The sequence below is a fragment of the Rutilus rutilus genome (assembly GCF_951802725.1).
Source record: "Rutilus rutilus genome assembly, chromosome: 3".
In the NCBI taxonomy this organism is placed as follows: Eukaryota; Metazoa; Chordata; class Actinopteri; order Cypriniformes; family Leuciscidae; genus Rutilus; species Rutilus rutilus.
Window position 1 is genome coordinate 23804744 of NC_140211.1, and position 55295 is coordinate 23860038.

A 55295-nucleotide genomic window follows, 5' to 3' on the forward strand; every position below is an offset into this window, starting at 1 on the left:
AGTCAACACAACACGCATGCATAGTGGTGCTCCCCCTATTGGATTGCAGATCAATGTTTTTGTAAATACACTGAAAAAAATTTACTTGTAGGATTTAAAAATCCTCATAACAATTTGCACTAACACATTTTAAATGAATTTTACTGCAACTGCTCTGTACTTACCTGTTATTATCATCAAGTAAAGTCTACTTACTATTGAACCTAACATTCATTTGACATTTAATTGACACTTAACAATTAGGCTAATTCAATTAGTTAAGTAAATATTACTTAATTATATTTAATTTAACATATAGAATTAAGTAACATCTACTTAACTAGGTAAAATAAATGTAAAAAAAACTAAGTTTTTATTCAAACAATATAACACTGAATTAATCCACACTTTTAAAGCGTATTCTTAGAAACATTTAAGTAAATAATACATTAGACATTGTGTAGATTCCATCCTGTATATGCATATAAGATATAGTCACCTGAACACAGAGACCTCAATACTTGGTAGGCTACACAATGACGGTAACAATCGATAGATCGTTTTTGAGTATGAATGTGTCATTTTGAGTAGAAAATGAATCCAGATGTCACAAAATTGCAAGTTACCAAACCTAACAACAAAAGCAATGATAAAACGGTGTAAATACTGGAAAACAGTGAAAAATCAACCTTATTAATTATTCATGCCCCAGTGGGAGCACCCATATAAGAAAAGTTGAGTAGATTTTACTTAATTTTATATTGTTGATATTTACGCTTTAATTTCTACAAGCTTGAATTGAGTTGCCTACTAATTTGGGATTTATTTGCACTAACTTTTTCATGTAGAAATTACATTTGTTTTTCTGTAGCATTTACTTCACCACAGAATAATTTGTATCAGTGTAAAGTGGTAAATTATGTTTTGTGTGTGTGTGTGTGTGTGTGTGTGTGTGTGTGTGTGTGTGTGTGAGAGAGAACAAAGCACTCGCGTTGCTTCATTAAATTGAGGTAATTCCACTGGAGTCACATGGATTACTAGTATTTCCTATCCTTCTGGACCTTGAATGTGTAAATTGTGTTGCTCCCAATGGAGGGACTGAAAGCTCTCTGGATATTCTGAAAAATATCTTCATTGTGTTCCGAAGATGAACGAAAGTCTTACGGGTGTGGTGTGGTACGACATGAGGGTGAGTAATTAATGACAGAATTTTCATTTTTGGGTGAACTAACCCTTTAAGTCCTCTGTGGTCATTTTCACAACAATCGATAACTGAGACACAAAGTTCTGCCAGTTGCATTATCATTTGTGAATCATTCAAGAAAGCACGAATCCGTGAGTGGTATGACACATGGGCTGTGTCCGCAAGCTGAAAAAAAAAATACTGAGGAGGAGATAGCGTTCACGTCCGAATCCAATGAACATGTCACATCTTGTCTAGTATGTCTACTGAGATAGCCTACCTTCATCTGATGGATTTTTGAAGGCAGCATAAATATTTCATTTGCATCCTTTGCTATCCACCGATCCTGTGCGTTCCATTCCGTGACAGTTGAGCTAAAAAAAATACAAAAAATAGGCCTAAATATGGCGTCTGACAATTGTGGTTGGTGGCAGTTTGTGTGCATTTTTGACCTACCTACTTTTCCCAACTTTTATGTCATTTTCTAGCGAGAAATTACTATTGTAGTAATTAAATATTCACTTAGGCCTAGTTGTCACTAAAGCTCTCTCTATTTAGATAATTAAACCGCTTATATGCTGCCTCAGAAGTCTGTCTGAAATCAGTTTTGTGAGGTTGGCCTAACTTAATGCGCAAACGCTTACGCTACCTGTGCAGTCAGCTAAGCTTTTGGGTTCAGCCGGGGTTCTTTATCCGGGACCGTGTGTATTGATAAAGCGGTGCCTCTTCACATCTGGTTTAGAACGAGTAGGGTAAACTACTATAGAGATACTTTTTCAGTTGAAAAATTAGAATAACCCATTAAAGATGAAAGTATTATGCAATCATTTAAGACATTTCTTCTTATATAGACCCTTTTTAGCATAAAGGCTTCTTTAAAATTGAGTCAAGAACCCTATAGGGTTCAGTATTGAACCCCCACTGAATGTTTTTTTCCCCCGAAGAGTGTATCTTACCAGCTGTGTTTACTAGTTTTTTGCAATTTAATGGCAGGATATACAACACAAAGTAGAGTGTTAGAAATGTAAAAATATGAAACCATAAAAAAAAAAACTTTAAGTGAGATTTAAAGGCACACTATGCAGTTTCTGTTTTTCTCAAACAGCGACCCCTAGAGTCGCTGTGGAGTACTTGTTTTTAACGTTACTGCCGTAAATACCTCTCACGCAGAGCCGTCTCTGCACTCTTCCGACCGCGCTTTCTTCGTCGACTCTGCCATGATTCACGTCTGAAATGCGTGCTAGTGTTTTCCATAGAGGCTGTTTCATATGTTGTTGATGTATGTGACGTCGTGCCGTAAAGCAAGTCATGGTTCTCGTGAGATTTGTCAGGGCGCCACCTCTCAAACTTGCATTGTTGGTTTTGCCCCCGCTTTGCTATCGGGATGATTCGCCCTACTACGAGTTCGTTTACCATCGAAATTATTTCAAAGCTGTTATATTAAGGTACAAATCTTGCATAGTGTGCCTTTAACTACTGCTGAAATATAGCCTATCACTTTCTAAAATATCTGACCATTGAGTGCCACGATTGACCACTCAGAATCTAGTATTCCTGAAAGTAGTCTAATAAATCTTGACACGATTTTGAAGTACTGTCAATGTTTTTTAAATCTGTATAGCAGGAAATGTGTTGTTTAGGTAATTACTTGGCAACCCTTTAAATACCTTTCAGCTCATTCTCACACACACATTGCTCAAAGAGTCATTATTGATGAGTGAGAGGGAAGTGAGGGAGTCAGTCCTGGCATCACTGCAAAGCTGTTAGTGCTGGCTGAATGGAGGTGGGTGCACGGGATGCATAATTGGTCCAGTGTGCATGTGTGCGAGCATTGGTGATAATTGTGGTTCACAGGTGGCCACAGTGGTGGCCTGTCCAAGCTTTGAGTTCATACCAGGGCCTGGGACAAAAGACAAAAGATTCCAGGGCTCTTTGTTATTGACTGTGGTCAAAGCCTCTGGCCATTCCCGTGTCCACCTAAACATGAGTTCATGAGTCTCCTGAGAATTCAAACAAGAGTCTTGAAAAGATCCACTGCAAAGAACGCAGCATTGATGTTAAGATCTCATGGCAATGTTTACATGCAGAATAGTAACAGTATCTGAAAATGATTTTTCTGAAACTACTAAGAGGTTTTCTACTTTTAAACAATTAAACAATAAACCATATATTTAATATGGAAATTATAAAGTGCATGAAAATAATGATAACTGCTGAGCAAAACTAGATCTTGTCATTGTTCCAACCGTCCAGTACAGCCCCATACTGGTGAATGTAAGACTAGAATGTATTCACTGATTTCACATCACAGTGATCTAGGAAATTTTAGTGGCATTATAGCAAAAGTGCCCCAGTAAAACCTCTTTTGGCGCCTCCTATCAGATATTGTTATCAGATAATGCAGAAATTCCTTAGATATGCCATTAGCATTGAGCATGCAGTCTCCCCAGGCATTTCCCTTCTTTGTTGACTAAAAGTCCAAAAACAAGTTGAAACAAGACGCCACGCTGCCAAGTGGCATGTACCATCAAGATTTCCCTGATAATCATACTGAAATAGCTTGTCAGACATGAAAGAGTTTGCGTTTAAGCCTTGCAGGGTATTTTCTGGTGAGATCATCTTTCTGCAACATAGACCAAGCAAAAAGGCTGAGAGCGCAAGAAAGAACATTGTACATTGACAAAGTGATATCTATACATTGCAAATGAGTCAAAACAGACAGAATATATTAGGATACCTACAACATTGCATTATCTTCAATTAAGTAGTGCTTACCAAAAAAAGTATTTACAAAAATAGCTGCTACAGAAGATTTTTATTATTATTATTTTAACAGACTATCCTGTTGTAGCCTACATTCTGTCTGATTCTCTTTAGTGTCTATACACTTTATCTCTTGGGCCAAAAGATTTCCCAGATTGGATTGACAAAAACAATGTGACATTCATGTCTGTTACTGCCTCGCTTGAGAGAGTGGGAGTGAATGTAAGTTTTTACTGTGACATTCTGATGAAGATGCGGGTCAGAATTAGATAGGAGCCGTTTCATAGGGAAGTTCCCAAGTGTTTAAACACTCCGCGATACTGTGTGAACGAAACCAAACCAGACTGAGATAATAACTGCCATTAAGGTGTGCTGTACTGTGAGGTGTGTGCTTGTTTGGGACTCTGTCACGTAGTACTGTAATTATGTAACATGAGGACTGGTAATCTATGACGTTTGGCTTATGGATCACAGTAAAAGTCGACGCACAGAGAAAAAGAGCAAATAGAGTAAGAGGTCAAACTGCTTTTACAGAACAACCAATGTGTGGTATGTTTGTAAGTGCAAACTTGCATACATAAACGCACACAGAGACAGAGGGATTCAAAGTAGAATTGTTAAAACTTGACTGGCGGTTTGCTGTGTGGATGTAAATGGCCTAAATGTTTTTGTGTATGTGTATGTGTTTGTGTATGTGTGGGATTGAAGCAAGAGGAATGTTGTGTATGGGTGGTCAATTAGTTTACCATTTCAGCTGTGACCAACTGGCTTACTGGAAAGTAACATAGGATTCTTCCCATTCAGCAGGCCTTACCACCTCCAAGGTCAGACTCTGATTGTTTGTTTGTGTGTGTGTGTTGTACAGAGGGAAAGAGTTTTGAGTTTTGTGATGGACTTCCTGCCCTGGCCTCCAAAAAAAAAAAGAAAAAAAAGTACTGTTTAGGCATTAGTCTTTTCTATTGCGTGCACATACACTTCTGTAAAAGTTTGTGGTCAGTAAGATTTTTAAAGAAGTCTCTTATGCTCACCAAGGCTGCATTTTATTTGATCAAAAATACAGTGGAAACTAATATTGTGAAATATTATTACATTTTAAAATAATACAATGTGGATACAATTATGCTGATTTGGTGCTCGAGAAACATTTCTTATTATTATCAATGTTGAAAACAGTTATGCTGCTTAAAATTTTTATGGAAACTGTCAAACATTTTGGGGGGGATTCGTGGATGAATAAAAAAGTTCAAAAGAAAATCATTTATTTGAAATAGAAATATTTAGTAACACCTAACATTTGAACAGTGTTTGCATGTTTTGGCATTATGTTTCAAATCAGCAGATTCTCTGTGTAACATCAGATTGTTTTATGAATTGTAAATATTCACTATTCACTTATACAATAAATTAATTATAAACTTAATAATCTATATTATATTATATTATCCACTAGTTTTACTCTAATGATTGGATTTTTGCATATTTAACCCTGTGGAATAATTTAGTAGTCATACTACTAGTATAAGAGCAACAGTATCTGCAGCAACAGCAGTAACATCTGCTCTAATGGAAACAATACTAGCTAGTATTATATTGTAATTAAAGTGCCAGAACATTATAACATAATGGTTGTGCTAAACATTTGTTTATAATCAAATAACCTCTTTTCACTCTTGCCTCTCTCTCATTCCCTGTACATCCTTCTCATAATCCTAAACCAATTTGCATTCTTTCTACCCCTCCGCTGTTTCTGCATGTAAAGGAGGCACTGCTGGATACCTCCAGGCTGCTGTGGTGACCGTGTCCGTGAGAGATATGTAGCAGCACAATGTCATCGGCACAACCGGGCCACAGCAACTGCTATTCCCACGACCCACAGAAATACCTCACCGGCCTTTAGAGAGCACGGCAGCATGTGTCTGTCAGTCCAACACAGAGCTAAAGCCCGTGTGAATTCCTTAACGTATGCTCAAATATACACAGATGAGCTTCACAGCTGCTCTTTAAGGCCATCCTTAAAAATATTTTGGTTTGCAGTAACAGCAAAAAAAAAGAAAAAAAGGGTCGGTAGGTCGGTCTATATTTTTTTAAAAAATAATATAAAAAAGTCTATATTTTTTCATTTAAAAAAAAAAATCAGGGTCGGTGGGGGGTGGGGGGGGGGTGGGATGACATTTTTCACCTATGTCTAAGGGCTGTTTACACCAGGTCACTTCATGCGTTTTCTCGGTTTTCTCAGATCAGATTGCAATCTGATTTATCAAAACGATTCCATTTACACCTGGTTACATAGGCTAAATGTGTGTTGTTTTTTTGCGGATATAAATCCGATCTTCAATTACCGCTATATGTAGATTTAATGGAGTGCACGTCACCGAAAGCAACAGTTATGACTACATTATTTTATTGATCAGCTAAAATTTCTGAATCAAAGCCCGCAATAAGAGAAAGCGGAAACAGCCCTGGTAAGATCATTTCGTTTCTTTACATTTAATGATGATGATTGTGTGTTAAGCGTCAGCGACTTACTTTCACTTTGATTTGCGATAACGTTAGTTTGCACGTTGATGCTCAGCTTCTCGTGTTGCAGTAGCGTCGTCATATCTGACTAAAACATGACATATAGCCTATAACACGCTCTCGCATGTTTATTTTTTAATAAACCATATTCAACAACATATAAAAATGAAATAATCTTTAGAGTAAAGCCGCAGCCATCATTACCAAGCGCGAACCATTGACAGTGAATGAAACGAAGCAAACTTAGCTTGCAGCCAGTAGTGTGACATGCGTTAACGGTTAACCAATGGTGTAAACATAATCATAGATGACGCGCCACGGGTTTTTATTTAAAAGAAAGAACGTAGCTTATGTTTGTATGTAGGTCTAGGCAATTTATATTCACAATACTTAATAACTAATATTATTTTATTGCATTTGTATTAGTTGTTTGAAGAGTTTAAAAAAAAATCGGTCGGTCTTAACGCAAGTTTACAACCGGCAAGTCGGTCGGACTGAAAGGGAAAATAAATAAATAATTGGGTCGGTACTAAATTGACAGGGTCGGTCGGGTTACGGCAAACAAGAATATTTTTAAGGATGGCCTAAAGGATTCGGATCATAGAAGAGAGGGCAAAGTCGTGAGCTCACTGTTCCTATTAGCATCCTACGTCTAATGATGCGTCCCATCAGGGCAGTAGGACGAAACAGAGTACTGTAGCACCCTGGGAACAATCCTGGATCTGTGCTATCTGAAGATGGTGGTGGCTCTGACATGCCAGGTAACAGTATAACAGACAGGCTGATATTGCAGAAACTCAAATGCGCATGATGTGCTTCACCAGCAGAGGGCGACACAACACTCATTCTTGCACCCTAAAAGCTCTTGAGCTGTTGAAGAACTTTTCATCTTTATCATACCAGATGAATTATGTAATTACAGTTAGATAATGGAAGCACAAACAGTAATATTTGTCTTTTTCATCAGTTTATTACTAAAATAGGTCTTCTGTAGGGTTTGTTTCACTTAGAGCTGGCATATTTTTGTATAAAGAGCTGACGGGTGTGGGTGTTTTTCAGGGGATTTTGTTTAGCTGAAGCGGACGCGGCGCATTGAGCCAACGGTGCTGTTTTGAGCACCCCAGTCAGAGAAGTTATTGTAGTCCTTCTTTTCCAGGATGTAATGGGCTCCTCTGTAGTTCGGCTCCTGGTACGCCACCCAGCTGTGGTCAAGAAAGAGAGATTGGAAATATATTTAATAATAATTCACACAATAATGAATATATGAACAGAATAAATATCCAAGTACTTTAACATCAGTGAACTTTTACTCACGTTCCGCCCATTACTCTGATGGAGGACACCCTGTTAAGGCTGTAACGGCTCATCAGGTTGGGGATGTCATCATGGAGCTCTGTCTTCTTGCCTGAGAAACCTGCCCTCTCAAACAGCTGTGCACAGGCAGTGTTTGTGTCCTAGCCCACCAAATACACACAAACAAAAGGAAAACTCCAGGTTTATGAACTTTTTTTTTACATTCAGTGGAAATGACAAAGATTGATAATTTGGTATATTGTGAGAATATTGTTTTTTAATTATTTTTGTACTATCTCACCTGTTTCACAGCACGAACAGAGGAGATGTGGTCACCCTGAGCACACCACTTATCAGTGCAATTGTACTCCCCCCGGTCAGACATGTCCCACAGGTACTGACGCCCTCGGAAGTTCTCATGTTCGTATGCCACCCATCTACATATGAACACGTCGCAGTTAAAACGCAAAAATAGCAGAGTGGGCTTGAATTGGCAAAATGTAATTACATGGGGAAAAACGATTTAATTTAGCTTAGAATATTTTCAAAATATCGACTGAATCAAAATGTGAAGTAATCATTAATGTCAGATTTATAAAAGGTCAAACAAGGTATTGTGATATAAAACTGCCATGCACTCACGCTCCGCTCTCCACCTGGACAGAGTTGCATCTGTCGGGAAAGTTTTTTTCACTCAATTTCTGACAGTCAGAGGTCAGGTCCAGTCGCCGACCTGCAAAGTTCCTCTGCTCGAAAAGGGTCACCTGAAAAACACAACTAATGTTAAAAAACCCACTTGAATATATACACATTCATTTAAGTATTTAAAAAGCACAACAGGATTTAAAAGAATTTTCATGGCATATGTGACCCTGGACCACAAAACCAGTCACATGCCGCACAGGAATGTGGCAATAGCCAACGATACATTGCATGGGTCAAAATTATTATGCCAAAAATCATTAGGATATTAAGTAAACATCATGTTCCATGAAGATATTTTGTAAATTTCCTACCGTAAATATATAAAAAATAATATATTTTTGTGAATGGATGCAGCAAAATCACAAACATAAATGGACAACTTTAAAGGAGATTTTCTCAATGATTACATTTTTTGCACCCTCAGATTCCAGATTTTCAAATAGTTGTATCTCAGCCAAATATTGTCCTTTCCTAACAAACCATACATCACCTGAAGCTGAATAAATAACCATTGACGTATAAATCCCAATAAATAAAAAAAGACCCTTGTGACTGGTTTTGTGGTTTAGGGTCACATATATGAAACTAGCAACTTTTTCAGCTAATTTTCCAAATGACTTTTCCTAAAAACACCACTAAAGCTGTATGAGAAGCGATAAAAAAGTGAGACTGATATATTATTCATCAGCACCAAACTCAGTGCTGAGTCACTATGCAGGAAAGTAAACTCTTACCCTCCCACTGGACCCGTAGAAGGCACGTTGGAGCACAGACCCCAGCTTGCTAGGGGGAAAAAGTCCAGTACTCTTAGCATATTTTCCAACAGAGAACACATATACAACAACAATCAATAAAAATATGCCATGAAAGAAGCCAGTAGAAAACATAGCTTTTTGAACTGTTAACATTTAAATTAAAGTTACATTTTATTTGTTCCATGACAATGTATGCGTGAAACAAATCAGTTTGCCAATTAAAGCATAACAGTATGTTGTTTCAGGGCTTTCCTAACCGTATGGATGTGATCTGAACTACATATGTATTCTCTTCCACAAAACTGCAATGAGTCACGGATGTTGGTCTGACTTTTATATGCCTTTTTCTGCATTGATTAATACAGCCCTCTTGAGAGGTGCAGATCTGGTTGAAACCCAGTCCACAAAGTTTGGTGTTGCTCTTGTTTCCAAATGCACCGCAAACATACCTGGTTTGTTGGGCTAGTCCGGGGACCTTAGTGAAGATGTTCATGTCAGCTCGTGGTGGCCACTAAGATGGTCCTTAAATACAGCAGGTACATAGGAACAGGGAGTGCTAGAATGCTCATACTCTTTCTGCTGCTCTCTCTGTAGTCGGTCTGTGTATTGATATGCTAAACACACAGTTTGCTATGTTTTGTCAAAGCCTTCAGCTATATGTGCATACAGAAACTCAAATGCACACATAGAGTACAAAAGCTTAGACATGCAAATCAGTAGCCCATGCAAGACAACACGCATGTTCACATGATAAACCAACATACATTGAACACATTCTGCTTCATACACACTTAAACACACATACACAAACATACACATACAGTTAAAGAGTGCAGTGCCAACACTTTCTAAAACAATTCAGCATTCTTTTCACAGGTCATTTACAATGCATTTTGCATGTTGTAACTATTCGTGTAAAACTGGAGCGGCTGTATGCTGAAAAAAATCGTATTTTCATGTAAAATGTACTCCAATAATCTTTGTCAGATGTTGTAAAAAATATTTTACAGTGTAGAAAATTGTTTTAATGCATAAAGCAATGACAGCCAGGCATATGTATAGACCTGTTCAGTGGTAACCAACCATGATTTTATATAATATTGGTCTATATTGATTATCCTAGTTCAGTCAGAATTGGATTCGTATTTAAGTAAGGGAAAATATTTTATATATTGAAATATTATTTTATATCATTTGTACATTATATTTTGCGTTATAAAAGAACATTGTACGTTATTACTAAAATATATGTATAGTGCTCATTTACTCAATAGAAAATGATTCAGACATTGCTTATATTTTTATAGTCTCATTGGTTCAGAATTTGATTCAGAAATGCTGCTGATTAAAGTCAACCTTTTTTCATAGCATAAACTTGTATTTCTCCTTTGGGGGCCAAAATGCAAATGTATCACCCACACCAACATCAACTTGCTTACAGAGTCAAATGTTCAATTCTATAAAACATGTTAGGAGCAGCACTTTTCCCCTCTCAGCCCATTGAATTTGAACAGTGGGTATTTGGGCCTGTGTGTGGCTCCTGAATGGAGCTTGGATCTACTAGATGCTTCGCTACTGTTTTGTGCGTGCGGGCGCACGGGCACTGGGCAGCTTTGTGAGGGTGAATGAAGTTCAGAAGCTTAGGTAACCTTCTGGCACTTTGGAGTGGATTCCAGTCGGGACAAATGTGAGGCCTGGAGCAGGTAAACGTGTATATGTGCTTGAGTGTGAATCTAGATGGAGGGAGAGGGTGAGAGGAGGGAGAGAGAGAGACAAGAGACAGGGCAAAGCTGCTGGTTCCTGTGAAGAGAAAGGAGCGTTTTAATCATCTTCTCATCCTCTCTCCTTCAGATAGAAACTCACATCTCCTCTTTTCAGGATAAATACTTTTGAGATGTCTTTCATATTGGCAGCTCTTGACAAACTGACTTATTTTTTGTCTCTGATAGCCTTTTGTATCAGTTTGTCTTATAGCTGGCTGAAATGAGAGTTAATTCATCTGATCTGATCTGGGTTTGGAATTCTTTTTGACATTTTGGGCGATTGCACGTGGATTGTGACAGCTTTTTAGTTTGGGATGCATCATTGATATGCCTCAGCTCCAGAACTGACCACTCTGAGTAGGTTTTCTTATTTTTGAAATGAGGATAACTGGTGTGAAGTTTCTCCATGTGTACCTATTTAAGAACAACTGCAAGAATAAAACATTTTCGAAGATGTGCCTGTAAGTAAAAGGAGTCTGTTTTATCTGTGCAGGTGTTACTAGTAAAAAAACTAACTCCTATGAGAATAAGAGGATGCCACAACACAGTGTGCTGAGGATATGCCACATTCTGCTACTGGCACCCTGCATTTTTTCCAGCGAAGACTTTGACTGGACCAAGAACGAAAAGGGATCATTTCAGTATGGCACATTTCCTTCAGGTAAAGCGTTACTCATAAAAGCAATTAACACTTAACACAAATAACAGCAAATAGATGTGTGTTCTCTTTAAGCTCAAATATTAAAATACATGCAAGTATGCATCTGGTTGAATTTTTTTTTTTTTACAAATTACATTGTTTGCAGCACAGTAAAAATAAAGTGATTAAAGCAGGTAAATAAGATTGTAAACTATAATCCTGTCTTGAAAAAATAAATAAAAATTTTTATAAAAATGTTTTATATAAAATTACATATGTTATTGAAATCATTCATTTTCAGGATTTTATATAAATGAATGCATATTGCATATACAAACATACAAAAAATTATATATATAATTATATATTATTAATTATTAATTAATACCTACATGATGTGCAGATTAATTAACCGAAATTTAATCACACATCAATTTCGGCTGAGAAATTACCCCCAAAAGACTATGTAAAGTCATTATTGTGTTAAATGAGAAAATCATCAAATAGTCACATTACAAAAAGTAGTTTTAGAAAGAAATATTTTATTTGATACACATAAACCTTTAGGCTACAACGGCCATGAATTTATTTAAAAAATTTTCAGAAGCTATATCTGAATTGGTATTTAGATATATGTACAGACCAAAACAGTTTGGTTAACAACATTCTTCAAAATATCTTCTTTTATGTTCCACAAAAGAAAGTAAGTCATACATGTTTGAAACTACATGAGGGTGAGTAAATGGAAATAAACAGAGTTTGAATTTTTGTGTAAACTATCCCCAGAATATATATATATATATATTTAAAATAAAATGATACTCCAAATAAGAAAATAAAACTGTCAGTAGGTAGCGGTAAATCTCTAAATGAGGACATTATTGAGTCGTTCATTCATCTGATTCGTTCAAACGGCTAATTCATTCAGGGTAAAAAGTAAATGTCTCTCTTTATGAATGGGACATGTGAGACTGCTGGCCTGGCGCTGCTGTCCTCAGGCTGCTGTGACGTACGGCTCTGCGGTTCTGCAGTTGGTTATTATTGGAGAGATTCGCTCAAAATGCGGACGCTTTAGAAATAAAACACCGCTGTGTTGCTCGGAGACGCACAGCACAGTTCTGGTTGTGCAGGTAATATTTTCATTGGAAAATTTTTTGCAAAAACTGACAATATCGTGTCTGAAATAACACAATATTAACCTCCTACTTACTGTTTAAACAGCACTTGTGTGATATTGCACGTGTTACTTACTATAGCCTATCATATGATATAAATATGAGACAAAAACTTATAAACGGGCATCTCAAATTTTAGGGGCATTCTAACTGCATTCTATAGGCTCCATCACACAGTGAGTTGTCCAATCACCAATCAATCAACTATGAAATAAATGTAAAATGACATATGTAGGTCTGGGGCAGGTGCATTCAATAACTTTAATGAATTATTTCCCCATAACTAATTAATTAAATGAACGCATTAAATCGACAGCCCTAATATACAGTATATCCTTTTTTATATATATAAATAGCAACGTGTATATGCATACATTTTCAGGATTCTCTTGGGGTGCTGGCAGTTCAGCATACCAAACAGAGGGAGCATGGGATAAAGATGGGAAAGGAAAGAGCATCTGGGATGTGTTCTCCCACAAGAGAGGGAAAACCCACCGGAATGACACCGGTGACTCATCCTGTGATGGCTATAATAAAATCAAGGTGCTATGATTAACTTTATCAGAAATGCACAATGACGTACAGTATGTAGACACTTTGGTTCTAAGAGTTTTTTAATGTATGTTTTAGGATGATATCTCACTGATGAAAGACATGAAGCTGAACCACTATCTCTTTTCCATCTCCTGGCCAAGGATTCTGCCCAGTGGCATTAAGAGTAATTCAAATTAATGTTAAAATGAAGGGGAAAAAAAGTTTTCTTGTACTATTTTACAAGAGTCATAACCAAACTTTTTTCTGATTGTCTTTTAGCTGACTACATCAATGAGAAAGGGATAGAGCACTATGATAACATGATTAATGTGCTTCTGGAGAACAGAATCACACCGATTGTGACGCTCTACCACTGGGACTTACCTCAGGTAAAACTAAATCCTCACTGAGGAAGACAATAGCTGAAATCACAAATTGTCTAGTAGGTACTGCATTTAGTTTGAAACGTACTTTACAACCATTAAAAAGTATATTCTATATAGTATGAATATGGGTAATATGAATGAAACTTTGGATGTCCTACATCTGCCATGTTGTCACTGTCACGTGACCTACCAGCGTCAGTTGCGTCACTTCTCTGCCATTCACAAATCCTCTCCCGTGGCCTCATGGGATAGTAAAGTGTCCATTGGATGTACACTTTAGAATCTCGCTGGAAGTAGCAAGTCATCTGGGTACTTTTTGCTGTACTGTTTTATGAATCCTGTGAATTCATATATACTACTCGTCTCCCGAATACTACTCTACTCGTCATTCACCTACAGCTCATAATACATGTAATATTCGGACGCAGGGAATGACTCTGAATTCTCTTTCTAAAAAATATATTTACAATTAGTATATCAGAGTACACATCTAAAGAGTATATATCAGAGTATACTTCAATTTGATTCAATTTTCAAAATACCTGTGCCTTTACAGGTTCTGGAGGAGAAATATGGAGGTTGGCAAAATGCAAGTATGATCAACTTCTTCAACGATTTTGCCAACTTGTGCTTTGAGAGATTTGGCAATCGAGTCAAATACTGGATCACCTTCAACAATCCTTGGGTAAGAACTGTAAAAATAGTGTCCACAATTATAATTCCAACTCATTAAAAATGTAATCATCATAATTAATTTTTCATGCAAATGTCAAGTAACTTGGCCTTTCTCTAAAATTCCACAATAATAGTAAGTAATATCAAGTAATAAAAGCTAGCAACAATTCCTGTCAGGGATACTTTGACTTATATGAGAAAAAAGAGTTTATAATCTGGGTCAAATTCCATTCTTACACTGACAGTAAAGATTCCTCCCATGTTTCTAGTCTGTTGCAGTAGAGGGGTATGAGACTGGAGAACATGCTCCTGGTCTGAAGATGAGGGGTACTGGTGCCTATAATGCTGCCCACAACATCATTAAGGTGATCAAAATCCACCGCAGTCCACTGTAGTCTAATAACCCTAACAAGTGAGCAACATAATTCAGACGCCAAGTTATCAATGCAATGCACTTTGCTGTAGTATCCACCTTATTTCAACATAAAAGTGGGTGTGGCTATTTGTTTCATGGTATAGCCATGTATAGTCATGGTATAGCCGGTATCGGTTCCAGTAATTTTAGCTGTACAAAAGCAGCTATTATGCTGCTTGATATTACAATTTGGTTATCATAATCATAAACACAAAGGTTAACAGTTTACTGCGCTTTGTTATTCTTCTAGTTATCTACCTATAGTGGCTATTGAATCAGAAGTCTTGCGCATTTACAGAAAATAGCTTACTTAACTGCAAAATAAGGTGGATACTCTTAAACCAGAAATTGCGTATGGACAGCAGAGACAAAAATGCTAAATATAAATGATAAAACACAAATGATCATATAAGCATGCGTTTAGGGATAGCAAGCTATTCCAAAAAGACTTATCAACTATTAAAACCACTGTTCTTTTGAAACAAATTCAAATGTAGTGAACTAAAGCTCACTTTTACCATTTGCTGCACTGACAGGCTCATGCTAAGGTCTGGCATACATACGACGCCCAATGGCGAAACAAGCAGAAAGGTAGACAAATTTCAGATACTGAATTCAACTTATAACCTGTCAAGGCACAAAGGTCCAAACTAGTATAAGTGTTTCTGCCATTTCAGGTATGGTGGGCATCTCCCTGTCAGCAGACTGGGGAGAACCAGTGGATATCACCAATCAGCGAGATATAGAAGCCGCTGAAAGATATGTTCAGTTCCACTTGGGATGGTTTGCCACGCCACTCTTTAATGGAGACTATCCTCAAATTATGAAAGACTATATAGGTAAGGCAAACCGCAAATAAATAGAAAAACAAAAATGTATCTGCTTTTTTAGTAGGGGCTGGTGATTATTTACATATACGTATTTCATCAGCATTTTCTGTTTTATCTCTGCAGTTAGGAAGAGTGCCCAGCAGGGCCTGAGTAGCTCTCGCCTGCCTACTTTCAGCCCTCAAGAGAAAAGTTACATCAAAGGCACTTGTGACTTCCTGGGCATCAGCCACTTCACCACACGCTACATCACACAAAAGAACTTTCCCTCCAACCGTGGAAACAGCTACTTCACTGACCGTGACCTGGCTGAGCTGGTGGACCCACAGTGGCCTGACCCTGGATCAGAGTGGCTCTATGCTGTGCCATGGGGCTTCCGCCGTCTGCTCAGCTTTGTGAAGGTACATTTACACATCTCTGTAAACATCTTTGCAACAACTACTTCCAGACGGTAGCCAGTAGTCTGACTATAGCACATTGGTGGCTCATATATCTTTTTGTATTCTTAGACACAGTATGGAGACCCCATGATTTACGTGACAGGAAATGGAGTATCAGAGAAGATGATGTGCACAGAACTGTGTGATGACTGGAGAATGCAGTACTTCACGGATTACATAAATGAAATGTTTAAAGGTCAGAATCAATAGAGGAATCTATGCCTTCTATTATAGTTAAATACTCTTAGACCAGCGGAGCTCAACAAAGGGGCCAGGGCCACAGTATGACTTTGTATTAAAAATTATTTAATTATTCTTTCCCCTCCCATTGTTCTCTACTGTTCTATCAAGATAAAGCTAAAATAATCCCATACATATAACTAGCCTATATATATGTATATATATATATACAGTGCAATGCATAAGTGAATACACCCATGCTAAAGTTGACTAAAAAGAGGAATAAAAAATCATATTTTGGAAATTGAACTTAATGCCTTAATTAAAAAAATTAGGAAAAATCCAACCTTTAAGGACACCAATTTTCTTTGTGAATGAATAATGTATCGTAAATAAATAAATGTTCTTCCTTAAAATACATGGTGCATAAGTGAGTAGACCCCTATGTTAAATTCCCATAGAGGCAGGCAGATTTTTATTTTTAAGTATTTTTTTTTTTTTTTTTTTTAGGATACTATGCATCCTGATAAAGTTCCCTTGGCCTTTGGAATTAAAATAGCCCCACATCATCACATAGCCTTCACCATACCTAGAGATTGGCATGGGGTACTTTCCATAAGATCATCTCTCAATGCAAATCAAACTAGCTTTTAGGCTAACTGAAATAAAACCATGCCAATCTCTAGGTATGGTGAAGGCTATGTGATGATGTGGGGCTATTTTAATTCCAAAGGCCAAGGGAACTTTATCAGGATGCATAGTATCCAAAAAAAAAAAAAAAAAAAACACTTAAAAATAAAAATCTGCCTGCCTCTATGGGAATTTAACATAGGGGTGTACTCACTTATGCACCATGTATTTTAAGGAAGAACATTTATTTATTTACGATACATTATTCATTCACAAAGAAAATTGGTGTCCTTAAAGGTTGGATTTTTCCTAATTTTTTAAATTAAGGCATTAAGTTCAATTTCCAAAATATGATTTTTTATTCCTCTTTTTAGTCAACTTTAGCATGGGTGTATTCACTTATGCATTGCACTGTATATATATATATATATATATATATATATATATATATATATATATATATATATATATAAATATATATATTTATATATATATATATATATATATAATTATATTAACAAATAATTCAAACTAAAATACAAAAACAAATGTAAACTGAAATCTTATTTCTTTTTTCCTATTTGTAACTATATTTAAAAATTAGTTACCAAATTAGTTGAATCCTATAGAATTAATTATGTTAACTTCATTTAATATATCAGTGCTCCCAGTTTTTGTTAATAAAAGAGTTTTAAAACAAGCAGCATTGTCATAATTAAAGAAGAAATACCAGAGAAAATCTCTTAACCATTAATGGGGCTTATGAATATTGTAAAATGGGGGACCTTCAAGTCAAAAAGGGTGAGAACCATTGTCTTAGACTAGATTTAATAAAATGACCCATTCAGAACATGCAAATCTAAATTTACAGAAACTTGATTACTGATTGACCATGTCACTGCTTTAGGTCTCTAAAAATCCAAAATGCTTTCAAAAGTTTCTACAGATCTTCAAATCTCTTCATACACTGATAAATAAAACCCATTCAATCAGTGAAAGGAACCTTTTTGTTTTTTACTTCTATTTCATTCAGCGGTTAAAGATGGAGTTAATGTGAAAGGCTACACAGCTTGGTCACTGCTTGACAAGTTTGAGTGGGATGAGGGCTACTCTGAAAGATTTGGCCTGTACTACGTGGATTTTGGGAGCAAAAATAAACCACGCTACCCAAAAGCATCAGTTCAGTACTACAAGCGCATCATCAGCTCGAATGGTTTCCCCAATCAGAGAGAGGTATGACGTCATCGGAAATTGATTTTAGCAATATAATATAATGCTAATATAATGTTAGTTTGTCTTTTGAGTCAATGAGAGCTTTTTTTTGTGTGATGAACTTATTATGTCTCAGTTCACATCTTATGCAGTTTTTAAGTTGGATCATGTTCACCACAGATTGAAAGCTGGAAAAGAAAGGCACTGGAAACATGCACCTCAAGTAACCAGCTCCTTGCGGCAGGTTAGTGTAACTGTTGCTGACTTCACTCCCCACTGGGCAGCACAACCGGCAGTGATCTAGCTGGGGCAAATAAAAGAAAATTCTGTCTCAAATTACATTTTCTATTTGTAACCAAGCACATTATACAGAGAAAGAAAAGTATAGCGTAATTTTCTAACAGGAATTTTCTTTTGTTTGCCCTTCCAGCTAGAAGAAAATCCAAGGAAAATAAGGAACATGCAGATATGCCAAAGGTTTGGCCTGTGCATGATGAAGTTTAGGTATACAGGGCTGAAATTTTGCTATTTTTGGAGGTTGGCATGTTTCACGTGTTCTCTGGGCAGTGCTAGTGCTATTTATGACTTACCTGTGTGTGTTTTTTCCAGATCCACTGATCAGACACATGGAGATGGTCACGGAGATCGTCGTCCCCACTGTGTGCACTCTCTGCATTCTCCTCAGTGCAGTTTTTCTCATGTTTCTGCTGAGAACACGGATATTAAACTGACTGCTTCACATTTACATGACCATATTTTTTTAACATTGCATGTGTCCCTGCTGCATTTCTCTTTTTTTTAATGATTATTATGAATAATTATGAAATGCAGAGACTCGTTTACATGTACCTTGAAATAAAATGGTACACAAATGTACTTCTGTGTTCATGAATTGTTGGACCATCCGAACATCTCTCAACAAATTACCCAGAGGATAAGTTGAGGTTTGAGTGTTGGAGTATGAGGTGATAAAGAGTTTCTGAAACTTTTTGAAAGCAATTTTGTATCTCTTTTGTGTGTGAAAAACAATCATACGATTAGCACCATAATAAAATGTATGTGTATGTAAAACTTTAAAATACTAAAATTCAGTGATTCAACCACCTATTGAAGCATACATTGCAGTGTAAGATCCACATGTAGCCTATGAGATGTGTGCTTTCAATAAAGTTTGAAACCCTGCATTATAGCTATATCTTTTTTAATATTATGATGTGTCTGTGTCTACATCGGTAATCTCTCGCAAAAACAACTACTAAGCGAATTCTTTAAACAAAAACAAGCCAAAAGTCGCTTATAATAAGAGGATTTGTTTCAGTTTGACTTGTGAACGTCAGACTCGTCAGCGCTCCGAGCCGGTAGACGTCGCAGTTCTCAATCAGTTACACGAGAAACGACGTAACAAAACCATTGACGTTCGCCGTGTCAGAAATTTGATTGGCTGAGAGGGAAGCCGCCGGCAGAAACTTTGGTCAAAGAGGGCTTCTATACTCTTTGCTTTGGTTCAGCAGCACTCAGACAGTGCACTGACTGTGTCGATATCCTCGTGCTGCGGTCGGTGTTGAAGTTTCCTCCTTTGACAGCACATATTCAGTAAGTTAGACGGACCGCACTGATATTCAACTATTCACTGAAATTACAGTGACATCGGTTAGGCTTGATATCCAGTCATGGGCGAAACTAAGGGCGTCGTGCGTGTTGTTTGATCTTTATGGTGTCTGGCGCCAAATTGCTGGGACAGTAACAAAACAACTCTCTTCTACAACTTTTACAATTGTTCAATTCTACAGCTAAACTATAATTGTGTCATTTGAGAATAACTCCCAATAACAGAATCGTGTGATATTGTTTTGTATTGTATGCTCCTTGCAGACGTTTAAACCTTTTTACAGTCTATGGTTTAAACCCAGGATGTTTCTTATTTCATAATGTATGAGGCGAGCTATTGACAGAATTTTTTTTTTTTTTTTTTTTTTTTGCTGTCGACCTGCTCTTACTGTGTTTTAAAGTCTTCTCAAACATACTGCAAAAATAAGGGTCTTTTCATCACTCCAATCATTGTTCAACATGTTTAAGTTTCAGTCAGATATAGACAGTAGCCTACAGCTACATGATTTTAACTTACGTTACTGAGGAAGTTTATGATTGACTCGCTGCAACATTCTAGCATGGCTTACTGATACAATATTGTGGTGACGTAAGAGGTTGTTTCTAACAATTAGCTTAAAATATTAACAAAGCTAAATAATAGACTGACCACATTTAGAATTAGTTTGACATTTTAGCAATACATTTAAAAATATATATTTATAAATTAATAGCATTTTAATTGGAATGTAATATGTATTATAATATGTATTAGTGTCTGACCAATGACCATATTACCCCCAGAAAACCCAGACTTTAGACAATGATACTTGGGCCTACTGTTTGTTTATTGTTCAGAAACACACACACACAAAAAAAACAGCTGCTGTATCTGAACATAATTTATGTGAACACTACTGAAGTTGTATTTATGTTCTAGAATTGATAATTCTCCTATCTCTCTACAGGATCTTTTGCACCATGACTGATCCATTAGAAAATGACCTGTTTGACATACCAGATTATGAGCACATAGAGGACGAGACTTTCCCTCCTTTTCCTCCTCCGTCATCGCCTGGTCGGCGAGACCTTGGGGAGGACGCTTTTGGCAATGGAGAGGGTCTGTTAAACTGTTTCTCATTCTTAACCATTTTAAAATGAACATTTCAGTGGGATTTCTTTTCCACTTGCTGCTTTGGTGATGTGAGCTGGTCAAATTCCCCATCCTGCCTTCCCATGCTACATAATTCCTGCCAGTAGTTGTTCGATCCCTAACTACCTGTCAGCACCAGCTACTGGCTGGTCATCTGACCTCTCAGTGGCAGCTGGCAGTCTGCCTCGGCAAGTTTCAGCAACATGATTTTTGGCAGATTTTGTGTTTTGCGCTCCTTCCTCTCTTGCTCCAGCGAATTATTACATTCATTTATTATTGTACATCTGTTCATATGATTCTGTTCTTTTAGAGGTTTTAAAATGTTTGATCACAATTAAAGCAGTCAAATATCTGTGATCCTGACTGGTTGGTTAAATATGGTTATTCATTTATTCAAAGTATATATATATATTTTAAACAATATACAGAAAATAGAACATTTTGAAAGTTTTGAAATTGAAAGTTTTATAATTAATCTGTATTCATTCAGTAGTTGTCTTAACTGAGGAGGCACGTCACGTGATCTGTCGGACCTCTTGCCAGCCAGCTGAATATTGAACCCCCGCTCAATATTCATACTCTATATAGTAAAAATGTTTTGAGTTTAATCTGTAAATAAAACCCATTTTGTTGTGTGTTCAGGTGAGGAGGAAGGAGAAGTGTCAAAACTAGCAGAAGTGCCAGTGGCAAAAAGACGAACGGTGAAGAGGCCTCGGCCGAAACTGGATGCTAACAGGTACTGCACCATATGGCAGTTAATTGGTAATTAATGATAATTATTTGTTTATTTTAGCAGACAGAGTATGACTGACTTTCTCCACTGTTTACAGTTCTTCTCTTTCCCTCTCTTCTTTCTTTTAGGTTGATTTCTGAAAAGGGTCTTCCAGCTCTGCGTACTTTATATGATGATGTAAAGTTCAAAGGCAAAGGACATGAGGTAATGACTTATAAATTCTGCTGAATTCTTTGTTATATGATTACAGATGCTGTTGTTCTAGGATGTGTGAATACAGTTATCACTGCTCAGCCTCTTCATTCATTTCTGATTCAGGCTGAGAATCTGAAACTCCTCATGCAGAAAATGGAGAACTGGGCCCATCGCCTATATCCTAAAATGCAGTTCGAAGAGTTCATTGATAAAGTAGAGAGTCTGGGAGGCAAAAAAGAAGTTCAGGTAGGACTTCTGGCTTTACTATGCAAATTAAAATAATGAAGAAAAAATCAAGATCACCTAGGAGCTGTTCACACAGGATGTGTTCTTTCCATCTGTGCTTTCTTTTTATTATTATCTGTGTTTTTAAAAGTTTAAAAGCACAGATAAAAGTTTATTATCCATTTAAAAGTTATATTGTTGGCATTATGCCTTTATGACAGGATAGTCGAAGCTGTAACAGGAAGTGATAGGATAGGAGAGAGGGAAGTGGAATTGGGAAAAGACCATGAGCCGTGACTTAAACTCGGCTGCCTGAAGCACTATTGTGCAAATCTATACTATCCGACCAATCTATGCACTTTTAACTGTTACTCTATGCACTAAACAAGTGTCTTAGGTTGTTGAGCCACGTCTTGTTTCTCTTCTGTTACGCCATGACTAGCACATTTTTAATATCGAATGTGTGATTTAGCACACATTCAAGTTACAAGCAATTTCTGTTCAGTTAGCGCAAGAACATCCTGTTGTGAACACCTCCTCAGACAATAATTAATCCAGGAAGAGTTTACATGTGATATTTTATATCCTTAAAGGGATACTCCACTTTTTTTGGAAATAGGCTCATTTTACAACTCAGTTGAGTTTTACCGTTTTCGAATCCATTCAGCCGAGTTTCTGATATTCAGAAGAATATCAGTAACCAGACAGTTTCTGGTCTCATTGACTTCCATAGTATTTTTTATTTTTCCTACTATGGAAGTCAATGAGACCAGAAACTGTCTGGTTACTGATATTCTTCTGAATATCAGAAACTCGGCTGAATGGATTCGAAAACGGTAAAACTCAACTGTTTAACTCTGGGGGAGTTGTAAAATGAGCCTATTTCCAAAAAAAAGTGGAGTATCCCTTTAATAGACGTTGATTGCATCCTTTGTTAATGCTTTACTTTGTTTCTACATTAGACATGTCTAAAACGAATTCGATTGGACATGCCAATAACACATGAGGACTACGTTGGTAATGATACTTTTCAAATCTTGGCTGTCTTGCGCTACTATTGAAAGCAGTAGGTAAAACTGAAGTTTCACTGACTCTTCTCCAGAGGAGGCAGAGGTTCCAGTCCCAGAAGAGTCTGATCCAGCTGGAGACGGAGTTTTCCCTGAAGATCCGTTCATCCATTCTACTCCTGCTCCAGCCTCTCTCACCGAGGAACAGCAGCGGCGCATAGAGCTCAACAAACGGCTCGCTCTGGAGAGGAGACTTGCGAAGCAGAAAGAGTTAGGTGTGTGGAGCCATTTGATATGATATGGCTTGATGTCGAGTTATGATCAGAATGCAAGCTCTCTCATTTGCCTCTAGCCCTGGGAAAAACCTGGGTCCACTGTGATTACAATTATTAATTTTAAGATTCAGCTGCTTAAGTCCATGCTTTTGTTTCACATTTTTTGACAATTTATTGATTTTTTTTTTATGATTCCCACAGAATCCTCTCAGAATTCCATCCAGGGAGATGCAGATGAACCGTCCACCAGTTCTTCAGGACAGTACCCCATTCAAGAGAATCAGGACATTTTCGATCAGAGCATCTCAAACCAAACTCCACTCAAAGAAAAGCCAGCTGTACTTCAGAATTCCCCTTTAAATGATAATGAGGGTGCCAGCCCTGTTCCAAATGGCATAGTTGATGACGACGATAGCAATTGAACCAATCCTCCCTGTTTGTACAAAGAGGACTACAAATAAATTGAGGGTGTTTTGGGGAGAAGCAGCTAAATCAGTCAAGCTTTTTTACATTTTAACCTTATAAAATCTCCCCAGTCATATGCCAGACATTTTCTGCACCTCATTTGCATGTTTTGTAATGTCAGCCCAGGGATTGATCACCTCTAATGGTCTTTCACACACATTGATGTAGTTCAGCTTGCATTTTGTCGTATTATCTTTTATCCTCTGTGAGGATTTTGAAATATTTTGCCTGTATTCCATAATCTCTTCCTCAGGTTCTTTGGGAATCACATTCCTTTTTTGCAGATAATCTTAATTATCACCATTTCATTTATTGTTAGCCAAAATTAATTTAAAAGTCCTAATATGTAATGTATGCAATAATGCAGGACTTAAGGGGGGGAGGCGGGGTATCAAGTCAGTTTGTCATCACAAAACTGTTATTTTCAGTAATGCTGGTCAATTTTCAGTGTTTCAGTGTCAATTGTTTTGATTTTCTGAATAAATATGTTGATGTAGCACACCCTTTATGTATGATGTAATTAATGCAGTTCTATATTTTGAAGCAAGATTAAAGGCTGGAAAACATTACACAACTTTTAAAATCCAAACAAATCACTATAAATGGTTAAAGAGAAAAACTGCATCATTCACTACCAGACTTTGAAGTTATGACCACAGCGAACTCGTGCAGAAATGTGCATCTTGTTGGCATGAAAACAATGTTTTCGAAAAGCCTGCGCACATCATACACTACATGATTTTCTGAGAGCTCTGTCAGCTCTTGACTGACCAAAATCTGCAGACGGGCTCTGACTTTCAACTACTGGTGTCAACTCAAAAACTGTGCAAAAGTCATGTAGCGTATTCAAGCCTTTACTTGGAGATAAGCGTCTCGCTATTTGATTCTGTAGCATCAAAGGAGAAAATAAAAATGGACCGTGAATTATTACTGACATACAAAAATACATTTTATTTCTAAAAATATTTAACATTTTTACATTATCAAAATAAAAAGCATTAATGAAAACATCTTGGAAGTCTATAAGCCTACTTCAAAAATATTGTAGGTTATTATTCTCATTTGCCTTAAACTGGTTTACAGATGTGCCTAACAGGGACTTCAGGCAGAAAAAAGAGCCCATGTAAATCGCATGCTGTCTGTGATCTTATTCTAGATTAATCATTTTGAGAAATCATCTCCAATCAAATTGTATCGGGAAACCCAATGTGTCCCCTTGTGAAATCAAGTATTGTACAATGCAAAGGAGCCAGGGTTCATAAATCCTGAGTAGGTATTATAACTCTTGTTTGTTAGTTCACATCTGGACACTTCAATGGAACTTCATGGCAGGCATACATCTAGCAAATATTACAAAACCATCCCTAAAGCTTTCTGTGTAGAATATTGTGTCTAGTCAATTTCAGTAACAGCAGTATAAAGCTAAGAAGATGCAGTACAAGTCTGTTCCTCCTCTGTATTTCTGATTTGGCATAAAGACAGATCCAGCAGGGCAAGTTCACTGATCTCCTGTAACAGGACATAGAGGTTTGGTGTTCTGCTCTGTCTGAACTTCCTCTCCTCCCTGCTCAGTTTGGACTTCCTCCCCTTCTCTTCCTCTGCCTGGAGTGAGGCCTCTTCTGCCCAGCGCACCACTTCCTGAACCAGCTCAGACCGACCTCGACCAGCTGGCTGGGACTCGGGTTGCACGGCGCAATGAGGCTTGTTCCTGATAAGCTGCAGACTTAAGCTGTCGGCATGGCAACGAGATGGTTCTACAGAGATACGAACCTGTGGAGGAAGACAGACACAAGAGGATGAAGAAAAAAATGCAACAAGCAAAGCTGGAATGACGGTCCAAATAAAGATACCACAAACAATGTGATTTTTTGTTGTTTGCTGGGAATTTACTTACTGTAATGTGATCGAAGAGGTAAAAGGTATGAGTTCCAGTGCTGGTGAAGGTGCTGATCCTGTCAGGGTATCTCTGCAATGTCCCAGCCTTCCACTCGCATCTTCCATCTTCATCGACACTGACCACCTGACCCTCTCGATCCTTAAGGTACACAGCTCCCTTCAAACCATACCTGTGTGAACAGGTTACATGATAAGTGTTACAGCAGCTTGACATCAAACATCATGTCCAACATACATTTAAGAGCTATTTTTGGTGTACACTGCCATTCAATTTTTGAATACATTTATTCAGGATGCATTCAATTAATAACTTTTAAAAATGAACACTTTTAAATTGTTACAAAAGATTTCTATTTCAAATAAATGCTGTTCTTTAAAACCTTCTATTCATCAAAGAATCCTGAAAAAAATGTATCACAGTTTCCACCAAAAAATATTAAGCAGCACAACTGTTTTAAACATTGATAATAAAAGGAAATGTGTCTCGAGCATCAAATCATCATATTAGAATGATTTCTGAAGGATCATGTGACACTGAAGACTGGAGTAATGATGCTAAAATTCAGCTTTGCATCAAAATATATTAAAATAGAAAACACTTACTTGAAATTGTAACAAAACCATTGTGCTATTTTTGATCAAATGAATGCAACCTTGGTGAGCATAACTGCGTTCACACCGTCAAAACTCGCTCTGGCCGCCCTACCAACAACGACGTAGAAAGATTCGTGGACGCTCTGACATAGATCGAATACTTGGTCTTTTTTTAAACTTTATTTTAAAGGGGCCGCAAAGCAAAGACGTTAACCTCATTGAATCTTTTAAATGTGAAAGTAAGAAATTGATCGATGGAAAGAACTTAATTATAGTGACATGTTTTCTAACGAAATAAACCGATTAAAAGCCATTTGTGTGGTGTGGCTTTTGTGTTCATGGTAAAGTGCTAATTTGCATTCCTGCTGAAACAAGCGTTCTAGCATGAAAATGTTGCCTATAAATAGTGTTGCGCGCCATCTTATCAAATTCACATGATCAACCTCTCCTCCATTTTGCTTGGGAACTAATGTGGGCGGAACCAAAGTTTACAGGAGTGCGTTCTCTGGAATCCTCTCAAGTGGAGGACTTCTACATTCCAATTGGTTCCCGCCGAACCGCGTCATAGCTCATTACCATAAAGTTGACCAGACTTCAACTCTCCTCGCCGCCCACACCGTACAAGACGCACCGCGCCGCCGGAGCTCGCCGCCGGCTCACATTGAAAATCAATGACTTCCGGCCACTTTGACGCTCTCGCCAGCGGTGGTGTGAACGCAGTTAGAGACTTATTTAAAAAAATAAAAATAAAATAAAAATAAAAATCTATCCATTCCAAACTTTAAATGCTAGTGTATCATTTTTTGTTTAACATTTTGTCTACACCATGTTCAAAACAAAGAAATATTCCATAAGTGGGTCATTACTGTGGTACGAAGGCAAGAAAACCATTAGCTCGGACACCATAGATCACAGCATCAGCCACACAGCGCTCATCTGTGTTGGAGTCTTTATCTCTAAAGTAGAGGCACTGGAAGAGCTCTGTGGACTGCTTCTGTGCGTGCTGCGCTGCCTGTCACACAAACAGAGAGTTCGAGAAGTGTTGCTGTAATTTCCCAGAAAATCATTTCTATTTTACTGTTAAAACATTGACACAAAAGCTAATGGCCTCACTTACTCTGTTTTTATTGTTGATTTGTTGAGCCAGCTCCTCAAGTTCTTTGTTACTGGCCAAAGCTTTGCTTAGTGATCCTTCCTTCTCCAGCTGAACGGCAGCCATGAGCAGCCGGTGAACTAATACATCAGCATAGCGTCTGATTGGAGAGGTAAAGTGAGTGTATCGATCCAGTGCAAGACCTGAAAACAACATGAACAGCAAAACATGATTTATAACGGCTTCAACCTTTTAGTTCCAGCAAGCAAATATACCAAAATTGTCACTATGTCTATGCAGGTTTTAAATCACAGTAGAATTTTTATTCATACTATATATTGCAAACTCTGTTTAACATCTGTAATTTGTAATATTTATATCATAAATAATGAGAGAATGAAAAGCATTTACCATAGTGATAGTACTGTTCCTCTGGACAGGCTCCTGTAGAGAAGTAAAGGGCATTAGACATCGCCTGTGTGGCCATCATTTTCAGTAACCTGTTCACCAGGGGGTCCCGAGGATCCACAGCTCGCTCCAGAGAATCAGCCAGAGCCCGGTTTGACCTAGTTGAAACAATGCAGACAGACACATGAATATATATGCATGTATTGATTTATTTATACTTATTTCTATTTGTTCTATTTTTATTTATATATACACTACTGTTTAAAAGTTTGGAGTCAGTATTATTGAAAGAAATCAAGGATGCATTAATTGATCAAAAGTGACAGTAAAGATCCATAATGTTACAAAGATTTCTATTTTAAATACTGTAAATGCTGTTCTTTTGAACTTTCTATTCATCAATATTCATTGAGCAGCAAATCAACATATTAGAATGATTTCTGAAGGATCATGTGATGCTGGAGACTGAAACTTTAGGAATAAATTACATTTTAAAATATACTAAAATAGGAAACAGGTGTTTAAAGGGTGATAATATTTTACAATATTACTGCTTTACTGTATTTTTCATCAAATAAATGTAGCCTTCATGAGCATAAGAGACTTCTTTCAAACACTTTTGAAAGAAAAAAAACTTTACAGTAACGTTTTTCATTAACTTTACCTTGTATCAATACTGAAGCCACGGGCTTTGGCACTGTCGATTAGCTGATTGAAGAACTCCTGTTTGGGTGGTGGGTGATGACGCAGAAGAGCTTGATGTGGAAAGCTCTCCTGTATCTTGCGTGCCACCCAGTGGTTGGCATAGATCATGCACTCTGCCACAGTCTCATGAACCTCCAGAGGCTGTTTGGGCACAAGGGCTGTAATGTTCTTATCCTCATCCAGCTGAGCCCTAACCTCCACCCCCTCCAACTCCAGGGCACCACCCTTATCTCTCTGTGCCCGGAGGTGCCTGGCTACCCTCGTCAGAGTCTCCAGGGCCAGCAAGAGCTCAGCCAGTTTCTGGTCCCGCTGCGAACTCTTGAGCTGGCCTAGCTCAGGCACCTCGACCTCCTCGCCGTTCAGCAGGCTCTGGGCCAGCTCATAGTAAAGCTGATAGGAGGAGCGAATAAGAGTGCGACCGTACCAAACCGTACACAGATTCAGAGTCTCAGCATCCAGCTCCCACAGCACACTCATGGCATATCTGGAACAAATTACAGAGCGATTCCTTTGTTATTTCTCATTAAAGTCACAGAATACAGACAGAAAATCCACAGACTCCAGCTGCATATTAGGGCCACTTTCAAAGTGTCAAATAGCAGGGAAAGGTTTGTGTGTTACTCACCGGTCCACTCCTCCAAGGAGGGAGCACAGGTCAGCACTCAACACCGCTGGCAGCATGTCATACCTCCGGTCAGCAAGGTAGTAAGTGGTTGCCCTGTGTTTAGAAAAGAGAGCTGAATTCATTTACTTCAAGGCTGCATTTATTTGATCAAAAATACAGTAAAAACAGTAAGTTTGGGAAATTAACACTCTTTTCTATTTTTGTGTATTTTGAAATGTAATTTATTGCTGTGAAGGCAAAGCTGAATTTTTATTTAGTCTTATAACATTTCTTATAATTATTTCTTATTATGCTGCTCATTTTTTTAAGGAAACCGTGATCAATATTTTTAAGGATTCTTCAATGAATAGAGAGATCAAAATGTATTTGCATTAGAATAAAATAAAATAAACTTTACATTATTGTCTTTACAGTCAATTTAATGCATCCCTGCTGATTTATAAAAAATAAAAAATTCATACTGACCCCATTGTACAGTGTGGTAGTGTATGCAACTTATTTAATTGTTTGGACTAGTTACCATTATATTATATGCTATACAAATATTTCAATATTTATAAATGTACATTCACCATAGACATTTGATAAACATATTAATCATTATTCATTATTATATATTGACAAAAAACATGACATTAAGCAATTATATCAATGTGTCATATTAATTATATTAAACAATAATATACTCTCAAATATATATCAATCCACCGCTAAATATGAAATAACTGGCAAATCTCCATACCTGGACCGTGCCTCTAGGTCTGTAAGAGAGCCCTCCTTGACAAAGTGAGTGACATCAGCAATGTGAACACCCAGCTCTAACCGTTTCCCTCCAGGCAAAGTCCGTACAGACAAGGTGTCATCCACGTCCTCACAGCCCTTAGGATCGATACTGAACACTAGATGTGTCTCTCTCAGGTCCCGTCGAGAGGACACCTCACTGCTGTCCATCTGCCACGGGTTCTCCTCTGTGTTAACTGGCATCTCTCGCAACTAAAGAGACATTCAAAAACAAAGATTTTATGGGAATACACCTTGTACCTTTCTGGAAGGTCTACTACTGGGGATTTACATTTTTAGTAGGTCAAAAATCTGAGTTTATACATTTGAAATGACTCAACTCAGATGCTGACACTATGACCTCACCTGTGCCTCTGAGAATGGTGGCACATGGATGCAGTTCTCCACCAGAATGGTCTGAATCTCAGTCTCCAGCTCACCTGCTTTCCCCAGAACCCTCACACAATGACCATTTGGGTAGACAGAAGTACTCTCCCACGAATCCAGACGCACAATTACTCTTTGGTCCTACACAGAGAAGCGTGCCAGATGAACAAGACTTATACTACCATTCAAATGTTTGGGTGAAGATTTTTAAATGTTTATGAAAAAAGTCTCTTATGCTCACCAAGGCTGCATTTAAATGATAAAAATCTAAACTAAACTAAACTAAAACAGTAATATTGAGAAATAATATTAAAATTTAAAATAACAGTATTTTTTAAATGTAATTTATTCCTGTGATGGTAACGCTGAATTTTCAGAATCATTACTCCAGTCTTCAGTGTCACAAAAACCAGTTGTGCTGCTTAATATTTTTGTGGAAACCGTGATAAATTTTTTCAGGATTCTTTGATGAAAAGAGTTCAAAAGTACAGCATTTTTTGGGGGGGAAATATTTTGTAGCATTTTAATTATCTTTACTGTCACTTTTTTTAATCAATTTAATCCTTGCTAAATAAAAGTATTAATTTCTAGTTGTTCAGTCATTTATTTCTAATTTCAGGAGTGTACTAAGTCTACTAAAGGTTTGAGTATTAACAAAGGGTGTCAACAATAATATAAACATTACTTTACACTTGCTGCAACAAGATCTGCTATTCTAGCCTTAATGCGCTTAAAATACTGAATTATATCTCCACCTGCAATGCCTCAGCCTGCTGTGTGCTGATACGGATTTTAGGTATGCGGTAGTCCCATGGAATGACCAGAATCTTCTGTGAATTTCGGCTCTGGGACTGCACCTCCTCGAGAGGAGGAAATGTCACGACGTAGTCTCTCCAGTTCCTCTGCAGAATACCCACCACCCTGCCTACAAAAATAGAGGAGAGAGTTAAAAACAGCCACAACTTATACAGCTATCAATCTGCAGTGAGGTTCAAAAATCTACTGAAACTTTGGGAATGTTCTCTTTTGAACAAGACATAAAATTGTCACTCAAACATACTAGAATTAGTGATTAAAAAAATCTATTAAATGTGAAAAATTATATATTGATATGATCTCTACATCTGTGTACTTCTTTGTCATAAATGTAGTTTACATAATATGATGCAGGAGCAATTCAACACGGTTTCCCATCCACTGTAAAATTTGGGATTATTTATTTATTTATTTTATGAAATTCATTTTACCTAAATGGCATGAGACTGTGTGACTTTTCATACTCTTGTTATACTTCATACTTCAGTGCAATAAAATTACTGAAATTTGTTATAATATTCATTTTATAATAAATCCAAAAGCAAAACACGCAAAACGAACTATAAAAGGGAGTGATGAATGGTCCTCTGCTTCTATCGACTGGTTATATTGGTAATTTCATGTCATTTTCAAGTGTGTTTGTTTTCCATCAGGTGACAGAAATCCTGGTACATTTTCCATGTTATCTCCATGAATGAAAATGAGAAATGTAGATCTTCTTCTGCACAAATGTAGAGTTTAAAAATGTTTTTTTGTTTTAATATTTTACATATTGCCAATCTAGACGATTACAGTAATATAAAGTTTGTCTATATTAATGAATATTAGCTTGTAATTTAAAATGATTAGAAATTAATTCAATATTCAGTGATTGACTTGATAGGTGTATAAATGTACTCTTTGTACAACTTTCACTTGTAATGGAGTAATATTTGACCACTAGTATCTGTACTTTCACTCAAGTGATAAAGTTGTTTACTTTGTCCACCTCTGCTTATGGTTACCTGTGGGCAAGGGCTGACTCTGGGTGTCCTCCTGTGCCCGCTCCTCCCCCTGACCTTCTGTAAGCGCCATAGTCCTGCCCTTCCACTCATTACGGGGCAACAGCTCTATGACGACCACATCTCCATGCACCGCCCGGTTACGATGCTTCGCTCCACTGATCAGCACATCACTGTTTAGATCTAACAACACAGAATCACACAGGCAGGGTCAAAGGTAAAAGACCATAAAACCATCAATATCAATAAGTGTCAGTAATCAGAAAAATTTGAACGACTGATTAAAGTGTTGATAACAACCTGTATTTTTGCTGGCTGAACCCTCATAACGAACAAAGGCTTCATGCTGTGCTCGATGTTTGTTCACACTGAGGTTGCCCTTAAAGGGGAGAGAGCTGGTTGGAATGTATCCACCAAAAAAAGAGATCTGAAAAACAGGAGTATCTCTGAGAGGCACTTACCTGGATGTACCTTCCAGATTTTATACCAGCCTCCAGCACCTCCGCAGGCAGGTGTTCAGAGTACACCTTCTCTGCTCCCTCACTCTCTCGCTCTTGAAGGGTCTGAGCAATGGAGTTGTACAGATCATGGGCGGCCTGCAGGTCCGGACAGAAACTTAACAGGTACTCCTACAGAAGAGTTCACTGGTGTTACTAATGGCCAAAGTATGTTGATTTCATTTAATGCACTTAAAATCTGGATTACTTTGTGAAATGCAGAACAGTCTAAACCCAGCTCTTCACAATTTGTTACAAATTACAAATATGTATGGTAAATAAATGTATGATGATAAGCCAGTCATTATCACAAAATAAACCTTGACAGCTTGATCATACATAATCCTAGATAAATAAATGGACATTATTTTTTATTATGTGAAAAAAAGAGATTGCAGTCACATGACAAACGTGAAACTAGCACAACGATTTAGGGAATTGGTTTCCTGGCTGAGACAAAAGTCAGTTATAAAATTTAGTGGTCATTAAACATATCTGACTCCAGAAAGATACTGAAAATCCAACACTACAGATCTGACAGAAAATAAAATAAAAGAACATACCCGAGTTGAGATGACATACACTCCGCTGTTTAAGGCACTATATTCTGAAATAGCGTCACTATCTTCTGTAATCATGACCACTGGCCGGAGTCCAGCCAGATGATTATAGTACCAAACTGCTGCATTGTACACTTTTCTGGAAGAATCAACATAATGTTCACAGATAAAAATGAATCTCCCATGAGTGATCAAATATTTTTTGGAAATATGCTTTCCTCTAATCCTGTGAGGTGCCTCGTGGAAGCAGCTTCACTTCTCAATAAGGTTTCAAATAAAAATTGCACTGCATGCTTCCATTGTTTATTGAAACTCAAAGTGCATGACGCATCAGAGGAGAGGAGGTTGACACAAAAAATGAATACACTATTTCTCTATAGTCTAATACTCTTTTCTCAAAGTACACAATGCATAAAAGAAAGTGTAATACTGGATGGATTAGTCAGGACTCACCTCGTTTGCCATTTGTCCTGAGACTCACCCTTGTCTCTGGGGCAGTAGGAATATTGCTGAAACTCATTTGCAAACATCACACAATCGTGGCGAGGGTCCTTCAGTAAAGCACGCAGTCTGTTATAGTGCCTGTACAAGACAAAAAGCAACCTTTAAAAGTAATCCCTCTCATTTTTCTGAAGGAATTTTCCTTTTTTTTTTTTTCACAAACAACAACACTAGAAGTGAGTGAAAAATGCACAATGTGTGACAGTAAAATAATGTAAATTAATATTTGAGAGGTCGACCTGCGTCCACGAGTGTGCTGAATAGTCTGGTAGGCTGTCTGGGTCAAAACGATCCCCTGCATCTCCCTGAACTCCAGTATCTCCAGGAAATCCCGAACCACTCCCACATCCGGAACCACATAGTGGGTCACATCACTAGACAGCACCTTCCCAACTGTTGGACCACAAAATGGTCGATATCATATTGTAAACCATTACCGTCTTATCTAAACTGTAAACGCAATATGAAAATTCACACATACAACAAATTAATTGCAGGATGAATATTTCTCACCAAAACATCAGAAAGTAAATCACTGATCATTATCAGTGTAGTAGGGTAAAGAAGTGTTACAAGATTTGTGACGTTTAATTACTACAAATCAACTTTAGGTTCGTACTAAACTAGTATGGAATGGTAAAGATCTGACATTATTCCAGGGGGCGTGACGTACCGCATTTAGTCACCAGCAATGAGAATTACTGTACAAAGTAAGATTTTCTGAATCAATGTAAGTTAACATTTCCTAAAGCTATAGGTCAGTGTAGAAGGTAGAAATGTCTTATTTTAAGATTACCTCTTGTTAGTATACTGATGCGTTCACTATAAAAAAAATTAACTACACATTTCATGTAACGTTAGTTTTTATTGTTTGGCTGTCATGCTCATATTCTTACCATTGTGACAGTTCGCTTGACAGAAGGAGCTTCCACACGGCACCTGCTCCCTCACATAATGCTCCCGAACCACACGGACCTTTCTACCCTTTGAGGTGTTCAAATGTAAAACCTTCTCCGTTTTAATCATGACCGGATTATGCATAATAATCTACAGTTAGAGGTAACAGCAGCATTCAAAAACATCAGTCAGGAGCCTCAATTCTTCTTTGCCATTTATCATCAAGATGAGTTTCTCATTTTCGAAATGAATCTGCGCCATCTACAGGACTGGAAGACGAGTGATCAATCAGTCACGGAGACACATTTATTTTAAATCATTTTTATTATTTATAATAAACTGAGAACCTACTGTCATGTTAATTCTCGATTACATTTTTGTAAACTATTCACATATTATAGGCTCAGAAGAAAGGTATTAGACCTGTGTCAGAAAATTCTTCCCCCAGTTAACTGACATAATCTTGATCTTCTAGACAAAAACATAGTGTGCATAGAGAAGTTGTGTCATAATGCTGGTCATTTCACACCATCTTGCATATAGACCTTATGCGCCAGAGAAACGAGGGCGCCGCCATCTTTAGAATATTGTCTTTGAACTTCCGTTGTTGCGGTCGCTCTGTATATTTCTATGGCATTGCTGTCCAGGAGTAATTAGCTTTTGAAGTGGATTTACTTAATGTAAAGTTAACGAAAGTTATCATGAGGATTGTAATGTTTAAAGCAGATGTCTTAACAAATGTCAGTAGACCGGGAAGATTTTAAAACGAGCCGTTCATTCATAAATACTAGGCAAGATCGCTGTGAAAATACAGACAGGAAGTCAAAAGACAACGAGCGCAGCGCTGAAAAGGGGCGGGGCTACATAAGGTCTATAGCAACATGAACATTCAGAAATGAAGTTTGGTTTTGATATGATACAATAACTATTAGTCAAGTAAACAATCATGTTGACTTTAAGAAGGTCAAAGAACAATTAGAAAAAAGCAGACATACAAATATGCTTTCCAATTTCAACAAAACTGCCCAGTATATACATTTTCTTTAGAGGGCGTATTACAGAAACCTTCCATCTTAAGTTTTAAGATAAGATCTGTCAAGACGAGTTAATTTAGAACTTTTCCCAAATTCATATTACAGAAGCAAATCTTAACTTGATTTAGGATTCTTATCCTATCTTACAAAATCTCATCTGAAGTTAAGAAATCTAAAATAAAATAGGTGTGTTTTTAATTAAGCGCTGCAAAAAGAGAAGGTTTGATAAGCTTGGTAGGAAAGGCAAAGCCTACTATATTTTATGGGAGGCTGTAATTATTTATCAGTGCTTTGTCATCAAAGTGCAGCACATCATTTGGGTGTTCAACAAGTCTTTCCACCATCAAACATCGCTGTTCTTCTTCTTGTATCATTAATAAATGTGACGCCATTCTCAGACAGGACTATTGTAATGGGATTTTAACAGTTGGCTTTCAAATAATTTTGAAGTTAGGACACCAGTGGGGTTGTTCTGAAGTGAAGACAGTTTTTAGGGTTTTTTGTCGAGTTAGAATGCTTCTGTAATACCCTTTTACTAACCGTAGTTAAGATAAGATTATGCACAAGAAATATAATTCTGCAGCTTTTATCCTAAATGGGGTTCTAACTGATTTGTTACCAAACAGAGATCTTTCTGTAATATGCCCCCACATTTTGGTTCCTTAAAACATCCAAACAAAAGACACTACTTACAATTAAAAACGTTTTTGATTGTTCGGTTATGTAAAATTGCCTTGAGATTGATTTGGCAAATCACTTTAAAATGACAATAATTTCTTAATTATCCTTTTGTCTTCACATGCGTGCAACATTAAATAAAGAGTCTTTGGCATCAGAGATTTGTTTTTATTGTGACCGTCCCTGTGGAAAGTTGGTCATCTGGATGCTGTCTCCTTGTAGTCCTGGATTGTAGTAGCCAAGTCCATCAAACCTCAGGTCTAGTGGCTCACTGTTATCCAGTCGGAGAACTTTGAAAGGATGAGACAAAACAATTTAAATAACATCATGGAGGAAACAACGATTCTGTATTATGTTCATAGAAGCCCTTACAGGTATTCAAATGGATCCCGGTTCAAAGTGATGCAAATACTGACAGGAGAGTTTTATATTACCTGGATCAGGTGACGTCTCTTCCACCAGTTTTCTGTGTGAAAAGTCTCTTCTATTCCTTCGATTCAGGATGATAAATGCTGCCAAGGCAATGATCCCCACTACAATCCCAACGGCTAGGACGATAGCCCATGCCTGCCCTTTCTTGTTTTCAGTAGCATATGTAATATCTGAGGATAAACCTGTAAAGACATATTACATGTTTATTGTAACAAAGACACTAACTTCTTCATCCAAAGATGTTCTCATAAAAGACCAAATTATTGACCAAATTGAGAACAGAATGGTTTGTGGTTGCCTTTAATATGGAGTTCCTTGTTTAAAAAATGTGAATGGAATCAACACCATTAGAGGGGTTAAAATGGTTGCTTTCTAAAAGCTTTTTATAAGCTAATTATTCTTCAACAGGCCAAACACACAAAATCTAAATATATATAATTATTCTGTATATGTAAATAGCCTATAACCTGTTCTTTTAAAGGTGCTCTAAGCGATGTCACGCATTTTTTAGGCCAAAACAATTTTTGTCACTCCAGCAAACATCTCCTCACTATCCGCTAGCTGCCTGTCCCCTGAACACACTGTAAAAAAACGCGGTCTCTGTAGACAGCCCAGGCTCCACAAACGGCAAGAAAAACAAACTGGCCCAGCCTGGACCACGAAACATAACAAACGGTGTTCCAGCCAATAACCGACGAGAATGATTTGGGGGTGGGGGTTGGGGGGTTAGTGCATGTGCACATGAAGGGGGGTGTGGGGAGTGGAGGACAGAGAAACATGAAGAGGGAAGTTAGCTAGAGGAGAGATGTCCTAGACAATGACAATGACTAACGTTAAAATTGTATATTCTTGAGAATTTTGATATGGCCGACACACGACCAAAGAGACGACGTTCAGATGAACAAATAACAAAGAATAGGGAAAAGGAGAAGGAACGCACAAAGTCCCGAATTTACATCGGAAAAGCGTTCAAAGGCAGAAGGGCTTCCAATCCGAAATTCAGGTGGCTCTGTTTTTGCTGGACAGGTGGGTAAATCCAGTTTGGTTTTCTGAATGGTTCATGACTGTTTCAGGAAGCACAGAAGGGAGGGGGAGGGGACAGGATGAGGAGGAGGGAGGGTCGAGCTAGCCTCCGTTTTGTTTGACAATACTTCGAACGTCAACAAGAAGTGATCGGTTAGATCACCGATCTATAACCCAGCATCGCTTAGAGCACCTTTATGTTTAGGATGCGGTTTGGACACAATTTGGTCAGAGTTACACGAAGATAATGGGATTTGTTCTTCAATGTCAGGTATTCTAACACATTGGTCCCCACCTGACCTCGAAAGGAGCCCCTCCCAATATCTGTGGGGTGAACACCACTCTTATTGTGAGGGAATGTGAGGTGTCAGTAACTAGACACTCTGGCCCAGAGCAGAGGACAAACAAAGCCCGAAACCCAATCCAACACAGAAGAACAGCAAATATGGCTTTTATGACTGAATTGAGAAGGTGAGCATAAAGGTTAGCTTGAGGGATGAAATTAAAAGATTTGTGATCTTTGTGAACTATGGAAACGAAGAGAGAAATAATGCTTATGAAAGGTCAAAACACTATCAGTGTCCCAGATTTGTAGTGTGCTTTGTTTTTACGGTTTAACTAAAATATTTTTGCCATATACACTACTGTTCAAAGGGATTGGGTCAGTAAGATGTTGTTGTCTCCTAAGGCTGCATTTATTTGATCCAAAATAAGAACAGTAAAGTATAAAAAGAAATATTGTAAAATATTATTAGAATTTAAAATATTTGTTTCTCTATTTGAATATATTTTAAAATGTAATTTATGATGCAAAGCTGAATTTTCAGCATCATTACGCCAGTCTTCAGTGTCACATGATCCTCCAGAAATCATTCTAATATGCTGATTTGCTGCTCAAGAAACATTTCTTATTATCAGTGTTGAAAACATTTTTTTTTTTTTTTTTCAGATTAGACTTTTTTTTTTTTAAACATTATAAAGGACTTTACTGTCACTTCTGATCAATTTAAGTTGTCCTTAATGAATAAAGGTATTCATTTCTTAAAAAAAAAAAAAAAATCTTACTGACTCTTCGGTCGGCCATCAAATGAAGCTTTCTCTTTGGTATAAACACTGATTATTAATGCTTGATTGATGCTGATTTGTGAGTCTAACCTCTTTCAGAATTATCTTTGTTGTCAAAAGATCCGGTCAGGTTTGCTCCTGTGTCCTCACTGTCTGAGGCAGGTGTTGTGATGTCCTCAGGGATGGCAGGTGGAATCACTGGTGGTGTTGTTCCATTTACTGGTGGTGTTGTTCCATTTACTGGTGGTTCAGTTGGACTCACTGTAGTTTTGTACTGGACGCTCCCATCTTTTGTTGTGGTGGCCGGACTCTTAGTAGTGCTGTTGGTGGGTACATCGTCTGAGGGCAAATATCCAGAACCCATTTCGTCAAGGTTGCTCTCTGTTGTGGTAGTCTCGGGTTTTGGACTGGTATATGTGTCATTAAGAGCAGATTGATTTGTGTGCTCCGGCACTGGTGTGGAGGTATTTGTGGCTGTCTCCTGGGTCTGTGTTTCATTGGATTCCACTGAAGATTCCGCCAAAGTATCTGAGAGCTCAGAACTTGAATTAAGTGTAATCATAGGAGGTGGCGTTGTAGAAATGGGTCCGCCAGAACTGGCTTCCTCTGTGTCATTGTCCCTGTGATCAGGGATTTGATACAGTTCTGTGGAATTCTGCATTTGTTTGTCTCCTCCAGTAATAAAAATTGAGCCCAATGATTGTACTTCATCATCTGAACTGCTCTCCATACTTTCTCCCACTGGAACAGATGGTTGAACAGGTGGTTTCTCACTAGATGACTGTGTTTCGTTGTTGTTCACTGCCCCATTATCTCTTTTCCAATCATCAGGTATATCAGTGGATACGTGTTGGAATGTCTGAAGTATCAAGAGGAGTGTAAGTATGATGCCCAGTGGCAATTTCATGTTGGGTTCTTCTACCTGCCAAAATGAGAGACATTACTTGTGTGTAGAGTGAATGTACATATGACAGAAAACACTTTGGTCTCACTTAGGATAAATTCTCAAGACCAACAGCGGAAAAAAGAGCAACAATGTTTGACTTTTTTAAATGTGACAAAAGTTTTATTAAATATACATTTCCGCTATAAATGCTGGCATCAATCAAAAGGCGAATTCTCATAAAATAATCAACATTTGGGGGAAAAAAGCAAATCCTAAGATGTCTCTTCTCTACAAAATGAAAGTGTTCTTCAGTCTTTATTTCTCAGAAACCTCTGTTTAGCTGCTCTTTGTTCCTCTCCCATGAGTCCTTTTCACTGAAGTGTATCTAAGCCCTCTTGATGCAAGTGTAATGTACACCATTCAACCATTTCACTGCATTGTAACAACAGGAGGTGAGCACACAATATTCTGTGTCTGGTATACAAATTACACACCCAAACTATATTTAGATATACATTTTGAGTGAGATTATAACAAAACAAAAAAGGACAAAGTGACTCTCACACAAATACTTGTATAAATTATGTTGTGTACTTTTTTTGTATATTGATGAGATATAGAAGTGGCATAATGTCGATAATTGATATCTATATTTAATTTGAATGTGTTTTTGAACAGACACACCCACACTTAACATATGACTAACTGCGTAACTATTTCCATCACGTTGTGACATCATAGCTATTCCTGTTTGGCCAGTTTATGCCAACCACCAACAAAACGCAATTAGCAGTGATACTATTACAGAAATGAAATGGAAAGAGTATTTGGGGTTCACATTAGTGACCTTTTTGTGTGTATTTATTATATAGAACATTTAATCTGCCATGTCATATCTGAACCAGATGCTGATTGCTAGTGGCATAATTATTTTTCTCATTTACAAATATAATAAAGTTGTTGTAACAATTATTTATAACATTTCTTTGTTCTTAATTTTATGGGCAATATATGAGCTATTCTACATTGTCAGTTATTATTTTATTTTATGTTTGCTTGGCAATATATCAGAGGCAATATGAAGTCAATATTAATCATTTTGTATTCTAAATATAAATATCTGTCAATTCTGCCCTCCTCCTCCCCTCCCAAAATAATAATAATAATTAAAGTACATGTCCATTCAATTAGAAATGTAAAATAACACAATTTTAGACTTCTCTTTCCCTCCTTAAAACATCCTGGAGAAAAATTTATAATTATAATAATATTCTTGGAATGTGCCAAAACAGGTTTCCCAGTACTGAGTATGTGGCATCTCTTATGTTGAAGTTTGATGCAGGATTAAAGAATAGTCAATAACGCAATGTACCGAGAAGAAAAGTATTAGGCAAACGTGTTAATCTATAATATGATATATATTCCATAGGTTTGTTCAAAGAATACATTTTTGGTTCATTTATTATTAGAGGTTCATCAGCGCATTCAGAAAAACTCATACTAATATGTCTAATTTTACTAAGGGTTTTCAGGTGTTATATGTCAAACCTCCCAATGGTAATTTATTATTAGTTACTTAATCCTAATGATTTCCTTTGATGGATCAGAATTTCAATAGCCTTCATACCACTGACATCTAATACCAATTCTCCATTTTACACCAAACTAGCCCAGTCGAATGTGAAACGAATGTGAAAGCAGCACAATTCCTCAATAGATTTCTATGTATTTAAAATTAAAACTGTGTACCCTTACCTGAGTGCTGCCTGCTGGGCTCGGGTGAGATGATCGAGGTTGAAATAGAATCGTTTGAGAGTTCAGAGACTGTGCATCCAGAAACAAATGGCAAGGGGAGGGATCTGTCTCGCTTGTGGCTATCAGGAAACCGGCCTTTCCTGAATTTGCACCTGTAAACCACACCTTCCTGCATGCAAACAGACAAATAAAGCATTGATGTGCGTCAGCTGTAACAACGATTTAAGCTGAACGTCAATTTCCAGTCATACGTCATGTACATACCTCATCACTATACCCACTATATCCTGAGTTTTGAAGACACTGAGCAAGTGAAATTCCCTGGAGGGAGGAGCACCTGACACGCTGGCTGGGCCTCTGAGCATTCCTCCCATGGCCTGTGTCCATGGAAACCCATAGGTTGCTCAGATCTGCTTTCATCTGCCCCATACCTTTACAACATTAAACATTTTGTCCATGACAAAAGACACATGCTATTTTTACATGACCGATGACCTTGTCATACATAAGGGTGGTAGTGGGGTCAAATTCTGCATTTTTACAATGTCATACTGATGGTGAAACTTTTAGGCATGTCTTTGACTGGGATAGTAGGGGGATGTTTCCAGTGGTTAATCATGGGCCTGTGAACAACCTGTGAAATATCATTGGCCGGAATGAAAGTGGACAAACTGGCCAGATGATTTGTACTTCCCATATTTGCCCAGCAGAGGGTGTATTATAACTTCTTTTCAGCCCATTACATGTTTTTTCTTGCATTAAATGTGGTCATTTCAGTTGCTACTTATTGTAGTAAGTTACTACAATTATAAGGCCAGCAAAATAGCAGATGACCTTACTTTAATAAAGTATATTAAAAGCCCATATATAAAAGTCATACAGGGGCATTTTTTGGTGAAAAGCATGTTTTTTTATATATAATATTTGTTGACTACTTTTTGTTATGTTTAATAATGAGTTGTATGTCAAACTATGATCCTTCACTTGCTCCCGTCACAGCTGCTGCAAATGTTACAAATAATTTAGGCTAAATAATAAGCTTTAGTTTGTCATAAACTTCAGTAAAATGGTTATAGAGACGAGTATGCGTGACATACTCTGATTCATATTGTGAATAAAAAATGCTTAGTCTCTTTGAATTTGTACTGCAAGTCCAGTTTTAATTCAACAAAGCAGCCTAGGCCTCTCCGTTACATCACTCACACAAGTTGTGTCCCAATTCAGGGGCTTCATCCTCCGAAGGCCGTATTTGAAGGCCGATTGCGTCACAGCGGCGCGACGAAGGCTGTCCCAATACGAAGGATACTTCTAGTTTTTGCCGCAGTAAACATTTTTTACGCGAGTTGATTTCCACCCCTGTAAGTACGATTTCGGCACTCCAACACCGCCAAAACATCCCTCAGACGCACAAATCCAGTGGAGAATTCGGCCTTGGGCTACTTTTCTTACACAGACCTGGCAACCCTGCCTACCGTCCTTCTTTCCCCGGGCCGCAAAGGATAGAACAAGGAACCAGCTGCAGCCAAGAGAAACGAGACCGAGAGGATTAGCTGATCGAGCCTGTGTTCGGGAGGACAAGACGTTTTAGAGAGAGACAGAGGAGAGGAGATCACAGGAGAGCAGGGGGAGAATAAACAGATTGTTTTCTCTTCTTGACAGATTAAATAAACTTTTGCTTATGTGAATTAAAATTTGTAAATTAAACAATCGTATACATTATTTTTATGTGTTATAGTTTGTAAATGAAATAAAAAATAATTTATGTGCATTGTTTAATGCAAGTTAACCCTCAGATAGTCTTCGTTTAGCAGTCACTTTCAGTGCCTTCCCGGTCAGAAGTGACCGGACACCTAAAAATGAAACTTCCTCCATCCCAGTAAAAACCAATGCAATTTATTTTTGTTTTATAATATTTATTCTTTTTAATTTAGTATTTTGAGACAATTTGATTGAATTTATTAATATTTATGCAATATTTATGGTCTATTTTTGCCATTAAAAAAATAAAAAATAATATATATATATATATATATATATATATATATATATATATACAGCCTATATGTATTTTTTTTTTTAAATTTAATGCAATATTTTAGTTAAATATAGTCCTTCAAAAAAAAAAAAAAAACATTTAAGCAGATTAGCGCCACCTTGTGAGAATATGGAGGAATAACGAAGAACCATGGTGTAACCACTAGATGGCAGCTATAGCTCTCTATGGAGAGTCAAACCTAAACATTGTGTTAAAAAGAGAAGCTTGTGTTGCTAAGAAGCAAATTTTACACCCATTTTTTTTATTCAGACTTTGTAACAAAAATGCAATTCATTAAATTATAACACTTTATGTAAAATAATATTTAAAAAATATATATTGTTTTTTGTCAATTTCCCATTCATTTCCTATGGGGGTCATGTTTGTATTTTTTTTACGACCACTTAGCATGCTCGGATCATGACCTAATGTTTTTTTGTGTGTTCACATAGCCTACCTAATGCCATAAAAGCCAAAGTTTCGTAACATTCCGATGAAGCTGTAATTTTTAAAAATTCAAAACAGATTTTTTGTAATCAGAATTTATTGGTGTGTATGTGTATAAAAGTGTGTTTGTATGTGTGTGTGTGTGGGTGGGTGTGAATTTTTTGCACTCTTGATGTTGTGGAGTGTCACCACTTCACTGCGGTGTACTTTTTTTTAGAATCGTGGCCGATTTGTAGATTGTAGAGTGTTTTTGTAAATTTCCCATTCATTTCCTATGGGTCGGTCATTTTTGACCGAAGACACTGAGTGTGACTATTTTTTTTACGACCACTTAGCACGCTCGGATCATAACCTCAATTTTTTTTTTATTCACATAGGCTACCTAATGCCATAAAAGTCACCAAGTATCATAACCTTCTGACGAAGCTGTGATTTTTTAAAATTCAAAACAGAAAATTATTCGGTCAGAAGTGACCGAGGACTCTCTGAGGGTTAAGAAATTATTCTGTAATTTTCTTGTCAGTGCATTTGTACATTTGATACAAAATAAATTGTTCTATACATTTTTACTTACAGTACTTTTTACAACTATTTACAAGTTACGTTTAAAATACGAAAAACAAAATAAAAGTTTAAATTAACAGTATACATAAAACAGATTGTAAGAAAACATTTTTCTGTAGACTTTTATTGAGCTGAACAGGAGATCCTGGATGGGCTGCACAATAGAGACGCTGGTAAAGCCTCAGCCGGAGGGACATCATCTGGGATCAGTGAATATTTCCACTCCACCAACAGGTTTGCAGGGCTGACTCAGTCGACGGCTGCCTGTCACTGAGATGTTCTTAGAAAGAGGAGGAATAAATTAAATTAACTCACATACTCAAAAATCAAACCATAAAATATTTCAACATGCAAAACTGTCTTATCAGCTAAACTCTGCAGGACCGATCCCTGATCTATATGATATATTTTTAGTGTTGCTATTAAATACTGTTCATATTTTTTAAACAATATCTAATATCATATCTAATATCATAATCTAATATCCATGTGTAAAAAGTCCGTTTTTCATAAAAAGTACAATATTTGCCTCTGAGATGAAGTGGAGTTGAATGACAATCTAAAGTACTTCAAAACTAGATGTAGCCTACCGCATGGCGGTACAAAATATGACCGCCGCTCAGGCCTGCACTGGCTTTCCACAAAAATAAATGACGTGGAGCAATTTGGCTGTATTACGTGTTTATGTATATACCTAAAAAAAGTAGTAGTATGTGCATGTCTGTCTGTGTGTATGTGTGTGTGTGTGTGTGTGTCTTTGCGTGTATGTATGCGTACATGTGTGTGCGCGTGTGTGTTTGTGTGTGTGTGTCTGTGCATGTGGATTTGTATGTGTGTGTGTATGGGTGTGTGTCTGTGCGTGTGGATGTCAGTGTGTGTGCATGCTTGCGTTTGTTTGTATTCCTGCATGTGTGTGTGTGACAGACAGTATCATCCTAAACCAGCAACCCTTCGCTCAACACCACCATCTACAGGCCGATGAGTGTACAGTCACTAAATGTGCACATAAATGAATTTATTTTATACGCCCCCATGGATGAAATTTCACGAAACTTAGCATACCCCCAGAGGATGTCAAGTTAATCATACACATGAAATATGGTGCAGTTCTGAACATCTCCACTGAAGATAGGGGCGATTAAAGCAGAATAATATTGCATTTTCATTTTTTATGGGAGGGGCGCAAGTCACAAATGAGTGATTATGGGCTAGGTTGATGTGGGCCCTTAAGAGCAACATACCATAAAAATTTCTTCATCCTCGGTTCCACGGTTCAAGTAGTTATTTAGGAAAAACTGCATTTTTTGGGTTTGGGGGGGCCCAGCGCGGGGGGGGGAGTGGCCCCCGGGGACCAAACGAAATTTTTCCGTAAAAGTCTAGTGGGGCTACATGCCCACCAAATTTCATGTTCCCCGGTGTTTCGGTGTCCCTGGTATCGTTGACGAAAAAATTCAGTAGATGACAAAAAAAAAAAAAAAAACTTTGACAATCCCTATATCCCATAATTATACTTTAATCCAGAGTAAATGCATGTCGTTACATTCCACCCCTGGTTATTTGGAAAATGAAACTAACAAAATGAGACACCAGACACCAACGTCTGTGGAACAGACACCAACGACTCCAGCATGGACACCACTGTCTCCGGCTCGGACACCAACGTCTCCTGCACGGACACCACCATCTCCTGCACGGACACCAACTCCTGGTAGGAGATGAACGGACATCTCCAGAACGGACACCAATGTCTCCAGGACGGACACCACCGTCCCCTGAAAGGATACCACCTTCTTTAGAAAGGACACCACCGTCTCCGGCACGGACACCATCATCTCCGGCACGGACACCAACGTCTCCGGCAAGGACACCACCACCTTCGGCACAGACTCCGGCACGGACATCACTGTCTCCGGCACGGACATCACTGTCTCTGGATCGGACACCAAAGTCTCCGACGGACACCAAAAATCTCCGGCACGAACACCAACATCTCCGGCACGGACACCACCTTCTCAGGAAAGGACACCACCGTCCCCGGGAAGGATACCACCATCTCCGGCACGGATACCAATGTCTCCAGCACGGACACCACCGTCCCCGGGAAGGATACCACCGTCTCCAGAAAGGACACCACCGTCTCCAGAAATGACACCCCTGTCTCCGGCATGGACACTGGCACGGACACCAACGTCTCTGGCACGGACACCACCGTCTCCGGAACGGACACCAAAGTCTCCAACACAGACACTAACGTCTCTGGCACGGACACCAACGTCTCCGGAACAGACACAAACGACTCTGGCACAGACACCACCGTCTCCAGCATGGACACCAACATCTCTGGAACAGACAACACCGTCTCTGGCACGGACACCACCGTTTCCAGAACGGACACCACCGTCTCTGGCACGGACACCAATGTCTCCGGGACAGACACCACCGTCCCCTGAAAGGATACCACCGTCTCCAGAAAGGACACCAATGTCTCTGGCACGGACACCACCATCCCCAGAAAGGATACGTGCTTATACGACACATTTGAATAAAGGGCGTATTCATTTATTCAATTATAGCAAATGCAAAGATAACTGACAAAAATATATCTGCCCTAGCAATCTCTATATAAAATGATTAATGAGAAAGTGCAGTACCTATGAAATCAAAATGGACCATTCATTTTTTTTTTATAGAATTTTGCTAAATCCTACCCAGCACAGAGAAACGTAACATATCTCTGTCTTATTAGCACTTTTAAGGCCCTTTACACCAAGAACGATAACTACATTACTGTTCACAGTCAGATGATACCAGTGTGATATCACCAACAGGCCAACATAACTTAAACTGTTCTAAGCTGGCTTGATCATCTTAGCTGGTTTCCTAGCCTGGCCCCTTAGTCTGACCTGCTGAAAAGGGACCAAAACCCTTTTAAAACCAACCAACACATCAGCATGAGCAGACAGAGAGACCAGCTAAAACCATCAAACCAACTTAAGCTATTTTAAGATATATATGTTTTAGCTGAATAATTAAACTCATCTTTCCCACCTTTAAATGCTTAATTATCCCTTCAAACAAAATGCATGTTGAAACATATTGAATTCTTTCTAGGTTTCTGATTGTTACACTCTTGACTTGATGTTCTTGTCAAATTCAGATGCTGTTTTTTTACAGAAAAGTCCCTAGAATGTTAACATAAAAATGTCAGTTATATTACACATGGTCATCATACAATTAGAAATATGATTAAAGTTATTTATAAACTGTTATGGGTATTAATCATGACAAAAGAAGAAACCATGGCAGTGTTTCTCAATGTGGGTTGGGCTGTTTTCAATTTGAAACTTTCTTGTAAAGGGAGCATGTCAAGATTCAGAGAAGGGAGGACCCAGGCACAGAATGAACAGGGAGTGATATTTATTGACAGACAAAACACAGACAGGAACAGTCCAAACAATAGGGCAGGGCACACAACTGGAGAACAGGTAGGTTAAAGATGAGACCGCAAAGAAGTGACGTCCAAAGATGGAGACAATGCAGCGGCTCAGGGAATCAGAGGCTTGACAGTTGGCGATGAGACTGGATGTAGCACCAGGCTAGCTGCCAGACCAGGAGTCTCAACGACCAGGGTGCAACAGGATGCAGGACAGGAACCAACACGAGACAAGACTTACAGGCCAAAACAAGTAATAAAAGCAAAATAAAACTGATAATGAAACTAGAGATAAATAAAAAAAACAATACTGAAATAACAGGATCTAGCTAAATAAATGAACAAAAGATCTAGATAAAAATAACAAACTAGCAAAAAGAATAAGACAGTAACCTCGTAGAGAACTAAAGAGAAAATAAATAAAAGATTAGTTAATAATAAAAAAAATCTTGGAAGAACTAGATCAAAATAAAGACTAGACCTTGACTAGACTTAAAAATCAGTAACAAAAGGGAAAAAAAACTGGATAAAAATCAAAACAAACACAAAGCTAGAACTGACAGAAACAAACCAGCAAAGACATGAGGGAAAGAGGTACAATATAAAGAGACCAGAGCACATGAGGATCAGGTGAGCACAATTAGTGAAAAGAGGACAAGACTTGGACTAAACAAGGGGTAACAGGAAACAAGGAGGCAGGACATGGCAAACAAAGACAGAGCCATGTGCTCAAACACAAAGACAAAACAGACAAGGCTGCCAGGGCCGAACCCTGACAGAGTAACCAACATCACATTTACTTTATTTGCAGTACTTTCTTGACCCTTTAAATGAGGCAACTTCTGTCAAAGCCTTTTCAATTGAACATTTTGGGCATTGGAAAATGTTTTTTGCCGAAGGTTCCTATTCAAATGAATAAAATGAAATTGAGCCATAACCTGCCCCTGGAGAACAAAAGCCTGATGCCCACAGGCCAGACTATTAAATGGTGGCTTCATATCATAAAGCTACAGCACACTAGTTGTCAAGCTCTGACTTCACAGAGAGCACTTTATTTATGGAAAACTGAATAAAACTAAATCAAATATAAATTGATCATTGCCATGACAACATGGTCAAATGCTTATCCAAGGAAACTTTTAGATCAGCAAAAGCTTAGAAGTTTTATTTTGTACAATTTATTTGGGGCCTCCTGAAATTTAAGACCCCATGGAGGAGCGGTGAACTGTATTTGGCTGGAAGAACCTGATGGATGGTGAGGTAACAGACTTATGCAGTGACAGTGTTAAATGTGAATAATTACAATACTACATGAAATATGATTAGCAGCTGGACACTGAGAAAGCATGAACATCATGTCCTTGAGTAATGTTTTATTATACTGGAAGAACCAAGCCAAACAATAAAGCCAACATTCCCTTAAGGTTTTTAATGGTTTACCAGAAGAATTTTTTTAATATTAATGGAAGCCAAAAGAAGATGTTTTAAATAAGGCAATATTTCTTGAGCATTGGTAGAATGTTTTGTTCTATTAGATTTTTCAGAGTTAGCAAGCCTCTGGGATATCTTGCAGTTTTCAAAATTGATGAGATTAGATAAGAGTGAATTTTGGCGTAGCCGAATCAACCAGTCTCGTTAATTTGTAACTTTCTTTTTTTGTGACACTGTCTTAGATTCAGACAGTGAAGGTAATGTAGTAAGGTAGTATCATTTCTTATACCAGCCAAACGGTTATGAAATGAGCAGTTATATTAATAAACCTCTGCAGGCAAGTTAATGCAACCCTATATGACTTTTTTCTTCTTTACAACCCAAAATAGCCTAAGTTTTAACTGTTCCATATATTGAAAGCAGATGTACACCAACGCTCATTTAAATAAATAAAAAACACACACATGACAAATACAATTTTAAAAATATAAATGAAAATTAGGTGATTATTCCCTGAAAATCCATGTAACAGTCATGGTCACCAATCACGTGCATGTTTGATATTTAAAAAAACAGCATAATTGCAACTGTGATTTATACAACAGTTCAAAAAACAAGATTCATTTTTTATCAAAAGAAAAATGATACGATTAACTTTTAACACAATTTTGCCAGTTATTTTGTCTGTTTTTGCACCAACAATAAAAGCAGGTATAGCCAATGCCGCGTCTCTGAGTAGGCTACACACAACCGGTGATTCCTTCCCAAATGAATCAGCATATTTTGAACAAATCGGTTTAGTGAATGATTAAATGACTTACATACCTGTTTCGTTCCTGAATGAATTCGTACTATTGTTGAACGAATCGGTTTAGTGAATGATTCACTCATGAACACAGTCACCTTCTGCTGTAACATGTTTAATGATTCTTTTTGTGTTTCTTGGTCATAAAATCTTTGAAAGACATGTTACATAATGGGTTACATAACATGGGTTTCAAAATGGAAGTGTGGCTGTGAAAGAGGAGGATATAGACGGTTCAACTCGATTTCAAAAGTGCATAGTGCCAAATGAAAAGAGTGACAACAAAGAAAGAAGAACAATACAATGACAAGACAAGGAGGGAAGGAGAAAGCTGGAAATGTGTCAAATAAAACATAAATAGAACAAAAACACTTCTGATTTGTAACAAACCAAACTGACTAACAAAAGGAAATGTAGAAAATAAGTCTTCAGCATAAAAATGCCCGAACACATTTTATTACGTACTCTAGTGTATGTAACAACTACCAAACAATGAGCACATTTACAAAATGAAAAATAATTGTAATTCTCCATCTAAATGAACCTATGTATGGTATTCGGGTCTGTAGGATCCGTTTCACAGTTTTTTCCGATTATATGCAAAACTCTAACTACAGTCTGCACTACCAACAGTCACCTGAGCTAAACAGTTCACATCACCTGCAAATCTCATTCCAAGCAACACAACTCTTAACACATGGCTCAAAACAGGCTCAGTGCAGCCAAACACTATGCACAACCCTCACTGAGATAACACACACTGTCACTCAGAACACACTGAGAGTAAAAACACTAGCATCAAACACCAATACAGAAAATACTAACTTTTCATCTTTACAGTTTGAACAATTTCAGTGACTTCATAAAAAGTAATATTTTCTTCAAAGAAAAGAGTGACATTCTTTCACATGATTTATTTAAATTTTTAGAACATAACAATTCTTTAAGGTAAATGAAAATTAGCAGTTTGCTTCAATAGTCTGTAGTAATTTACGCAATTACAGTAATGAGAAAAAAAAGGTAGAAACTAAAAGTACATACTGTAATTCGAACAAATAATTGAGGGGCTAATCCTGCCTCTCTCTAGCATCAGGCCACAGGTTTTCATCAACATCAGTTCCCATCAAAACCCGTCTTCCTTGTTCCATTTCCAAAATTAGTCTTTCTGAGCTCTACCTATATATATTTATATCTATATCTATAGATAGATATATATGTGTGTGTGTGTGTGTGTGTTCACTAACAAGTCTAAAACAAGACACCTGCTTAACCTTTCAGCTGAAATTGCAATCAGCAGTGTTTGAAAGGCACAAGGCTGAAATCTATTCTGTTTTGAATGTGTGGTTCACAGTTTTGACAGCAGTGTGTTAGCATTTGAACAAAGTGCTGTAAATCCACAGTGTTGTGCAGGTTGTGGTTAAAGTCATGGGATAAGTGTGTAGAGTTTTGAAAACTGTGTTCAAGCAATGAAAAACGAACTAGAGTTTGGTCCACATGAACTGCTGCTGTGCAGACTGTAGTTTTGCACGTGACTCCAGTTGTGCCCACTGTCGTTTAGCAATCGAAAAAAACTGTCATTTTTTATCAAAAGAAAAATGATACGATTCATTATTTTTTCAACCTCAGACTCATTGGCCTTGGCTCATTTTCTGTGAAGAACATATATCTGAACACATTTTCAATGACCACACACTGTACACCCCCCCCCCCTACACATTTATATTACACACAGGATGTTCGGGTCCACTGGACCCGGGGCTAATAAAAGTGTGGAAATTTTAGGTCTGTGTACCTTTACTCTGTCCTCCTCCTGTCAGGGCTTGCTGTTATTGTGTGTGTGTGTGTGTGTGTTCTTGTATATGGTTTATGAGGACACAAATGTGTATAATGACATGGGTTTTACAACATAAACATGGTTTATGAGGATATCTGTGTCCTCATAAACCAAACGGCTTAAAAAAACATACTAAAACAAAAAAGCCAAAGTTTTCTGTGATTGGTTGGTTTAGGGGTAGGATTAGTGTAGGGGGATATATTATACAGTTTGTACATTAGAAAAACCATTACGCCTATGTAGAGTCCCCGTAAAGCACATATCCAAGTGAGTGAGTGAGTGAGTGAGTGTGTGTGTGTGTGTGTGTGTGTGTGTGTGTGTGTGTGTGTGTGTGTGTGTGTGTGTATCTGTGTACCTGTTTTTCTATCCCGGTGGGGACTTCAACCTGAATGCACACAGACTCATGGGGACTCGTGTCACAGTGGGGACCTAAATTGAGGTCCCCATGGGTAAACAAGCAAATAAATCATACAAAATGAGTTTTTTTGGAAATGTAAAAATTCAGAAAGTTTCCTGTGATGGGTAGGGTTAGGGGTAGGGTTAGTGTAAGGAGATAGAATATACAGTTTGTGCAGTATAAAAACCATTAAGTCTATGGAGAGTCCCCACAAAGATAGTAAACATGTGTGTGTGTGTGTGTGTGTGTGTGTGTGTGTGTGTGTGTGTGTGTGTATGTGTGTGTGTGTGTGTGTGTGTGTGTGTGTGTGTGTGTGTGTGTGTGTGTGTGTGTGTGTGTGTGTGTGTGTGTGTGTGTGTGTGTGTGTGTGTGTCTGTGTGTGTGTGTGTGTGTGTGTGTGTGTGTGTGTGTGTGTGCGTGCGTGCGTGAGTGTGTGCGTGCGTGAGTGCGTGCATGTGAGAGAGAGATTGTGTGTAAGTGTGAGTGCATAAGTGAGTTTTATTTCTACCACTGCCGTTCCTGCACAGGGTTGCAATTCTTAAATGTGATCTAACAAAGGTAAAGGGAAAATATTAACCATATATGCTGTTTATATTGCTTGTAATTGGGATGAAGTAAACATCTGTTGAGTATTTTAACATAAATGGTTTGATTATGTTGAATTAAAAACCCAAAAATGCAGCGGGTCCACCAGACCCACGAACACTGGCTGAATAACAAAAATATGAACACCACACAAGGGTTAAATAGTAATTATGAATCCATGCACTACAATACGTGGAGATATTATAAAACTACAAACTGGCTAACATATTTGTAGGGTTGAGACAAAATACACTCTCTGTTACCCAACATGTGATTACAGTTTTTTTTCGATTGCTAAACGACAGTGGGCACAACTGGAGTCACGTGCAAAACTACAGTATGCACAGCAGCAGTTCATGTGGACCAAACTCTAGTTCGTTTTTCATTGCTTGAACACAGTTTTCAAAACTCTACACACTTATCCCATGACTTTAACCACAACCTGCACAACACTGTGGATTTACAGCACTTTGTTCAAATGCTAACACACTGCTGTCAAAACTGTGAACCACACATTCAAAACAGAATAGATTTCAGCCTTGTGCCTTTCAAACACTGCTGATTGCAATTTCAGCTGAAAGGCTCCCATACACAAAATAAATATATTTGAAATATATTTTTGGAATATATGCAAATATTCTAAATTGGCCCAATAAATATATTTTAGTTACAGTTTTTTACGATTGCTATGACAGATTTTTCAATACTTTTAACAATTTTCCAAAACTCTTAACACAGTTAGCACTACATCCGTCTGTGTAAGCTATACTATTAACACAGTTCTTGTTGCTTTAACACAAAATGCATTCAATTAACACAAATTTAAAATGCTTGAACTTCTTTTACACACAAGCTCAAACAAGACCAAAACAATGGATTTTTACTGCCAAATTTACCAATGCTTTAACACTGTATGTCAGAACAGATAACACCATGTGCTATACCTAACCTTACAGGCTAATGTCAAGGTAAACAGCTGCTTATATTGTGAATTGAAACACAAATATATCCCCTGTATTTTATTCTATTCTTACTGAGAAACAGCTGATTGAATTATGCAAATAATTAGAAGATCTTTTTTTTATTTTTATTTTTTATTTTTATTCTTCTGGTGCCTTTTCTGTTCGTATATTTTGTATTTTCACATTACTGTATTCCATTGCTAGTGAGAAACAGCTCATTGAAGTTATGCAAATATGGGACAATGTGGCATTCCACCATTCCCGTCTATAGTCACAGCCTGGTTTGACGCCCATCAGAGGATGATGTCCATTTTCCTTGCCCCTTACTTCCCTTTCCTCAACCCCATTGAGGAGTTTTCTCAGCCTGGAGATGAAAGGTTTTGTTATCTTGCAGAAATGTCCTGTTGCAAATAAAGCCGTTACAGCAGTAATTCTGTCTCTGTCATCTTTTTTTCATAAACCATACATTCCATAAAGCTACTCTAAGAAGGGTCATTTATTTTGTTGTATTGAATTTCTGCTGCAAAAAAACAACAACAAAATGCATTTACATTACAAACAAAACAAAAATGTAGAGAGACTTCAAAAGAAACTGCAGTGAAAAACACAATCTATGATCAATACAATATCTATAGATTTAATAGATATAGTATAATATATCTATAGAATAATATGTCTGTTGTATAAGGGCAGACCTGACACATATAAAATAATGCAGTTTCTGTAATTCCATCTGATGTTAGTGTTTTTTATGACATTGTGCTATGATTGACTAAATGTTCCTGGTGTAAGAGAACATGTGTTAGTGTTTTGGTAGACATGGTGTATTGTGTTAGTGTATTATTGTATTTTGAAAATTAGTTTTGCAGTTTAGTTTATAATGTGTGATTTTGAGCATGAAATTAACCGTTTTGCCAATTGTGTGTTTTAGGTGTGTTGGTGCGTTAAGAGTTTAGGAAACTTGTTAAATGTATTGAAAAATCTGTCATAGCGATTGTAAAAAACTGTAAATATATGTAAATATATTTCACACTTACTGTAACATCATATATTTTTGTTATATTTCAGAATATATTTCAAAATGATAAATATAAGTGACCAACAATGCAAATATATTTCAATGTATTTGGAATATATGCCACATATATATATTTCAATATATTGTTTTTCTGTATGGGTGGAGGTGGAAAGTGTTTGGTCACCACCCACATGACCAAAGGTCTCTTTTGGAAGCCATGCGTGCCGGATGTGAGGACACGACTGCCAGGGATGGATAAGGCACTCCAGAAGGTTCTTCCCCAGCAGGTGCATGGCAAGAGAGAATATTAGATGTGATGTTGATGAAAACCTGTGGCCTGATGCTAGAGAGAGGCAGGATTAGCCCCTCAATTATTTGTTCGAATTACATTACATTACATTATATTAGGCTACATTACATTACATGTTCGTATGTACTT

The 55295-nt window shown here is 37.5% G+C and overlaps 5 protein-coding genes across 10 annotated transcripts; 2 read left to right on the plus strand and 3 right to left on the minus strand.

Moving 5' to 3' along the window:
* The first annotated feature begins 880 nt into the window (after positions 1–880).
* On the plus strand, positions 881–19260 carry lctla (lactase-like a). Of its 6 annotated transcripts, none has more exons than XM_084404153.1 (15): positions 6134–6387; positions 11452–11619; positions 13156–13316; positions 13404–13491; positions 13587–13696; positions 14250–14378; positions 14638–14733; positions 15320–15374; positions 15461–15622; positions 15737–16011; positions 16120–16246; positions 17894–18093; positions 18253–18316; positions 18503–18576; positions 18682–19254. In XM_084404153.1, the coding sequence occupies exons 2-14, from the start codon at positions 11493–11495 to the stop codon at positions 18574–18576; spliced, it is 1668 nt and encodes a 555-aa protein (XP_084260279.1). In that variant the 5' UTR covers positions 6134–6387; positions 11452–11492; the 3' UTR covers positions 18682–19254. The 6 variants fall into 6 exon arrangements, with proteins under 6 accessions (XP_084260276.1, XP_084260274.1, XP_084260279.1 ...); XM_084404152.1 differs by lacking the exon at positions 6134–6387 and adding an exon at positions 10955–11315; XM_084404150.1 differs by lacking the exons at positions 6134–6387; positions 18503–18576 and adding an exon at positions 881–1168 and having other exon boundaries at positions 18682–19259.
* crybgx (crystallin beta gamma X) lies at positions 7393–9721 on the minus strand. The gene is made up of 6 exons (XM_084404156.1): positions 9645–9721; positions 9175–9223; positions 8378–8499; positions 8037–8172; positions 7757–7896; positions 7393–7644 (listed from the first exon to the last, which is right to left on the minus strand). The coding sequence occupies exons 1-6, from the start codon at positions 9686–9688 to the stop codon at positions 7512–7514; spliced, it is 624 nt and encodes a 207-aa protein (XP_084260282.1). The 5' UTR covers positions 9689–9721; the 3' UTR covers positions 7393–7511.
* A 246-nt stretch (positions 19261–19506) lies between the features above and the next one.
* On the plus strand, positions 19507–24213 carry tipin (timeless interacting protein). The gene is made up of 8 exons (XM_084405801.1): positions 19507–19665; positions 20628–20779; positions 21455–21548; positions 21674–21749; positions 21864–21986; positions 22928–22982; positions 23068–23247; positions 23449–24213. The coding sequence occupies exons 2-8, from the start codon at positions 20641–20643 to the stop codon at positions 23667–23669; spliced, it is 888 nt and encodes a 295-aa protein (XP_084261927.1). The 5' UTR covers positions 19507–19665; positions 20628–20640; the 3' UTR covers positions 23670–24213.
* Positions 24214–24643: 430 nt separating this feature from the next.
* Positions 24644–34731, minus strand: dis3l (DIS3 like exosome 3'-5' exoribonuclease). The gene is made up of 17 exons (XM_084405800.1): positions 34472–34731; positions 33815–33968; positions 33528–33656; positions 33078–33213; positions 32479–32646; positions 32318–32396; positions 32021–32200; positions 30956–31125; positions 30180–30341; positions 29776–30026; positions 29034–29126; positions 28368–28892; positions 27707–27861; positions 27320–27498; positions 27069–27214; positions 25607–25778; positions 24644–25482 (listed from the first exon to the last, which is right to left on the minus strand). The coding sequence occupies exons 1-17, from the start codon at positions 34614–34616 to the stop codon at positions 25135–25137; spliced, it is 3192 nt and encodes a 1063-aa protein (XP_084261926.1). The 5' UTR covers positions 34617–34731; the 3' UTR covers positions 24644–25134.
* A 497-nt stretch (positions 34732–35228) lies between these two features.
* LOC311286903 (uncharacterized protein) lies at positions 35229–41735 on the minus strand. The gene is made up of 5 exons (XM_084403346.1): positions 41610–41735; positions 41346–41514; positions 38795–39626; positions 36619–36798; positions 35229–36474 (listed from the first exon to the last, which is right to left on the minus strand). Exons 1-5 carry the CDS (start codon positions 41717–41719, stop codon positions 36353–36355), a joined length of 1413 nt encoding a protein of 470 aa, XP_084259472.1. The 5' UTR covers positions 41720–41735; the 3' UTR covers positions 35229–36352.
* Positions 41736–55295: the final 13560 nt, after the last annotated feature.

Bases quoted from the DNA above. Each gene is read 5' to 3' on its own strand.
- crybgx (XM_084404156.1), bottom strand. From the start codon at position 9,688: ATGAACATCTTCACTAAGGTCCCCGGACTAGCCCAACAAACCAG. The intron at 8,500-9,174 runs GTAAGAGTTTAC...TGTGTTTTTCAG, and splicing joins TCTACGGGTCCAGTGGGAGG to GTGACCCTTTTCGAGCAGAG. The intron at 7,897-8,036 runs GTGAGATAGTAC...TTGGTGGGCTAG, and splicing joins CTGTTCGTGCTGTGAAACAG to GACACAAACACTGCCTGTGC.
- lctla (XM_084404150.1), top strand. From the start codon at position 11,493: ATGCCACAACACAGTGTGCTGAGGATATGCCACATTCTGCTACTGGCA. The intron at 13,492-13,586 runs GTAATTCAAATT...ATTGTCTTTTAG, and splicing joins TCTGCCCAGTGGCATTAAGA to CTGACTACATCAATGAGAAA. The intron at 15,623-15,736 runs GTAAGGCAAACC...TTATCTCTGCAG, and splicing joins AATTATGAAAGACTATATAG to TTAGGAAGAGTGCCCAGCAG.
- tipin (XM_084405801.1), top strand. From the start codon at position 20,641: ATGACTGATCCATTAGAAAATGACCTGTTTGACATACCAGATTATGAG. The intron at 20,780-21,454 runs GTCTGTTAAACT...TTGTGTGTTCAG, and splicing joins CGCTTTTGGCAATGGAGAGG to GTGAGGAGGAAGGAGAAGTG. The intron at 23,248-23,448 runs GTGTGTGGAGCC...TGATTCCCACAG, and splicing joins TGCGAAGCAGAAAGAGTTAG to AATCCTCTCAGAATTCCATC.
- dis3l (XM_084405800.1), bottom strand. From the start codon at position 34,616: ATGCATAATCCGGTCATGATTAAAACGGAGAAGGTTTTACATTTGAAC. The intron at 32,647-33,077 runs GTATGTTCTTTT...ACTCTTCTGTAG, and splicing joins TGTATGTCATCTCAACTCGG to GAGTACCTGTTAAGTTTCTG. The intron at 29,127-29,775 runs GTATGGAGATTT...TTCTAAACACAG, and splicing joins GACCTAGAGGCACGGTCCAG to GGCAACCACTTACTACCTTG.
- LOC311286903 (XM_084403346.1), bottom strand. From the start codon at position 41,719: ATGGGAGGAATGCTCAGAGGCCCAGCCAGCGTGTCAGGTGCTCCTCCC. The intron at 39,627-41,345 runs GTAAGGGTACAC...TCATTTTGGCAG, and splicing joins GCCCAGCAGGCAGCACTCAG to GTAGAAGAACCCAACATGAA. The intron at 36,799-38,794 runs GTTAGACTCACA...ATGTCTTTACAG, and splicing joins CAAAGATAATTCTGAAAGAG to GTTTATCCTCAGATATTACA.